A 71,111-nucleotide genomic window follows, 5' to 3' on the forward strand; every position below is an offset into this window, starting at 1 on the left:
ATGTGGGCAAGACATTAAGTCAACGACCAATTTAAATACCAAAAAAATTTAAAAAAAAGAAGGAAAAACTGCCAAAAAATTCAGAAATTTTTTTCTATAAATACCTAGCCATGTTCTTCACTTCCCATACCAAAATCCACAAAAATTCATCTCCTCATATCTCATGTGAATAGTGGTTGTGTTGGTCCGTCGCAAATCTTGCGGCATGGTGCTTCGGGCTGAGGGGATGTGCGTCAACACGTGACGTCCTCCTTTTGGATGTGGTGCAGTTGTGCGCGAGCGTGCCAACAAAAGGGCTAAATGTTTGACGAAACGTGGCTGTTTCAGTCCATGAACAGTGCCACGGCCGAGAAGAGGTCCCTTCGACGACCGTGATTTATTTAGGCACAAACATTGCCCCCACATCCTGGATTCTTGATGCGTGGCTTGGGCAAAGGCTGAATGGATTCAAGGATGGACTCTCTGCCTTCCCAAGTGATCGACGCTTGGCATCTTAAATGCGTAGGTCAATCGACGCATTAAATGCGCAGCACGTCCCTTAAGCCATCATTGCCTTGATTCGCTCGAGCCGTTGCCGCCTCGTCAATTGAAATGACGGCCTCCGAGCTTTGACACGCCATCGCGTATTCGAGCACACCGCCGACCGCTACGCTTTCGAGAGGATCGTGCCCTTTCGCTTTGAATTGAGCGCCAGATAAAAGCCTATCCTTCTTCATTTCTCCTCACGCTTTCAGGATTTTCAGGACGCCCAAAATCTGCCAAACTCTTCTCTCAATTCTTCAACCCTTTCGAGCCTCACAACCTCTTTCTGCCCACTTATCCCCTGGTTAGTGACCAACGTCCTTAGTTGCTTCTTCTGCATTTCTTAGAAGACTGACGAACTCTTTTTCTGAGCGCTTGGTTTCCTAGTGTTCTTCGTGTTCATCACCCTCTCTTCGACTTTTTACCCCATTTCAATCCATCTCAATGGCCTCCAGCAACCCAAGCCTTCCAGACCGAGTTTGAGGACATCTGCCAAGAAATCTAGACCCCGGTCCTTTCTAATATCATCGCTACTGGTGATGACGATCACATCGATTCTTGCATCCTCGGCCCCTCCTTGGAAGGGGAATGCGAGAGATTGGCTGTCCATCCGAGGGACAATTTGGTGAATTTCGCCTTTGACGGGGACTTCAAGATCGAACGCTGCGTGTGCCACACCCCAATGGCCAACCTCGACCCCAGACTAGGAAAAGTGGCTACCGAGGATGGAGCACTTCTTTGGCCAGCAATGGAAGGATTAAGGCATCTACCACTTGATCAAGCTGTTCGATCGGCCGCTTCTTATGGATCAGTCGCTCTTGGCCGCGGCCTTATGCTTCTGGTCGTCGGCCACAAATACCATGAACTTTCGGTTTGGCATGATGACGCCGACCGTTCTAGACATGGCTGCCCTATTCGGCCTATCCCCTCTAGGCGTGGAGGTGAACGCCGCTCGACCGCCCCGAGGCCGAAGGGAGCTTTAAGGCCCGTGGCCTACGGTCGCTAAGCTTGCTGGGAGCAAGGCGAAGAACATGCTCAACTACTCTAGCTTCTACAGAACTTGTGGAGGACAGCGATGATGATTCTATTGCTCCCTTGGGCGAGGTCGAGCACGCCGCGTTCTTGCTATCGGCTATGCAAGTTCGTGTTTTGCACCCAGCAAATAAAGTTACCACAGAGTTCGCCCACCGGCCGACTATCTTGCACAGGCGAAGGCTAGCGCTTGGCCCATTCCTCCTAGGTCATGTCTCAGACTCTTCATGACGTGGTCACCGATAGGATGAAGCCGAAGCACGGTGGTCCGCTATGGGCCTTCCAGGCTGTAGGCTTACGTCCCGTAACTAAGGGGCGGTCAATATCGCCGACACCGAGCCGCTAACGACTCGCCGGGCCCCAGAAGCATAACACCTCGGTCTTCGCTACAAGTTCTTCTATGAGCCGACCTAGAGGGTCGGGTCGTAGTTTCGGTGTGCCTTGCTAGGCCATATCCTTTATATCCGACGACGACCTTTCCGTGGTTCCCGATCGAAACGGAGAATGATCTGAAGGAGATTTGGGGCTCATTTCTGGTCACGCGCGACCTCCATCGCGACCTATCCAAGGCGGGGCCGAAGTCTATTTGCCGCATTTTGTGGCGCGGCAATTCGCTTGATCCGACGGCATCGCTCCCTCTGCCACTCAATCGGCTTTCGTCATGGAGGGCTAACGCCACCCAAGAAGACGGCGTGGCTGGGATCTCCTTCGGTGTAGAAAGGGATGACCTTTCTTACCCCGAGGCCGTGGATGCGTTGTAATGCGGTCGACGAAGATGGAAGGGTCCGCACGAGGAGTGCATCTCGGCCAGATTTATTCGCCTATTGAAGAGGCCGTGAGGGGAGCCCCAAGAATGCAGATCGGGATCCCCTCCTTCCCAAGGCCGGCAAGGTGAAGAAGGCCCGCCGTGCTTTCACGATCGAGCACGCCGCCCGGCCGTGCCCAAGGTGGCGGTCGCTCTTTCGGTCGAGCAATGGTCGTGACTTCAACCGCGGCTCCAACCTCCGTAACGCCGGCTGTGGTGGGGCGCGAAGACAAGGGGCGCATAGGACCGTGCCATGTTCCCGCCGGCTCGACCAATTGCCGCCGTAAGCCCTTTTCTATGTTTTTTTTCGGTCTTTCTAAGCCGCCTTTGTCCTTGTTTGTTTATTTACTTAACTTTTTGCTTCTTTCTCTGTACATGTAGCCCCGGTCGCAAGAGAGGTCGTGAAGCCTCAAGCACCGAGGCCGCAGTGGTTGAGGCCGCGCCGGACGAGATCGTTGTGGTCGGCGTTAGAGCGGCCGAGGAAAAGGGTCCTGCTTGATCTTTCGGAGGGCGAGAACGAGGAGGAAGTCCCTTTGGTGGCTGTGAGTAAAGCCCCTCCCGTGACCGTAAGTACTTCTCCTTGAACTTTTTTCTCATTTTCCTTTCCCAGGCCACGCCCTTCCCTTCCTTATTTATTTTGTTGATCCGGTCTTTTTCTCGGGCAAGGAAGAGGTCGAGGAGGAGGCTGCTGTCGAGGCTCTGGGTGTCGAGGAGGCGGCCGACCCAAGAGTTAGTCGCCAAGGAGGTGGCTGAGGAGGTGGCCACCGCTGAGGATTCAAATGCTTGGGTGCCAAGAAGTGCGCCATCGAGAAGCTCCGCGGATATGCCGGATGATGAACTTCCCGCCGAGAACCTACGCGGGCCACCTGGCGGAAGTTCCTTCGGCTGCCTCGTTGTGTCTTCCGCGCCCGTCGCCCAAGCGGCATCGTGTTTCGCTCGGTAAGCGCTTTGCTTTTACTATGTTTTATTTTATTTTTTGGAATTGTGGCACGCGCTTTGATCGAAATTTTGCTTTCACCCTCCACGATCGCCGCCGTTATCCGCGGCCGTTATGAGCATGCCCCAGCGCCGCTTGCCTCGTGAGTCGGTTGTAGTGACCGCGCTTGCAGTGGTTGAGGCCGTAGTTACTGACGCCCGAGCTCACCGCTGTCTCTTCGGCGGTCCCGACCGAAGCTCGCCACAGCAGCTCTTGGTGCGCTGCTACGCCCAAGTGAATGCTAGATTTTTCTCCTTGTCATTCCTCATGTCCCAGTGGTTGCTTTCTTTCGACCCCCTTTTTTCCTATCTTCAGACGACCTTCTCCGATGATCTCAAGGAGTTATACGCCACCTTCATAAAGAGGGAGGCAGCTCGGCCTCGGCTCCTTTGGACGAGGATTCCAAGGTGTTGTTGAAAAGCTCAAGGAGTTCCTCTTCTTTGGGGTTCACCAAATGAACACAGAGGCATTCATGGAGTTCAGTCTTGCTGGATACACCATGGCGATGGGCTCTGGATTCGGCTCACCGGATGAGCTGTGCACGCTGGCCGAGGGTGAGGAGATGATTGGTCGATACGCCGAGGCCAACCTGAGGATGACCGAGGGGTGCTCGCTCGAGCAGGAGCTATCGCAATCAAAGAACAAGTTCAACCTGCCATGGCTCGTTTGAAGAAGAACGACCTCGTTGTCCAACGAGAGAATGAAGAACTTGCAGTCGAGGCTCAGATTGCCGAGCTCCAAGCCCATCGAGCCCTCATCCTTCAGCCCGAGATGGTGTGGTTACATCGGCACCGAGCTGAAGTCTTCGGCCGAGCAAATCCTCAAGGCGGCGATCGAGAAGAAGAGGGCATTGGCTTAGAGGAAGCTGATCCGGACTAGGTGGCAGGCGGATATAGACAGCAGAGACATCGCCTAGAGAAGGATAACCTGCCTGATTTGAGGAATGTTTAGTGAGGGGGTCTAGGCGGGCGGCCGTTCATAGTTTTAAGATGTAATAATTTCTGTACATTTTCTTTTTTCAGAGACAAGTATATGTATGTATATATTTTTTTTTTTTGTTTGATCGGCCATGACTGGCCGTTCTTTTTCTTCTCTTGGTAAAAACAATGTTCTTAATTCAAATATAAGGCGTGGGCCTTTTTTTTTGAATGCCTTGTGTGTTGTTTTTTATACCACGCCGTTTTGTCTAACTCGCTCGCCTACTTCCACCTTTTTTTCTTTTTGATTTTTTTGTCGTAGGCCCTTGGTGCCATCTTTCCTTGCACTTGCACCAATTTGTAAGCGTCGAGCCCTGATCGTTCTAACTCTTCTAAACCCAGGGCACTGTCGGTGCGTAGCTCTTCTTCTTTCGCCCAACTCGCTTTAAAGCCCGAAGAAATTGAGCCTTTAGCTCTATTAGTTTATTAATACCACGGCCGAAGGTCTCGACATAAGGGGATGTGCCCATGGCCGAGTGTTTTGATGTGTGGCGCGCCCAAAAAACCTTAGGGAGCAAGTCGAGCCAAGTCCTGGCTTTCCAAGTGCGTACGACTCAATGCAACTCGGCGTTTCCTGCCACCTCGGGCTAGGCCGTGCCCTGGTCGCGCGCCGACCCTTTCGGTCCGAGGACCCCGAGGAGCGACTCACTGGTTGGAAGTGGCGCCGACTCGCGCCTATCGTCCGGTGGCTTAGTCTGCCGGGCCATCCGAACGGGGCTCGGCGATTGCGGCCGAGCCGCGCGACATTAGATAAGCGCCGTAGGTTTGGCCGGGGTGAGTGCATGTTGCGCTTGGACAGCCATGGTATGAATTGGGCCGGTTTGTCGGGCCGCAGAACGCTGGGGCTGCTTCTCCTAATGATACGGCCAAAGCATGGAGTGGGCCGCGCCGTTCTTCGGGCGGTCGGCCCGAGACTTACCCCGCTTGGTGGGATTGCCCTAGTTATCGGTCGGCGGCCGAGAATACTAGCCGTAGCCCGACGCTTGGCTTCTATCCGTCTCGGGAGGTGTCATGGATGACAGCGCATCCTTTCTGAAAGAGCGTCCTTAGTTCGAGGAGAATCATCCATTGCAGCCACGAAGGACGCGTCTCTATCCTGTCGGCCTGCTTAGCCATCGCTCCTCCACCATCGCTCCCACCATGGTTTTTGACGAAAATCCCACCGGACGTGCCAAAGTGTTGGTCCGTCGCAAATCTCGCGCCCGGTGCTCCGGGCCCAGAGGATGTGCGTCAACACATGACGCCCTCCTTTAGATGTGGTGCGGTTGTGCGCGGGCGCAAGCACGGTCTACCATGCGTCGAGATGGTGATGGGGTTTGGGTAGAAGATGTTCAAATGATACGCCTGTTTCGGGTTCGACTTCTAGTCAAACGATCGTGGCCGAGAGAGGAACCGGTCTCGGCCGTCAAGTTCACGGCCTGAGCTACAAGGCCGATTAGTGGTGGTGTTGGTGGTGGGTTTTAGGCGGGGCTTCGGCGCGTTGCTCGGAGAGCGACGGTCGTATGATATATGGGGTGAATGAGGTGATAACAGGGATGGTGCTCCGGCGCCTTGAAAATCAAGGGTCGTATGATATATTGATGAATGGATTTTCCTTACAATCTACCACTACTCCTAGGAAAGCATGTAAAGGTATTGAAAGTGCATTACAGGAAAAATAAGTTGCTTCGTGGGAGGCTTTTGTTTGGTGCTGGACCTTTTGAATGTGGCCTGATGGCTTGAAAATATCTGCATGGTGGAGTCTGATCGGGGCAAGTGGATAGTCAAATCGGCATTTGGGATCTTGAAGCATGGTGGTGTGACCTCCATAAATCTCGGCAAATCTCGGCCACCGCCGTGATCGTGGGCTCTGCACTCTTGGCCGTGGGAACGCATTTAATACTCTGTCCAGTGGTTGGTGATCTAACCTCAAGCTGTGAGAATGCATTGTGAAAATGTTTGCGTCTAACCACTCTGATTCCTGTTACCAAATCCCGACTTCAATCACTTCTCTTCTGCCTCGTGCATTAAATGCTTCTTGCACCCAGTGGTTTTGATGTGGCAGTTAGGGGCACTACTTCATTAAATGGGGCATGGGACCCTGAGGCCACGTGGCCATTTGACCATAGTATCTTTGGCCGTGTCTCTCATGGACCTCGGCCTCGGCCCATAATGCCGTGATTGTGAGGCCGAGAAGATCCTGCCTTCGTATTTTTCTTCTGTTTTCGGAAAGGCTAAATGTTTGACGAAACGTGGCCGTTTAAGTCCATGAACAGGTGCCACGGCCGAGAAGAGGTCCCTTCTGACAATCGTGATTTATTTAGGCACAAATAGGTTGCCCTTGGGTTGCCAAGAGATATGAGGAGAGGAAGTGCTCTAACATGAATATGCATAACATTATTCAATTGAAAATAAGAGAGCCAGTATTTAGAATACACAAACATGTGTCATCACTGTTATGGTAATTTCAAATGTTAGAAATTTAGGAAATAAAGAGCTTAACTATTATTGCCTAGTTTATGAGTTAGAGTTAAAGTAAGTTTAGCAGGTATAATGGTTGTGATTAACTTTAATGTTGAGTTAATTTTATGACCTATAAATAGGCATTGTATGATTGTATCCACTTTATCTCAAGTGTGAGTTGCAGTAGAAAAGTTGAAGTATCAAATGGTATTGAATTTGTCTCAAGTAAGTTCTCGTAGGAGCTCTGTGTAGGTTTCGGGATTCACATCTCCAAAAATTATGTTATTTATTTAGTTCGTTCCCCTTTCAAATTTAGAGTGTTTGTTGCTAAATCCACAAATAAGTGGTATCATAGCTGATATGATCCTATGAAAGAATGTATCAGAGCTAGCACGCTCCTATGAAAGAATGTATCAAAGCCGGTATAATCATTAGAGCGGATTTGGAGGCTCAAAAGTTTGAAGGCTTAATGGTTCGTGTGTGTCATGATCCAAGATTCAAGAATGAAGGTAGTCTTGTTTGTCGTCTTCACTCAAATTTTTATTTGAGAAAAAGTTCAGGAATTTCATATAAAATGTCGAAGAAAGAAGCAGAGGCACACGGATGCCAGGAAGAAGAAAATGTACAAAGATGCTGAAGAAGGAAGGGCGCAAGTATGACAATGAGAGAAGGGCACAAGGATGCAGAAAAAAGACAGATGAATGACAGGCAAAAGAGACCTAGAAGTGGTGGCACACATGAAGAAAGGAGTCTTAATCTATGACTACGTCGTTCAAGTAGTAAAAAATGGATTATTGTGCGTGTTGCAAGTAAGAGGAATAGAAGTTTTCGAATTTGTGAGATATGTGATCTTGTCTGCACTGAAAGTATGGAAGAACAATGATTTTTTTTCTTGCAATGGGTAGATGAACCCTTGAGAGAGGAAGGCACAAATAAATTAAGAAGGGCACAATGATGTCGAAGAAAGAAAAGGCCTACAAAGAATGGGACAAGGGTTCCCAAAATTGAAAATTGGGGCAGATATGCACCCAAATTGATGAAGCATGGAAGATGGAGCGATTTGGCTCCATGAAAAAGAAAGATGGAGCAATTGGGCTCCAATGAATGATAAAAGGAAGAAGAAAGGAAAAAGATGCCGAAGGAAGGACACAAAGATGCCAATGAGAGAATGATACATTGATGCTGAAAAAAGATGGACGAATGATGGGAAAATGAACCCTAGAAGTGATGGCACAATGATGCCATAAAGAAAGAGTCTTGATCTATGACTTTGTCGGTAAATTTGTATTAAAAAAAAGAAGGGATTATTGTGTGTGTTGCAAGTAAGAGGAATAGAAGTTTTCGAAGTCGTGAGACATGATCTTTAATGAAAGTATGCAAGAACATTTTTTTTTTTTTTTTTGGCTATGGGTAAATGAACCCTTGAGAGAGGAACGCACAAAGATGCCGAGAGAGGAACGCACATAGATGCCGAATAAATTAAGGACAATGATGCCGACCGAAGAAAAAAAAGGCACATGAAGAATTGGGACAAGGGTTCCTAAAATTGAAAATGGGGACAGATGTGCACCCAAATTGAAGAAACATGAAAGATGGAGGGATCTGGCTCCATGAAGGAAAAAGAAAAAAGAAAGGGAAAAAAAAAATGGAGCGATTTGACTCTATGAATGATAAAAAATGAGAAAAAGTTGATCAGTTGAGCAATGCAGCCCTCGTTGGGTCAAAGGATTGAGAGGCGTGAAGGCAATCAAAGATTGAGAATTGAAGCATCGCGATGACAATGAGATATATGTTGAAGAATATACGAGTCCTATATTGGAAACTTAACAAAATAGAAAATCTCATATAATAAATTGTTCCACTCCTAATAACACCGAGGTCTTTTGTATAAAACCCCACACTCGCTAAATAGGTGGTTAAGTTGGAGACAATATTGATGTTGCTAGTAGTGGATCAAGGATCTGTCCCTCTGAAATCTTAGAAGTTAAGGAAATAAAGAGTTAGAATCTAAAGAGTTTAGCTATTATTACTTAGTTTATGAATTAGAGTCAATGCAAGGTTAGTGGATATGCTGATTGTGATTAAGTTTAATGTTGAGTTAATGTTATGGCGAGACATTATATTTACTTTAGATCAAGGGTGAGTTGTAGTAGAAAAATTGAAGTATCAAGAGTAATACTGAAGTTGTCTCAAGCAAGTTCTCGTAGAAGCTCTGTGTTTGTGTAGCCTTCAGGCTTCACATCTCCAAAAATTATGTTCATTCTTTAATTCTTTATTTCAAACTCATTTTGGATTGGAAGTCTTAATATTAAAATCATAATAATCATGATTGAAAGTGTCAAAAGCAGAGATTATGACATCAACGTGAAGGATTAGTTTGTGCTCTGTAGTTCAACAATGGTTGATTATAGCTACTCCAACTATTTTACATTTCGAGCATAATAAATTTACTAAATTATACTTTAGGACAGAAAAAGACACATATAACCAACTTCAAACGTAAGAAAACTAACCACTGTTAAAGACAAAAGCAAAACACTAACTACTGTTCACTTTGACTAACATGAGCGTTATTATTTTATTTTTAGATTTAAATCCATGGGAGACAAACAAAAAAGAATGATTGAATTCGGACAATAATGATTGAGTTAAAACTTAAGGAGGATGATTAAATTTTAATCCATACTTAAAGTCATTGCATCGACAACAGGTGATTTTTTTTTTTTTGGTCTGAAGACAACAGGTGATATTATGGCAAGGCGATTGCTTGAAGTTGAATAGATTGATTGCCCACGAGTGATAATAATAACCACTTTCTTAGATTTAAAAAAGAAATGGAGCTATTCATTGTAACAGGACCACTGGTGCAGGTCTTTATTAATTCAAATCAAGCCAACCATTTCCAACTTCTGCAAACATGGGGATTGAACAGGACCAAAGCCATACTAATTTACAAACCCCACCTCTCTCTCTCTCTCTCTCTCTCTCTCTCTCTCTCTCATGATTCAACATATGATAAATCTCAAGATATGTTTGTAGACACCATCTTACACCAACACTAAAACAAAGTTCTCAAAACCAAAATCTAACCCACAACGCTGCCGTAGCCACAACATTCCCCAACTCACTTCTAACATTACGCACACCAACTTAAGCTTTCAGGAAGGACTTCTTATGTTTGTGAACCTCAGCTCATAATTTCCATTGAAGAAGGATTACCGGATGCAATTTGATATCCATCTCCATCTGCATTTTCATCATCTCCTTGAATCTGATCAACATTCTCGCTATCACCATCCTCAGTCACTGTTTCCGGCTGATGCTGCTCTGCTTGCCCACCCATCATATGCATCAATAGCTCCTCAGGCTTCAATTCATAAGTAGAGTTAACTTGACTCTCAATGCTATGAGTCTTCTTATTGTGCAAAGCATCCAGCAGGCGAACATAACCACATGTCTTTGAATCCTCAGGCCTTTTTTTGTTGCTTTCTTTTATTCTCCTATAGTATTTGTTTATGTTCTCCCACTTCTCTTTGCACCTCTTGGCGCTCCGGTCATAACCAAGCTTTACCATGGCTGCTGAAATCTCCTCCCACAGAGGCCCTTTAGGTCCACTTTCTTGATACTGCAAATCAAAATCAGCTCTGATCTTAATCAAAGCTTCAACTTCCTCTTTAGGCCACCGTGAAGAGCTCATATGCATATAACTTCTACCATTATTCCTTTCTTGCTTATCCAAACTCATATGCACAACATTTGCATCATTTGTCTTTTCTTGCTTGTCCATAAAAGTGTCGGCTTGTGAGTTAACAGGCAATTGCACTGGAGTTGATTGCTCTGGAAATTGTCCTGATGGTGGTTGCTCCGGAAGTTGCACTGGGGACGGTTGCTCTGGAAATTGCATTGATGACGGTGGTTGTGCTGGGAAATGCACTGAAAATGCTTGTTCTGGAAATTGCATTGTGCCTGATTGTTCTGAAAACTTCTGCAGAAATGCAAGAACAGCAGCATCCTTTGCAGCTGCAACCGACCTCTCTTGAACTAGTATCTCTCTTTCTCTCTTAATTCTAGCCAATTCTTGCATCTTCCATGCCTCTTCCCTTGTTATTCGATCTTGTTCATGCTTCTCCAATACCTCTACAAACTTCTTCTGTAAATTCTCTTGCTTGTCTATCACTTCATTCATCATCCTCTCAAAGAACTCAGTTAATCTCCTCTTTTTCTTATGGGTGCCTTCAGATTCTTTGCTCGAAGACGATGTGGTAGAACTAGAGTTTTCAACAAAACTCGAATCCGGATGTTGAATAGAAGAACATGGGATTGCGTTGTAAACAACATTTGTTGGGTTTGTTGCTATATCTGCTACTGAAGTTTGAACTTTTTCAGATGCAGGAGGAGGAGGAAGTTCAAAATCGTGGTGGTCTAGAGCCTCTAATTGCTCAAAGAACCTGTAAGCCTTGCCATTGGGTCGACCAGATTCTTTAGTTCTTCTGTGGTACTTGTATATGTTCTCAAATTTCTCCTTGCATTTCTTGCCGGTCCTATTATGTCCAAGCTCTCCCATTTTCCTAATAACACAATCCCAAATATTCCATCTTACCAATTGCTAAAAGAGTAAATAATAGCTTAAAAGATAATAATTTTCTTGACAACCCATTAACTTAATCGAGTGGTAATGTTATGAGGAAACAAGATATAAGCAATTGAATTTAGCTTCATTTTCTGGGGAAACAAATAAACATTTTCCTGGCAGATTTTCCCGAGAAAGCATAAATCCAAGTCAATAAGAGAAAGCAAACTCACCTGGACACCTCTTGCCAAAGAGGAACCTTAATACTTGCTTCCTTGAACTCAGCATCCATATCTGACCTTATCTTCAGCAAAGCCAAAGTCTCTTGGCGAGGCCACCGATTACCGGCCCAGTTCCGGTAACCCTCTTCAAGTCCCGCCCTATCTTCCTCTTCAAACCCAACCGAGGCTGCCTCACCGCCGCCAGCAACCTCCTCATTATTCTGGTTGCTTGTGGCGGTGCTTGGATTTTCCGGTAACTTTGAATTTTCGAGCATGGGGTCTTCCAGATTTTACAGTTCTACTACAGCAGAGAGATTTCCTGGGGGGAAGAAGAAGGTGAATTTGTGGAGAGCTCGGTAAGTGAAAATGGTAAAAAAAAAAATCGATGGGGGATCTGCAGTTTAAGAATTGAGAGTTTGGGCCTTTTGGGTTTTTAAGTCGGTAACTAGGGTTTTTTTTTTTTTTTTTTTTTGCCGCGTAGGGTTTTACTTTGGGTTAATAACGTGGCAGATTTTGATTGCGAGAAGGCCAATTTGTTTTTAAATATTTTTTTATTTGAGTTGACGTTGGACTTTTTGAACATTTTGAGGCTTGCGATCGTGTTTGACTTTAGTCAGGATAAGTGGGCTTTAACTGGATGGATAAGTGAGATGAAATATCTTGTCTGTGGAGATTGGGACACTTGGAGGGGCAAGTTGTTTCTTGTCTTGGCAGCTAAATTCGACTGAAAAGCCAAGGCCCGCGTAGCCCACCTTTAGCCACGGTAGGCGCTCCACTACTTTACTAAAGATTTGTTCACATTGACTGTCACACAGGTTTTTTGGGTGTTTTCATAAAATATCTGTGAAGTTTTAGAAATTCTTAATATTCGTTGGGATTTTATATTGTTTTTACAAAATCTTTTTTTATTACTTTTTCATTAAAAAAATTGATAATGTCATTAAAAACACTTCTTTAAAAGACAAAAGTAACCTCAAAATGTGCATATGCTATCTAATTTTTGATATTAATTGTCATTTGCAGAAAGCTTATCATCAATTTTTGGACAAAAGGGGGTTTTATGACAACACCAAAATTCTATGGGAGTGTCAATGTAAATTATACCTAGCAATATTGTAGATGATCCGTTAATTCGACACAAAATTCATACCCAAAAAAAAAAAAAAATCAATGTTCAAGTCAGGGCTTAACAGCTTGTGTTGAAAATGGATGGACCCTTATGCTAAAATGTCATATCGTGTGAATTCGCGAATACCCGTTAAAAGTAGGGATATTTTTGTAATTTTATATATCCTTATTTTTTTCTTCTCTTCCTTCTCCCCTCCGTTGACTACTCTCTGCTTGATTTTTTTTTCTGTTTTATTTTATTTTTTATGTTTCTTGTCTTCATAATGGTTGAAACGGGTCGTGTCGTGTCATTTGTTATTTTAACGAATCATGTTCGTATCTGGTATTTTCTATCTGTTTTCGTAACAGGTTATGTCATGTCAACCTGTTAAGAAAAGTGAGTTGACACAAACATGTACAACAAACACAATACAATTGCCAAGTCTAGTGTAAATCACTCATTCAAGAATACTAGTTAGATTCATGCTTCAAGTAAGATTAATTGACATGATTGTGTGATCAATAATCTTAATATGAAATTATGGATAGATTTAATTTAGAATTAAATAGGACATCATTCTTGATTATATTTGTTCATAAATTTACTGAATTAATTACATGTATATCCAAGCAAATAATAGTGTATGTTAATCATTTGTGCCTCAGTGTTATTCTGTAGTGTCATTGTAACAACCCGATCCTTAATTAATTCCTAATTATTATTTTATTCAAGGAAAGGACTAGAATACCCCCGAAATATTTTATATGGTTTAAAAGTTGACTTTTTGACCAGGAAGGAATTTGGGAATTTTGATTGCATCGTTGCGTAGAGCGCGATGAAACGTGGCCGTAGACACGTAGTGAGCTCGAATCGGAGTTATAACGAAGAAAATACAATTAAGATACGATAAGGGGCAAAATGGTAATTTGCCATATCAAATTTTAAAAAACCTCTCTCTCTCTCTCTCTCTCCTTTGGAGTGGACTCTCTCTCTCCTCTCCCTCGTGCGAAACAGACCGCCACGCTTTGGCCGGTGCTACTCGCCACGCCAGTCGTGAGACACATCGAAAAATGACCACCAAGGTCCGCGAATGCTTCGATGAAGGCCCCCACGAGGCGCCATGTCGCCGCCACGAGCCGAAAACGGTTTCCTTCGAAATTTCAGACACCGTTTCTGACGGCTCCGGCGACGGAATTCCTCGATCCAAGTATGGTTCCTCACTTATTTTCCGAGCTCTAGCTTCCTGTTGGGTAGGATTGGATTGATTTTGAGTTAGGTTTTCCAATTTAGAAACTCAGATTTTGGCAGGTTTTTAGATGGAAAATCCGGCCACTTGCCGTCCGAATTGGATGTTGCGGTAGTTGAATAAAGTGTTCAACTCATTGAGTAGTAGCTGTAGGTGGCCCTCGATTTGGAGATTTTTGGATCGAGGGTAACACTTAGGACACCCACGCGCTGCCAGCTCGTGTGGCGGCGTGTGGACACTGTAGCGTAGGTACTTTGTGTTCCAATACGATCTCTTGGTTGTCAGGAGTGTGTAGGTATGCTCGGATTTCAGTTCGGATGTCATTTGGCTATCGAACGAGTTTACGCCTATTGTGCGTTATCCGAGTTCAGTATGCTCGGAGCATTGGATCGGGTCCAAATTAGGATATGTTGATCTAGGTAATTCCAAAATCGTATAAGATTCGACGGATTGTAAAACGGAGTCCCAGATACTCCGGAAATACTAGGTCTAGGTTTACAATAACTGCTCGATCATGCGATCGTGAGTAATCTGACCATCGATCAAGACCAAACTCTCAAGACATGTGTCCTAGGCATATTGGAACCGTTAGGGACTCCCGGAATTGTGATGGAAGGTTGGGGGCCCCGCGAGCCTGGCTGACCAAGTATTGGCAGTGTGACCCCTTGATTGACTGTGAGTCTTCCGAGGTAGTTACACCCATTGAGAAGTGATAGATTGACCATGTAAACGAGTCCTGACCGGAAATGAGTTATCTAAATCATGTTACGGGTTGAATAGATGGTTATTTATAGGTTGCGGCTCGAATAGAAGTGGTATTTTCGAGACTTACGAAGATTGTGGCTTGGCCTGCCAGGATTGCGGCTTGGCCTATGAGGGTTGCGGCTCGGCCTGCAAGGATTTGCGGCTCTAATAGAAGCAGTATCTTCCAAGACCTACGAGGATTGCGGCTTGGCCTGCGAGGATTTGTGGCTCTGATGAAAGTGGTATCTCTGAGACCTGCAAGGTTGCGGCTCGGCCTACGATGAGGGAATTGATGGTATTAATGGAATTGATGATCAGGAATGGGGGTACGCCTAGGTAGAGAGAATATCAGTTCTGAGATATTCTTTAACTAAACTAAAGGGAGTTCAGTGTTTAGCATATTTATATTCAGTATATGATTGATACAAGTATTAGGAAGAACTACGTGTGGTTTGATCACTTAATAAAGGTACGTAAGCAGCCTAGTGTTACAAGGTGCATCCACGAGTTGGAGTCTTTGAGATGAATTTTATTAGCATAATGATTTATTTGATTTACTGAGGCCTGAGGCCAGAATAATATGATGCTTTGATTTCTTATATAATTTGATACATGTTGGCAATTGGGTTGTATTTGTACATGCTTGTTTGACAAGTGGATGTTTTGGGGAAATGTTCAATTTATAAGGAAGACTCTGCCAAATTTTTGGTAGAAGTCGAGCTTGAAATTCTTTGGTTTTGGATTAGAAGGGCAGTTTGGTCATTTGTGCCCGGCACCTGCCAGGTGTAGGACACGCACAGGGTTCGGCTCAGATTCCAAAGCGGAATTTGGGTCGGGTTCTGTTAGTCATTATCTTAATAATTTACTTGAATCCTTTAACAATAAATTTAGCTTAACCCCTCAAGCCTTGTTTGGTACGGCGGATTGTTATGGACTGAACTAAATTTTGGCACTGTCTTGGATTGGTTTGGCTTGGTCTAAGCTGGATTAAGTACTGACCTACGTTTGGCACTGCGTCGGACTAAGAAGCTGGATAACAAAAATAGTATTATCTTGTGTTTGGTTTACGCTCAGGCTAGGACAAAAAAAAAATTAAAAATTTTCTTTTAAGTGATAATATTTTAATTATCAACTATTTTTACTATAATTCCAAGACCAAAAATTGGTATTAAATTTTCCAAAACTTGCCTATATTTTAAGAACATTTCCAAAATGTGAAAGTTCAACTTCCCTAATGTAAATTGTCAAACCGTCACTAAGTAATTGCAAACACAACATGCAATTGCAATCATAGTTTGCAAAAACTAAATGTCTGTTTGCAAACACAACTTGAAATTGCAATCCCAGTTTGCAAAAACTAAATGTTTGTGTGCAAACACAACCTGCGATTAGCAACATGACCTTTATCCTTTTATTCTTCTTTTTTTCGTTCAAACATGGTGGTGAGACAAGCTCCAAACCATCCCAACATCATATAAAGCAAAACTCATACAATATTTATAGATGCAAAAGTTAGAAATTTTATATATTTGCGTCATCCACATGGCTTGAAATTACAAATTCACGTTCACATATTGCTTTCCACAAGCGCATAGACTATTAATAATAATAATAAACCAAAACCCACTAAATAACATATTGTTCACCCGTTTTGCGTTTACTCCTATGATGGAAGGGCAAAGTTCCCCACTGCCTTGAGAACCATAGGCTGGTCAACAAGTCAGCTTTCTTTGGTGTGCGAGCGTGCCACTGTTAGTAATAAAAATTCTAGCAAACTTAGTTTGGAATGGATAACTTGCGCCCCAAGTTACTGATTTCTGCAAACAAACGATTATGAATTTGGGTGAGGAATATCTCCCAAGTAAGTTCTTTTCTTGCCTCAGACTGGTGAGGACTTTAACAATTTATCTCAGCATAAAGAGGTTGTTCTGGCCAGAATGGTTGATGGAATTTAAACTGTTTTTAGGCGGAACTACCTTTTACAAAACTATAAAAATAAATACCAACGCTAGAAAGATGAAAAGATAGTTGGAACTCCATTTCTGCCTGGATGGGAGGCTCTGCTCTGGGCCGGACTGGAAATGCCTGGCCGGATCGAACGTTGACAACTTTGACTGCCTGGTTTTAACTATAAATCGATACCAAAGGTTGATTCTGGCAGAGCTTCAATGTACCTTAAGCTTTTGTGAAGCTTCGAGTGGGCGAATCGCGCTTCTTCACCGAAGGGCGTATGGTCGTTCTTGAGGACGTCTGGGCTAGAGACTGCACTGCAAAATTTGTTGAAGTTTTCCATATTTGGAGAGAACTCAAGCTCTTCCTATCTTAGTTTTTGCTGAACCAAATTTGTAACGGGAGAAATCTCGTTTTGAATGACTTATTTCTTAAGTCTGAGACTTGGGAATTCTGATCTGAAGCTGGTTTTACTTGAAATTCAAGTTACTTGAAACTCAAGTGGGCTTGTTGGTTGATTTTGAGTTGTCTATTTGACTGATGGTTTCCTTGTACAAGATTTTGTTTGATTGGATGATGAATTTTTTTGTCTCTTACCCTGTTCACTTCTTCTTGTATTTATAGTAAAAATGTTTTTCTGGAGTAGGGTAATTCTGTTTAATATTGGGCGGCAAAAAGATATCTCCCCCTTTTTCTTCTTTAATGGAAAGAAAGAAAAATAGGATTTCATCAGTTTTGGCAGATAGGCTTTAAAATAGGCAATCACTTCCTTGTTTTTCTTGAAAAAGAACCTAATCTCTTTCCCAATCAACTGCCTCTTGTGAGATTTCACCCGTGATGGTTAGTTTGACTTCTTTTATGGACAGCTCCCTGCTTTCCTGCTTATCCTTCTCTGAGATTGTAACTTGCTTATCTCCTTGGGAGAACTACCCTTTTATGTAAATATAGAAGAAAAAATCTCTAAATATATACATGTAAGAGGGATTTGATCTTCAGGGTTTTCAAGCTTTTCAGAACAGCTTGATGTCATAAACCTTTCAATCACTTCTTCTATGACAATTGCCATTGTTGACTTTTTTTATTATCCCAGAGATGTCACGTGGGATTGTTCCTGCTTCTGCTCTCCTCTTATCATATTGGGCCCGTGAGGCCCAGATTAGCCTTGTTTGCTTTGATAAGTTTTGGGCTGGGCTCTTCTGGTTTTTTGGGCTTCCATTTTTCTTTGATTTTCTGCAGCTTTTATTCTAGGCCTCGTTTTCGCTGGGCTGGGTGTGTCAATTTTTAGGCCCAAACACATATATAAATAAACATCCACAATTCCAAACTGAGGCTAATAAAGCAGCAAAAACAAAAGCTATAGCAGATACTTGTGGTGTTTCTAAGGTGGGAGATGCACTTGTGGCGTTCCAATATATTAGATGTTGCCTCCTTCAAGCATTTTCATTGAGTAATTGCTCAACAAAGGCTTTTTTGATATCAGCATCAAGTGACTTGAACAGAGATATTGTTTGTGGCTTATCCAAAATGACTTTTAATGCTTTAATTTGATCCATAGCAGAAAATCCCATTTCCTTGACTTCTTTGGCAATATTAGATCGATCTTCATACCTTTTAAGAAAGCCTCAGTCACCATATCTAATAAATCATAGAAACCAACAAAAATTAAGCATGCATATTTTTATAAACCAACAAAGTATATATGTTTAGATTATATATATATATATATATATATATATATAAACCAACAAAGTTTTTGCATTGCTTATAGTACATATTTCTTTTTTTTCTTTTTTTCATCTAAAACAATTACACTTTCCACTTGAAAAGTGCCAATTACCATGAAAAAGAAAAACCAGCATCTAACAAACAGTCATGCCAAGCCACCCATAGAGAAATTATAGAACATCCATGAGCAATTGAAAACTATTAGGAAACGAGAATAGCAAGCAAATTGGGCACATCAACTCTACTGATTCCCATTAGAAATTTCTTTAAGAAAACCAAGTCTCCCTATTTTCATAGTTTATATAAGATAATTTAGCTGTGTTTCTTTCATTTGATCCAAGACTTTTCTGCAAAAGGCCGATGTCAGAATTAGTTATTTGATTTCATAAGACTCTGCCAGAATTTGACTATGCAACAACCAATTTCTAACCCATGTGGCTTTAAGCCAATAAATAAGACAAAGTAGGCCCTTCTAAAGATATTCAACTTTTGTGAATTGCTTAACTTTGAGCAAATTGATGGTCCATGGAAGAAATTTGATTCCTTATTTTTTTTCTTCTCACTTGCTAATATCTAGTTATTCTGTTACAAACGACAATGACTTTCATTAAATTTGTTCAAAGCTCCAATTCCACCCATCAATTTATTCATTTCTTCTTATTCCAAACAAAAACCTCATAATCAAAACAATTCAAAAATACCCAATTATAATCCAATGAAAATTAACCATAGAAAAATACCCAATTATAATCCATGAAACAGAAACCACAAATTGCCTATAACATTTCCAAAACGTGAGAGCTCAACTTCCCTAATGCAAATTGTCAAACTGTCACTAAGTAATTGCAAACACAACATGCAATTACAATCACAGTTTGCAAAAACCAAATGTCTGTTTGCAAACACAACATGCAATTAGCCACATGACCTCCAAACAAAAATCTCATAATCAAAAAAATTCAAAATTGAAAACCCTAGAAAAATACCCAGTTATAATCCAATGAAAATTAACCAATACAAATGTTAATTCTCATCAAATGAAGCTAACTAGAAACAACCACATAATCAAAACTTAAAAATCAAACTAAGAAATAGCAAATTGAACCCATCAAATATCACCAAGGAGAGAGACAAACAGAGAAGAAGAGTGGAAAGAGAAGAAGAGAGTTGAACAACTAACCTTGAGTGAGTGAGAGTAGAGCACAACAGAAGATGAAAACAAAGCAACGTGGAAGAGGAGAGCTAGAGCAACGTTGGATAATGGCAGACTCAATAGCGTCTTCATTATTTAGCGGCACCTCTTCAAAGTTCTCTATTTTGTGCCAACGAGTGAAGTGTTTTTTGTAGGCCAGGATTACATAGTCTCATTTAACTTAAAGATGGGCTGCACCAAACATGGGCTTGGGGTGTTATTTAAATTAGTCCAATCCAAGCCAATCCAAGGAGGTGTACCAAACAGGGCCTTAAAGTTATTTTTCCTCAACTACAACCTATCTCTTTATTTTTGTTTGAATAAAATCTTGTTTGTACTTGGATCCATCTCTTTATTTTTGTATGAATAAAATTCTGTTTATTATACTTTTTTTTATTCCTAAAATACCCATAACTAAACCACTACTGCATTTTGTATATTAATGTAGAAACTAATATAGAAACAAATTTTAATTGGATTGTAACTACTGACATACGTTGAATTTGGAAAGATCTCCGAATGGATGTATAAATTAATTTGGAAACTTTTTAAAATTTAACAATAAATTCATATTTAACATACCTAAAAAATTGTGTTTTTTAAATTTATTTATGAAGTATATGTGATTAATTATCTATTATATTATTGTTTTATAAATATAATAGCATACATACATTTTTATGTTGAAAAAATAATGTACCCATTACTTCTTTTACAAAAAATAATGTACCTAGTATGAATTTACTTATTATTCAAATAATAGGGTTTATGATCTACCCAACTTTTATAAACACATTTTGGATATAATTTACATAATAATTGACTATTATGCAATAATATAACTTGTAATTTACCTATCATGGGTATATTGTAGGTATATTAAAGCCAGCACATTTGTGAAAATAATTTACTCACCCAACTTTTATAGGTACATTGACTAAATTAGTATTTTGGAAGTTTACTGAGTTCCAACTTTTACTATAAAAAAAAAAAAAAATCGTTATTTTTGCATATATGCCCATTTCAGTCCAGTTAACCTATAACTTGGCAATCAATTTTGTTAGTCCATGTAGTACAAGATGAGTGATTTCATATAGGTTATTCATTGCCATGTCATGTGTTAATGGAGGATTTGATGGGAAAACAAATGGAGGTATGAAAGTTGTAGATAAACCAATTTTAGAGCAAACTTTAGGTATTAAAGGCTAACACTTAGTAAGTTTTCAGGCAATAAAGTATAATGTACTCAAAATTAACCTTCACCAAATGAAACATGGAGAGTCTCTAAATTGAAAGTATTGCATTAACATCAAACTAAGAATATGCTTGAAACTATCGCATTGACATCAAACTAAATATAATATAAGCAAAGGATTTGCTAAAATATGAATATGGTTTGAATACTTTAGGTTAAGTTATATTCTTTTCCATAAGGAAATATATATAGGAGTTTACATGAGTACTTTATAAGGAAATAGATACAGTAATCAATTATGATAATATCTCCTAATTTTACAATGTTTTGTCAATTGTATAAAATAAGAAAGTAAATCCCTTAATTAATCAAGGAAACAAATCTCCTTGATTAATTAGGAGACGCACGTCAATACTCATCCTCAAGTTGGTGCATATATGTCACCAAAGCCCAACTTGGTAAGTAAGTCATGAAATACTCTTCTACAAACAGCTTTTGTTAAAACATCAGCCAGTTGATCTTCTGATTTTACGAATGGTAGGCAGATGATCTTATTCTCAATTTTTTCTTTGATGAAATGTCTATCCACCTCAACATGTTTGGTTCGATCATGTTGAACTGGATTATGGGTAATATCGATAGCTGACTTGTTGTCACAATGCAACTTTATTGGCTTTTCTGGCTTGAAGCGCAATTATATCAAGAGTCTTCTAATTCACAATAATTCACAAACTCCAAGAGCCACTCCACTATACTTTGCTTCTGCACTAGACCGGGAAACCACATTTTATTTTTTACTCCGCCAAGTGACTAGGTTACCTCTCACGAATATAAAGTAACCATAAGTAGAGCGTTTATCTGTAATGGAACTAGCCCAATCAACATCTGTATATCCAACAACTTCAAGATCTCTATTTTTTAAGAACATTAATCCTTTCCCAGGGGCTGACTTTAAGTATCTTAAGATCCGATCAATTGCATTTCTATGAGAAACACTAGGTGAATGCATAAATTGACTAATCACACTCATAGTATATGCAATATCTGGTCTTGTGTGTGTCAGGTATATTAACCTTCCAATAAGGCGTTGGTACTGTTCCTTATTGGTTGGTTCTTGGTCCATGTCTTCACATAACTTGTGATTCATCTTAATGGGTGTGTCAGTCGACTTATACTCAACCATTCCTATTTCTGTGAGTAGATCCATTACATACTTCTTTTGAGACAGAAATATACCAGTTTTTGACCTTGCTATCTCAATTCCCAGAAAGTTCTTCAGATCGCCTAAATCCCTCATCTCAAATTCCTAAGAAAAATACTTTTATAGCTTCAGTTGCTTTTTGGTGTCGTTTCCAATTATGACTATATCATCTACATAAACAATCAATGCAGTAAGTCTTCTTCCATCACGCTTCACGAATAGGGTGTGATCTGAATTACTCTATGTATATCCAAAATTCTTCATAGATTTAGTGAATTTGCCAAACCATACTTTGGGAGATTGCTTTAATCCATATAATGACTTTCTAAGCTTGCAAATGTGATTCTTCTTGTCACGAGCTAAATTACATTCTGGTGGTAGGTCCATATATACTTCTTCTTCCAAGTCTCCATGTAAGAATGTATTTTTGACATCAAACTGGCCAATTGAGATTTGCTGCTAGAGACAATAGGACTCTGATAGTGTTAATCTTGGCTACTGGGGCAAAGGTCTCATGGTAGTCTATCCCATATCTCTGTGTGTACCCATTTGCCACTAATCTAGCTTTATATATTTCAATAAATCCATTTGCTTTGAGTTTCACAGTATAAATCCACCTGCATCCTACTGTTTTCTTTCCATGAGGTAAGGGCACGAGTTCCCATGTGACATTCTTTTGGAGGGCTTGCATTTCTTCATTCATAGCTTCCTTCCATTTTGGGTATTCTAGTGCTTTAGTCACATTGTTGGGACAGATGTATCAGCTAACTATTTCAAAAAGTGCACATATGCCTCTAATACTCTGCTGAGAGATATATAATTATTGATCTGCTTCATATTGTACTCGAGGTTTGCCACGGCTCTTCCTCTCTAGAAGCTGATATGTAGGCCATATGCCTTCTGAAATCAAATCATCATGGGATATTCTATTAGTGTTATTAGTTTCAGAAAAAAATAATACCTGATTGACTTCCTTAATAGGTGATTGGTGTGGTACTGGAGCTGAAGAATTCTTCTGAGTGGGCAAAATCTCATAAAATGGTTCAATTTTCTCCTCCTGAGTTTGACAGCGTGGAGACAACTGATTGTTTTCCTCTGGCGATCGGTCGTTATCTTCTAGCGACCAGTCGCTTTCCTCTGCAATTGGTGATTTTGAAGCAAATTCTCCATGCTTGAAGAGCAAAAGGGGGGGCGACTGGTCGCTTTCCACTGGAAATCAATTGTTTTGAAGCAGAGTGACGTCTTGGGGAAAAAAAATCGAGAATTTGAGGAGTGGTGGATTCTCGATTCTCCTCATGTGCTACTGAAAAATATAAGACTTGTTCTAGGAACACAATATCCATGGAGGTATAGACCTTTTGACTAGGAGGATGATAACACCGGTATCCTTTCTAATGAGGTGCATAGCCAATGAAAACACACTTTTCTGCTTGGGGATCTAATTTGTTTCATTGGTGATCATGTAAGTGGACAAATACAACACAGCCGAAAATTCGAGGTTCCAGGTTTAGGATGGGAGGTATTTGGATATGGTGTTGAAGTGTTTGAAGTGGTGTTTGGAAATTTAGGATACTAGAGGGAATCCGATTGATGAGGTATGCTGCAGAGACGATGACTTCTACCCAAAAGGATCGAGGCATATTGGCACCAAAGAGATAGGCAAGAACTACTTCTAATAAATGTCTATTCTTTCTTTCAGCCACTCCATTCTGTTGGGGAGAGGCATGAGCGTTGATGTATGATGTCATGATCTTGTAAGAACTGGTTAAGATCATGGTTGAGAAATTCTCTGCCATTGTCAGAACGAAGAACCTGAATTCTAGCATGAAACTAAGTCTCCACCATTTGATGGAACTGTTGAAACATGGAACTGACTTCCCCTTTAGTTTTGAGAAGGGAAACCCAAGTCATGCGTGTGTGATCATCCATAAATGTGACAAACCATCGAGCTCCTGCTGGAGTGGCAATTTTAGCAGGTCCCCAAACATCCGAATGAACAAGAGAAAATGGAACCAAACTCCTTTTTGAACTTAATGGGAACGGGACATAATGGCTCTTAGCTAGTTCACATGTATAACATTGGAAGCTCGAAACATCAAGACTGGAAAATAATGATGGAAACAACTTCTTAAGATAACCGAATGAGGCATGACCAAGACATTTATGCCATAACCAAACTTTGTCTCTCTCCCCCCTCAAAACAATTTCCACTGGTTGTGAAAACTTGACCAACCTTGGTCTCATTATCCAGTGCCTAGTCTAAGTGGTAGAGTTTTCCTTATCGAGTACTACAACCAATCGTCTTTCCCGTGAGGATGTCCTGAAAAATACAATGATTCGGCTAAAATGTTACAAAACACCCCAGAGTAGTAGTAAGTTATGCGACAGATAACAAGTTATGGTCCAAGGATGGAACAAGCAATACAGAATCCTGATGTAGGGAAGTAGAGAGAGATAGAGAGTCCTCCCCAACCACAAGGGAGGGGTACCATTAGCATTAGACACCACCGATGAAGTGGATGATTTGCGACCAATAAGTTGGCCAGGATCAAATGTCATGTGATTCGTAGAGCCCGAGTCAATAATCCATGTGAATTTGTGAGAGGACGTATGAAAAGCAGAACCTTTGGTTGCGGCAATAGAAGCGCAAGTCCGGATAGCTGGGTTGGCAGGATTGACCACATGCTTCTGTGAGTCTGCACTAAGAGATAGAATCGTAGGGGGTCCTGACATCGCAGCGGAAGTAAGATGTGATATGAAAATGTGAGGAATTTGATTGGAGGAACGTGATTTTGAGGAATATTATGTATGAATTTGATGTAAGAATTTGATTTGAGAGGTATGTATATAAGATTTGAGGTGTTTAGGGATTTTTATAAGAGGATTTGAGGACTTTAGATTTGAGAGATTTGGTTTTGAGGAATTTAAATATGAGGAATTTGATTTAGGGTTTTGGATTTGAATATGAGAAATTGGATATGAAGGTTTAGAGACAACCTAGGATTGATTGCTCTGATACCATGCTAAAATATGAACATGGTTTGAATGCTTTAGGTCAAGTTATATTCTTCTCTATAAGGAAGTATATATATGAGTTTACATAAGTGCTTTACAAGGAAATAGATACAGTAATCAATTAGGATAATATCTCCTAATTTTACAATGATTTGTCAACTATATAAAATAAGAAAGTAAATCCCTTAATTAATCAAGGAAATAAATCTCCTTAATTAATTAGGAGACTCACGTCAACAGGATTCACTAGTGTAGTGGTTCGGAGCAATCGCTCTCTCAGGAAAGGTTCTGAGTTTGAGTCCTAGCATACATGTAGTTTGTGTAAGTTTAGTATGTTATCGTTCATCTCAATAGAAAAAGTCCTTAAATAAAAAATGTATATGTAGGGAGCTTCAGTTATTCTCTTATCTGGATGTCCACACATTATTATCATGCAGACACCATTGTAAAACACTGAAGAAAGCAAGGAGGGATAGTAAAAAATACAGTACGTTCACTTGATAATATAGTTCAGATATCCGCATAGGAAAATTTCTCTATATATATAGCTCAAACTCAAGTAACACCAAGGTATGTGAAGAGTATAAGTACAAGTATTTTTTGTAAGCAAGAAAAAGGTGCTGTGTAGAATGCGGCTGTTCCACTAATAATTCTTGTTTTGTTTGTAGTCATGCGATTCTGACGATGTGTGCCGTTACTAGCATACGCAATCGAAGCAACAACTGTAGTTATGTCGTTAATTTATTTTTATATTACTCAATTTACTTAAGTTTACAATGTAAATAAGGAAGTACCCCCTATTTGGATTCAAATAAAAATACTAAAAATCAAATTCCCACCAAATCAAAATATGAAAAATCGGTTTTAGTGCAAAATACGATTTAGGCTAAAAATGATAGCTCATTAAGTCAATATATACTTTATATTAAAATCTCATAAAATCAAGTTTTCTTATTTGATGTGTAAGGAATAAAAGCCGCCAAAAATTATCTTGAGAAAATGATTATTTTGAAAAACCATTTTTCATACTTAGTCAATATTTTTACATAAAACATTTTTGCATGTATGATAATATGATATGAATGCATGAAGGGACCTAAGGTTTTTTTTAGTTTGTGAAATTTTGATTTTTTTCTTTCTATTGGGTTTAACGGGGAAAAAAGCTTTAAAGATATTTGCTAAATCGCTGCTCTTTGTCTATTTCTTACAATTTTTATTGCTTAAAATGTATTTGTTTATTTCTTTGTCGAGGACAATTATGATTGCAACCAATAAGCAATATAATTCTTGACATATGTGATATATATACTATTTTTCGTATGTATTGTGAGTTCGAACTTTTGATTCTTTATAATTTGTAAGAGGCCCCCATACACATAAAATCCTGACTTCGCCATTGGCGACAACAAGTATCATAATTCGTGAATTTATTTCCATCTCCAATTTCAAAATACCAAATGCTTCAAAGTACCAAGTTAATTTTTTATAAAAGCCTAAAAGTTCCCTATTTGTAAAGGGATACTAACGAGTAAGGTGTATCCCTCCGTGCATGGTAAGAGGTCGTCCAATTTTATGGTGAAATACTGTGATTTATTTATTTGTAATCGTATTCGGTGATTTTTAAAAATAAGAATTATTTAATTATTTAATTTTATTATAGGTATTTTAAGCAATCCAAATCTTGAAATTGTGGCTTTAAAGAGATTTCATGTTAAGGATAGTCCACAAGTCTATAGATCTAAACTTACTTAAACAAAGTTAAGAATTCATTAATGTAGTGGTTTAGAATTGAGGTGGGCATTTTAACCAAAAACTTCGCGTATCGACTGTACTGTATTGATAATTTAGTTTGATTTAGCTAAATATTTATTTTTTAATTTTTAATTCTCCCAATCCGATCCGAACTGAAACCTTTGGTTCAAGAGTGATTAACAATATCCCAAACCTGTGAAAACCCATATCGAACCGAGCAAGAAAAATAATTTATTATTTAAATACAAAATATACATGTGTCAACATATTAGTGGCTTTTTGAAATGCAATGTGGGCTGTGGGGGCAGGCACGGCCCAGTCCTGTCACCCTAAATTTTGAAAACTCGGGAGCTTTTACAATGAGGAGTTAAAGTGAGGAGGTTATTTGAGGAGACCGATCCGACCGTCAAAACATTTAAAATATTTAAGTCCCATGATTTCTTTACATTTGTTGATGGTGAGATTTGATCTCCTCAAATAACCTTTTTACTTTAAGCCTTCATTATAGCCTTTCCGTGAAAACTCTCCCTAAGTTGCCCAAGCCCAGCAAAAAGAAAGGTCATAAACTTAAAAGAACAAGAAGATTCCATGTTCTTCTCTCTCCAGCCAGCCAAGAAGCCAACACGTGGCTTTTCCTTTTATTATTCTTTCTCTTATTGTTCTCCTTGTTATACTTTTTTTTTTATTGTGATATAATTTTAAGCTTGCATCAAATTTTGATTAATTTGTTGGAATCTGTTTTATGTTGGCTTGTAACTTTAAAACTAATATATTTAATTTCTTACTTAGATAAATTGGATTATTGGTATTTTATCTTTTATTTGGATACTTTGGAGTATTTATTAATGAACTTATGTAAAATGGTTATCAATTTTATTTTTATTACAAGATTAATAGGTGTTTTGTTAATTGGTACTATCGGTATACCGAACTAATCTTAACTGAATTTTCGATTAACCAACCAAACTGTTAAAATGCTTAATGGTTGATTAAAGGAAAAAAAAATTGCTCTACCGAAAGATTTGGTACGGTTAACGGAAAACCCATCTACTGTTCCAAACTCACCTGTGCCCACGCCTAATTTGGATTAATTGCTCCCTCATGCACAGCTCTAAGTTTGAGTCTTAGCATCTGTGTAGTGTGTGTGAGTTTGGTATATTATCACTATCTCAATAGAAACAGTCCTATAAAAAAAATTAATTATAAATAAATAATAATAATAATAAATAAATAAAACTTGTTTAAGCAAAAGAAAAAGGAAAAAAGAAAAATAATAGCAATTGCTTTTATTAGCCGAATAGGCCTTTCCACTGGGCCTTGAATACAGTCCACCGAAGTAGAATCTCGAATTTAAGCGACTCTCGTTTTTCCGCTTGCAACTGGAAACAGAGAGAGTTTGTGACCAAACTTCGAAAGAAAAGAGAGCAAGAATCAGAGAGAGATGGGAGTGACAAAGGAGCAAGTTGAGTCTTCACTGACCTCAAAGTTGAACCCTGCACATCTCGTAAGCTCTATTGTCTTTTAATCTTTCCTTGTTCTTATGTTTCATATAAATTTTTTCTTTTATTGAAAATAAATAAATATACGCCTCCTTTTTCCTTTGGATGACTTTTTAATTAGGTTAAGTTTCAATTAGCACTTTTCCACTTACTGGGTTTACCTCAGATTCTTCAACTGTTCTTTGATTTGTCTTGGTAATGGATTGTTCTGGTAATCTAGGGTAATACAAACATAGAGGTGGTTTAGTAATTTCTTTATTTTCTGTGGTGTGGTTTGGTTTTAGTCCTTTGCCCTAGTTTTGTGAAGGAGCTCATTATCAATTTATCATAAGTAAGCTAAACTACATGTTCAGTGATTCTGTTGATAAGGAAAACATCTTTTTTAATTTTAATTTTGGGGGAGGCAGTAAAATGAGGCAAAGGATACCAATAATAATTACCTAACCTAAAACAAGCAATAAAGAGTGTCGACCCTGGACATTTCTTTGTGCTCTATTGAAACCTGCCTGAGGATTTGGTTAGTGTAATATTATGCGTATATTGTTTACTTTGGCTGGTATGTGATAAGATTTTGATCAATAGAAGCCCGTTGCAGCTGATATTTTTCTAGATCGGTTGTTGAAAAGTAACTTAGTTGGACTTGTTTTGGATGTGTCCTTGGTAGGGCCGGACATGTGGATATGCTGTGAAAAGTAGTAAAGTAAGAAAGGGTTGTTGAGGACTTTGAGATCACTATGCTCTGAGTGGTTATATTGGAAATCATGGTGCTAGTACGAGGGACGGTCTTCAAATGTTTAATTGCACTTTACTTCTGCTGAGAGAGACGCCAATTTATGGCTAACTCTGAGTCTGCATCTTAGTTTGCCTTGTATTAGTTGAACCATGACATTTGAGAATCTGTCTAACAGCAGCCACTATAAGTTTAAAGTTTGATTAAAGGAAGATTAGGATCATCCATCAGGCATATGTAGACACTCGATTATGTTGTTGGCACCTAGGAGATTTCTGCAGTTGTTGAGGAAAACAAAAACTGATGCTTCCCTTTATTAGTAGTCTGTATGAGAATCAACTGAGTTTGCAAATTGATTGGATGCTCTGATCAGTTAAGTTGTTATGCATGGCGACTGGAGTTGAGTTTGCAGGTCAGTCTTAAAAGTGAAATAAAGGGAAGTGACCGCAGAGAACATGCTGCATTGAGTGCTATAGAAACAGATGGTGGCCATTTATATGGCCATCTTTCTTACAATCGCTTCCATATCCTTTTAAAATATTACGTGGAAAGACTTTGATTTTGCATTGTTGATGATATTTCATTTGCAACCAATTATCATATTCATATTCCATGCAATATGTTTGCTCCTATGCCATTATTTCTGTACTAATTATTTTTGAACTTTTATATTTCAGGAAGTAATTGATACATCTGGAGGGTAAGTAACTTGTTGCAGTTCAGCTTGAATTTATGAACTTTCTGCAGGATAAGTTATGAACTTTCTGCAGGATAAGTTACTTTTTATTTGTTCAATTGAATTTATGTGGTTTCAGATGTGGTGCTAGCTTTACCATTGAGGTAGTATCGGAGAAGTTTGAAGGGAAGAGGTTGCTGGAGAGGCATCGGGTGGTAAACGCTGCTCTGGAAGAGGAGATGAAGCAGATTCATGCTCTCTCGATAAAGAAAGCTCTGACACCAGAGCAGTGGAAACAACAGCAGGAGTCTGAAAAACCTAAACCTGCTGCTTAAACATAATCTTTTGAAGTTCGGGTACATGGTGTAGCTGATAAGCACGAAAGTGTTTGGAATAGATTTTGAGTGGGAAACTGTATGAAATTTCTTTTCTTCCAACCTCCTACGTTACGGATTGAAAATATGTTGCTAAAATAATGGTTATTGCTCTTGTTTTGTCACACAAAATCATGTTAATTATTTTACCCACTGTCTGTGTATACGAGATTTTCTGTATTTTGGATGAGTCGTGATATACTAAATATATAGGTGTTGCATATTGCATCTCGGCTCAGACTGGGAGGTGCACTCTAGATGTTTGACGAAAAGCCTAAATGAAGTTAGTTTGCTGATGTGCTGCGTTGCGTTGCTACCTTATTTTCATTTTCAACATTTAAGTAAATGTCGTTGTTCTTTTACTTTTATTTATTTTAATGTTACTCTATTTACTTAAATTTACAATGTAAAGAAGTACGTACCCTTCATTTGGATTCAAATAAAAATACTAGGAAATTGAATTCCCACTAAATCAAAATATGAAAAATCGGTTTTAATGCAAAATACAATTAGGCTAGAAATGATGGTTCAATAAATCAATATATACTTTATACTAAAATCCCATAAAATCAAGTTTTCTTATTTGATGTGTAAGGAATAAAAGCAATCAAAATTATCTTGAGAAAATGATTATTCCAATTTATACTTAGCTAATATTTTTACATGAAACAATTTTTCATGTATGATATGAATGCATGAAGGGACCTAAGGTCAATTTAGGGAAAAAAAAACCTTAGATGTTCAATCCATAAAGAGTTTTACAAGAATAACCTAACTCTTACGTATTGAAGAAATATTCACTTGAATAAGCTCCTCTTAAGATAGTACTCATAAGGGTCCGAAGTTTGAGAGCTAGAACCCAAAAAAAAATGCAGATAAAGCCCAAAATCAAAATAATGACGGACCTAAAAAATGATGTAAAAGCCCTAAAATGAGTAGGATTGCGCTAATATATGCCAGCTCTTACGTTGAATAGGACGAGATGCCTTGGGAGGCGAAGAGGATTCCACTAATTTTTTGGGTTATTATCACATTCTTAGAGATATTTCTGGTTTATTGCAGTGTGTGTCTAATTTTTGAAGTTGATGCAGTTCTCTTTGATAATGAACATGAGTATTTTGTATGGTTTTATCAATTAACTATGAATTAGAATATTATCGTTTTCATTTTGATGGGTCTATTTTGTATAGAATTTTTTTTTAAAACCTTTTATATATTGACATCCGGAATGAAAATTTCTGGATCCGGCACGGTTGTTGCACAGCGTGCTTGTTTCTTTTTATTTATTTATTTATATATATAAATCATGGCTAAAATTGCACCTCCTCTAAAAAATTCCTTGGACTGCCAGTGCACATGGCATGATGTAATTGTCCATTATATACAACTTTTAAAAATATATAAATAATATTGAACCAAATATGAAAGGAAATTACATTTTGTTACATGATAGGGGCTTAGGCTGCAAAAATTACACCCACAAAAGCCTAGCGCGTTTTACGTTTCTAGTTCAACTTTCTTCTCTTGGATTCGTCCTCCAAAATTAGCACATTTCTTGATCTTTAGCCCTAGATGCCTTGATTTCTCGTACTATTCTCAACTAGCTCTAACTCTCCTTCTCAATATCTCATACTCTCTCTATTATAATTATATAGAATGGTATTTATATCAATGTACAACAGTAGTGAAATAGAATTTTATGAGTCTACTGAAAATTTCTTTCTCAATATATGCAATTTGTTCATCCATAAATCATCCATTCGATTCTTCACAATATTCATAGTAAAAAATACTCACTCTACACTTGAAGTTGCAACTGGTAGAATTCGGGCTAGTCAAAAGCAAGTATACCAAAGGACAAATCTTTTTTTTTTTTTTTTTTTTTTTGGTCTCAACCATATTTTGTGGAATATAAGTAAACCCTTTCACTTTTGTAAACTCATTATTAGAGCTCATGTCCCAAACTTATATGAACATCTTCTGAAACATATAAACCAAAACAAACTAGCCAATCATTTCAAAGCAATCTATTAATCAAACCGACCATAAGTCAATTTCAAAAATCCAAACAAACCATAACTGGAGAGAAAACAAAAGAAAACAAGAGAAAAATTAACAAATCTTAATTCAATGAGTTAAATCAATTAAAACTTGATAATATATTATTTGGAGATTAAGAGAATATGAGAATAAACAAAAGTTACAAACCTGGTTCTAAGAGCAAGTAGGAAGTGTTCTGTCAGAATCTTAAAAAGACAGATTGGGTGCAAAGGACTTTTACATTTTTAAGGATTTGCGTTAAAAAAAATAATTATAATTATAATAATATGTTTACTAAATTTTTGGAGAATTAGTCTGGAATGATTAAGGCACATCATAAAATATAGGGGTTTTACCGGAAAAATAGGGGGGCACCAAGACAAAATGGTGTAGCCCTTCAAAAATTGGACAAATCGGTCCAGTCATAGTGACATGAAATAACTCTTATGTTACAGTTGGAGGGTGACAATTTCTGACACGACCCACATGGTTAAATTTTTGGGTCGTTTTCAGGTTAACCTACCATTGACCCATTAATAAACGGATGGGTTCTGAGTGAACCGGCTAACTTGCTAAAATAATTATGTAACCCCACCAACTCATTTCTTTGTTTCTTCTTCATTTTCTTCATTTTTTTTAATTTCTCTATCTCAATCTTCATACATAGAAAATGCAATTACTTGATTAAATTATCAAAAATTATGTTTTTTTATTTGCTACCACTTGGCGGGTCAACCTGACATGACCCGAAACCCTCACGGAAAATTAGCGAGTTAACTTGTACACGACATGTTTATTAAACAAGTTGTGTTTGGGTTGAGCATTCTTGACACGTACATAATCATGACACAACACGAATCCCACACAACATGACCCATTGCCTACCCTAGATAGTGACATTGTAAGACTTTTGGGTCACTGTCCGACAGTGACATAAGAGTTATTTCATGTCACTATCGGATAATAACTAGATTGGTTTGTCCAATTTTAGAGGGAATGGACCCTTTTAACATTTTGTCTTGTTTAAATAACTTTTTTTTTAAAAAAATTATGTAAAATATATTAATGTACGTAATACTTTTCTTATAAATAGGGGCCCAAAAGCACTAGTTAGTGCCTCTGCCATTTATGTACAATCATGGAGGGTCAAAGAACTCTAGAGTCCTACTTCAAAAATTCACTTTGAATCCTCGGAATCTCATAACCGAACTAACCATTTAGTCGAATTTCTAGGTCACTAAGTCCTTTACCGAGGGACGGAGTCACACACAGGACAAGGGTCGCTGTGCACTCCCCTCTCACCCCCAAAAAAATCTCATGGCTCTATTGAAGTTCTTATATAAAACTTGAAATCCGTATGTTATTTCATTTATTTTTTAACTATTGGCCCCCTCAAAATTTAGACTCTAGCTTTGTCACTGCCCTTACCATTCTAATTCTGGGAGGGGTATAATCACTTATGGATACGCTTTTTCATATAATCATTTTAAGCGATTTTATTAGAATAAGTCATCTCTATAAGAAGTGATTATTGACCTATCTAAAATCACTCTCAAACAAGTATGTATTTATATTTTCCAATTTAAGCTGCTTTTCATATATTTACTTTGTCTTCACTTGTTACGTCGGCCACGCCGGAGATATCTGCTTTTCCTCTTGGACTATTCCAAGTTCCAATATGCAATGCACGTGTAACCAAACTGATTGCATTATTGTTGGACAAGTGGTTGTCTTTGTAAAACCAGAAACTACTAAGAAAAGCATGGCAGGAGATTGGCTGCACCACGAAACCAATAGTTGGTAGGGAAGCAATCAGCCAAGGGATTTGGTAAAAAGCAAGAAAGCAGATATAACGCACTAATTCTGTTTTTTGATTAGCAAACCTGTTTGGCACTAGAAGTATAGTATAATCTTCTAACGCACATTCAAAAAACTTTTAAGAATTTAGGTCATCCACTAAAAATTGGTCACGTCGAGGAATGCTCGTGTATCATGAACATGGAGATGATTCAAACACGAGAAGATAAGGGACAATGCTTTTGGAATTCCAGTATACTTTTTGGGGAATATATCTAAAGGCATTCAATGAGTGAGAAGTACGTACACACACCAACTCTTGCTCTAACTCGCTTACGCTGAATCAACCCTAATTATTTCATGAGTTTTACATCGTGTGCAAAATTTGGTGTCTAGTATTACAGTCGAGTAATAGACCATGATGCAACATCAAAATTACGCATCCGTCGGAACAACACCCGTCAATCTTTTTAAGAAAACCAGTTTCACCAAAAAAGAACTGTAATGGAACTACCAAGGTAAAGACGTCTTTTTCTTTTCTCTACTAGAAGATAAATCTCGGGTTGTTCTATATTGTCCTTTACATATCGGTGTCTTGCCTAATTCTATCAACAACTCATTCTAAGAAAAAAGAATTAATATATTATGTGCATATTTCTTGTGCTTTGGAAATTGTAACAGAAACGATCAAGTATATATAGATTCTGACATGTTCAATCAGTAGCTCGATCACTTTCACAGCAACTCATCATGAATCGCATTTTGACTCGATCTTAAGTTGAACCAACAAGTTTTAGTACAACTTAAAAAGCAACAATATCGTACCATAGAGCTAAAATGTACAGGATCACTTTTGTGTTGGTCTATTATTTACTGAAAGTATTAGTCCAAATCCCAAAAGATATCTAGAGGTTGGCTATGGTCAGAGAAGACGGTGGAGGATTGGTGAGCATGTTAACAACTGCCCTCATCGTAGGTCTTGCGCAGCTATAGTTCTTGACGCACATCATTGCTATGTTGAACAAAGTGTAGGGCACCTGCCAATGGGTACCCGCTGAGCTTGGGATCTACCAGTGCCAATAGTACTGCAGATGATGCAGCAGATGGCTTATAAGGGATTTCTGTGGTGGTCTTCCTCACTTAATTTACTATGTTCACGTCCTCTTCTTCCAAGTTCATCACTGGATTCCTCCCAGTTATTAGCTCCAGCAACACCACACCAAAACTGTACACGTCGATTTTCTCATCCACTTTCAGCATATAACCGTACTCTATTTGCACCATCACAAAAAAAAAAAAAAAAAAAAAAGTACACACTTGTTCACAAGAAAATTGATTAAATTCAACTCAGCGCATGTGCTGCCCAACAAGAGGAAGAATCACGGGTGGGCGTGATCACGGGATCAGTCCGTGCAAATGCACAGATAAATCCAAGGGCTGCTATTAAAGGCAAATTGACCTCAGCTAGCCATTACTTTTTTTTTTCCTTTTAACATTTTTAATTTATTAAAATTCGCTTATAAATAAATAAATAAATAAATAAACAAATTTGGAAAGTGCATCAATTTGTTCAAAAATCATCGTTGATCCGTCCGAATTTCCCAAGACCCGACATCACACCCACGTTCACTCCTTGAATCTATGTCCTCGTTAGAGAACTAACACGAGATTTTCTTGAAATTTGTAGTCTCAAATTGAACATTTCAAAATTCCCACATAAAACACATTTTATAATGCACAATATAATCTCATGCAATTATAAATGGCCTCCGGCCTTCAAATGATTCCAAAAATAGAGTTTTTAAAATAACTTAATGCATCAACATGCATATACCAAATTCAAATCTATTTATGCACACCTTCACTTGCTCAGTCCACAGGACGAGTCTCAATTCAACCAAGTTTCAGGGACCAACAACAAGGGTCCGAACCAATCTCAATAAGACCACCTAAGTGAGGTCTAATCTGTACCTAGTAACTTCAGGATGCTCCTAATATCAAATAAACAATTACCACCACACAAAATACATATATTCTAGGATTTATCCATCACAACTCATCAAACACAATCACAATATCACGTTGGGTGCTGATCACAAACGCAGCGGACATTCTCACATCACACAATCACATCTCCTCATACGATTCGTTGTGTTAATATAGTCCACAAAAAAGATGGTTCTTCTAGGACACATGTCCTGCAAGTTTGGTCCAGATCGGACGGTCGGATCGCTCACGATCGCACGATCGACGGTCACTAAAACCCTAACCATAGGGTTGGCATTTTGTATCCGGGACTCCATTTATGATCCGTCAATCCTACACGATCCTGGTAATACCTAGATCAACATATTATAACTTCAGGACCATCCAACGGTCCAAACCTAGCGAACCCGGAAAATACGCGATATGCGATATCCGTCGAATCTAACATCCAAATGAAATCCGAGCACACCTACGCACATCGAGAGGATCACGGGGACAAAATTGCCCTCACTATAGTGCTCCTGGTAATACACCTAATTTGGAGTCACTTTTGTTCTTGGACATACCCCAAAAAAGGTGGCGGAATCTCCTCGAAAAAAAAAAATCGGGTTGTCTACGCTACAAATTGATCAATTCCTACCCAACAGCTAGAGCTCGGAAAATAGGTGAGAAACCATACCTCACTTGCGGAATCGGTGGCCGGACGACGGAGAATGAAGCCGGCGAAACCGGGCTTCATGGTGGCGGACGAGAGCACGGCCGGTCAAAACGTGGCGCCACCGTGCAAATCCAGAGGAGAGGGAGAGACGGGAGAGAGAGAGTGACGGGCAATTCCAACCAAAATCCATTTTCCAAATATTTACGATTATGCTAGCTTCATTTGACCATGTCTCTCTTTCCGATTCGAGCCCACTCGTGTCTACGGACTCATCTCACCGTGCTCTAAATACAACCGAATTCCCAAATTCCTTCCGGGTAAGAAAATGACTAAAATACCCCTATCCCTAATTTCTCAATTCCACTTAAATTAATTAAACATGGGATAAATTTGGGGTCGGGCATTTTCTTTTGTTTAGAACAACCTAAAATATGTCTATAAATCCTTCCAAATTTCTTCAAAAAATTTCATACTCATTTCATTCCACATTTCTTACAAATTTTATCACATTATAAACTTATTCACAACTTTCCACTCTTCTTTTTTTGTCAAATATTTTCCACTCTTATAAAAAATTTTGTTAAATGCTTATCAACGTACATGTGTCATATCTGGGGTATTGTCTCTAAATAGTAATTTAATTAATTTAAACAATACATAGTAGTGGAATGTATGAGTATTGTACTATAGTTTTTCTCAAAATAATAAAATATGGAAGGCCCTAAAATATAGCCATGCATGGCTGGAGATGAAAAAATTTGGCCCTACATTATGCTTTGAAAAATATATTTTGGAAGGCTAAATTGTAGTCCAGGACTACATTTAGCCCTATGACCGAAGATGGCCTTACCATCCTAAATTAGTAGACTACTCGTGGATTTGCTCTCCATATTTTTACTATGTCTCTTCACTTGTTTAGTGTCGGGCATGTCGGAGATATATCCTTTTTCTCTTTGACTAGCATTCCAAACATGCAATGCACACATAACCAAACTGAATACCCTTCTCTTCCCAACGCCGCACTGCCCCATTTGGGGGTGAGGTCTATCCCTCCTCCCCTATCCTTCTCTTTCGTGCTGCTACCTCTGTATCTCCCTTGCCTTGGTTTCTTTTGGCGGGTCTGGTCTTATACCTTCAATTTGAGCCTATTTTGGTTGTGCCTGTGGTTCTCTTGGTGAGGTTGTTTGCTTCTCCCTCATGTGGTGTGGTGACTACTTAAGCCTTAGGCTCTTGTTTGGGTCTGGTTGAAATTTGATCAGGTCAGACCCAAGATTCAACAATTAAACTAATAGTGAGCCCAAGCTATATTTCGGTGGGCCTAATCAATAAGGTCGGATAGAAGCCCAAAATCATAAATGTAGCAGAATATCTATATATGGTGGAATACACCAATCTGGCCGAACACATCAATATGGCCGAGAGCATAAAAGTGGTCGGAAGACTAAAAACGGCCGAAAATGTAGATACGGTCTAAAGACTACAAGTGGCCGAAAATGTAGATACGGTCGAAAAACTAAAAGCGGCCAAATACATAAAATCAGCCAAAGCTTAAATAAGGAGAGAGATAATCCGTAGGAGGATTTTCTCATAGGTTACAATTCAAATATGGAAGGAATTATGCCAGCTTGATGGTCAATTGAAGTTATTGTGGGAGAGCTCAAGATGGAAGGAAAATCAAATCAAATATTATTATTCACATTAAATCACACACATGAGACAAGGGATTGAAGATATTCTGGAGCAATTATGATTGATTTGAAGGCCAATTGACGACTAAATAAATTGAGACGCACCAAAGTCCCTATAAATACCAAGCTTATGGAAGAGAGAAAGGACCCCCGACACAACACACAACTTGTCATTTTACATTTTCTTCAATTTCTATCCTAGGAGTAGCATAATGTAGCCATAGCCTAGTTCTTATTTTTTCCGATCTAGTTTCCGTAGATTTCAATTATGCCTTTACATTCTTGTACTTGTGTTTCAATTCTATTTTAATTGCAGTTCTTTCAATTCATGTCTTCGCTTAATCTTTACTGTTCTTCGTAATCTAGTTTACTTTTCGCACTTTACTTTAAGCACTCAAATTTCAATTATTTAATTTACGCAATTTACATTACACACTCGTCTTTACATTCTTTATTTTACGCACTTTACTTTACGCACTCGTCTTTAAATTATTTATTTTACGCACTTTACTTTTCGCACATGTACATCTTTCATCTCCACCCTAGCGACGATACAACCAGATCTACTTTTCACCTTTTACTTTACACACGTCTTCATTTCATTACATTTTATTTTCAATCTTCATCTCCACCCACTCCACATAATTTGGTTGCTCACATAAAGCCTTGACTCCAAGGTAGTGAAAGAACCTAGGCCGTGAGGAGGTTCCTTGCTCGGTCGAACAATCGTTTGATTAAAGTTAGATATCAGAAGCAACATATCCATCTACTCACATTCTATTCAAGCCCAAATTCGGGGCTTGGTGGTGGCACGCTCCGCACTCAAAAGAAGAAGGACCAAAAACTCCTTCAATCGGCCTACTCGACCGAAAAGAGGGAAACAGCTCTACTTTGAGATTTGATGTCTCAAAATGATTTTGTGTCCCCCTTTCTTTGCCAAGCACCCCATACAACCAGATCTACTTCCTCTTCCACATTCCCTCCTCTTCTTGCCTTCTCCTCATTCTGGATATGGCTTCTCCTGTGGATTATATCAACTACTTCTATACGCGTTTTTCGCGTCTACCTAGGAATGTGCTTCGAGCTCTTGCTACGGTTCTAGCTCTGGTGCTTGCACCACTACTTTCCACTCTCTTGGTGTTGATCTTCAGGTATATACCATGGTGTTGTTGTGATTGGTTGTTGTTTTTACTTGGGTTCATTGGCGGATTCGGATGCGATGGAGGAGGTGACTCTTGGATTATTGTGGGTGTGTTGATATATTTATGTGTTTTGAGAAATTTTTGTCCTTGACGGATGATCAGTGGGTCTCTATGTGCAGTGGTGTTGATTTGTGTGGAGTAAGTGTCTCTCCTCTTTTGTGGACATTTTGGTGCAGTCCCTATTCCCCTAGCGACGATGGTTGTTTTGTTTTTTTTTGTTTTTTTACTTTGTTTGATTTTGTGATGGGGAAGATTTATTGTGCTAGACTGTATTGGTTTTAGCTTAATCTTTCATGTGCTTGTTGTACTTTGTTCATGGCCTCTTCGGCTCTTGTATTCTCTGTTTTCCTTTCTTTTTTTTGGGGTTTGAATGAACTTTGGAAAAAAAAAAAACAAAACAAAAAAAAAACCGATTGCTGTTTATGAGTGAGTGAGAAAGAAAAGTAGGAAAAGTATTGATTTTCTAACCATCTTTTTTCATTTCTTTTTCCAAAGTATTATAATCAAGTTTTATCCTCATAATCAGACAAGTTTGCGTTATTGTTGGACAGGTGGATCTCTTTATAAAACCTGAAACTATTAAGAAACAGACAAGGGGTTAGGTAAAAGCAAGAAAAGGAAACCAATCGCTAATCACAAGTGATTCTGCTTTTAATTAGCTAAACTATTTGGGCACTAGCAGTATATTATTATCTTTTCTAATACACCATTCAAACAACTTTTAAGAATTCAATTCATCTACCAAAAGTTGCCCACATCGGGGGATGCTCGTGTATCATGACCATCAAGTGATTCAAATACGAGACCGAGGAAGATAAGGGAAAGGGACAATGGTTGGAATTCCAGCATACTTTTTGTGGAATATACTTAAATGCGTTCGATGAGTGATGCGTGCACACACCAACTCTTGTCCTAATCCGCTCTCATTGAATGGACCCTACATAGTCTAATTGTCTCATGACTCTCACATTATGTGCAAGAGTCACATTATGATAATATACAGTTGAAAAAAAGTTTGGTGTGCCTAGCATTATAGTCGAGTAATAAGCCATTTCAAAATACCGCGACAACAAAATTAGGGTTCATTTGGTATTCTACTTAAAAAATAAATTAAAAAACTATGAGCTTTTAAATATTGATTTTAGGACCTAAAAACTTGTTTGTTATTGAACTCGAAACTATTTTTAAGATCTAAAAAAATTGAAATTAAAATCAATAAATCAAAAACCTTAGTTCCCAAATTGAAATTAACAAAAGAAAAGAAGAGAGAGAGAGAGAGAGAGAGAGAGACGAGGGAAGAAATTATTTTTGTAAAATCTCACCTTTTTTTTTCAATAATGAGGGTGTATAGAGTGTTTAAAATCTGTTTTTAAGTTAATAAAATTGAATCCAAGTAGAATAACACTCTCTCTATCTTGTACGAGAAAATTAATTGCACAAAACAAAGAACTATGTGAAAAGAAAGTATGACGACGACGACAAAGACGTCTTTTCATTTCTCTAATAGAAGATAAATGCAGGGTCGTTCAATATTAATATTGTCCTTTACATATCGGTGTCTTGCCTAATTCTATTAACAACTCAAGAAAAAAAAATTATTATTGTGCATATTTCTTGTGCTTTGGAAATTTGAATAGCAAGTCAAGTATAGATTTCGATCACTTTCACAGCAACTCATGAAGCCCATTTTGCACTGAATCTTAAGTTGCACCAACAAGGTTTAGTAAAATTTAAAAAGCAACATTGTCATACCAAAGCACTAACATAAACAGGATCACTTTTGTGTTGGTCCACCAACATATCTAAAGGTAGACTTCGGTCGGAGAAGACGGTGGAGGATTGGTGAGCATGTTAACGACTGCCCTCATTGTAGGTCTTGCGCAGCTGTCGTTCTCGACACACATCATTGCTATGTTGAACAAGTGCAGGACACCTTGCAATGGGTACCCGCTGAGCTTGGGATCTACCAGTGCCAATAGTACTGCTGGTGATGCAGGAGATGGCTTATAAGGGATTTTTGACGTGGTCTTCCTCACCCAACTTACTATGTTCATGTCCTCATCTTCCAAGTTCATCACCGGTTTCCTCCCAGTTATTAGCTCCAGCAGCACCACACCGAAACTGTACACGTCAATTTTCTCATCCACTTTCAGCGTATAACCGTACTCTGGGTGCACCATCACATAAGAAAGAAAAAATGTAGATACTAACAAGAAAACTGATTGAAATTCAATCCAATTAATAAGTTGAGTTGAAATTAGTTGATGTTGAGTTGAAATTAGTTGATGATGAGTTAGGTTACGCACCTGGGGCGATGTAGCCAAAGGAACCAGCAATGGAAGACATGCAATCTGTAGGTCCTTGAAAGTACTTAGCGAGCCCAAAATCGGCAACATGAGCCTCCAAGTTGGAGTCCAACAAGATGTTATGGGACTTGACATCCCTGTGTATAATCAGAGGCGAGCAGTCATGGTGGAGATAGCACAGTCCCTTAGCGGCCTCCATAGCGATTTTATACCTCCTCTCCCACTGCAATTCCGCGGCATTTGGCCCATGCAATAGTTTCCCCAAGCTACCATTCGGCATGTACTCGTACAATAACAAGTTTGATTCATTGTTTGACATGTATCCCAGAAGCCTTACAATGTTTCGGTGCTTGATTTGTCCTAGTGTTTTAATTTCCGCTGAAAATCCATGATCCCTCTGTCCTCCTCTACTTGAGCCAACAAGCTGTTTGATTGCCACTTCAAGGCCGCTTGGCATGGTCCCGCGGTAGACAACCCCAGCACTCCCTTTGCCTATAATGTTCTCAAGCTTTAAGCACTGGAGCAAGTCCTCAACGTTGAGATGGAGCTGCTGGAACACTTTGAGCCTCCAACCCTTAGATTTTTGGATCTTTCTCATCTCTGTGATTCTATAAACCTTGACAAGTAGGAATATCAGAAGGATGATAAGTAGGAGAACCAGAAGCGGTCCAATGATGATAAGAGCTAGCTTCGAAGGAGAACCAAACGCATTGTGGTCTCGAGCTCTCTGGTTAATCAAGGACGGGCATGAGACATTGCGACAGAGATAGGGATTTCCTTCAAACGACAAGATGGCCAGAAACTGACTGGATTGTGGGATTGTTCCAGTGAAGTTGTTGTAAGAGAGATCCAAAGTTGTGAGGCTTGTGATGTAGGGGATTTCATCAGGTATTTGTCCCGTGAGTTGGTTTCTAGAGAAATTGACAAGTTGAATTGTTTCTAGCTTTGTTGTCCCTCTTGGGATTTCACCAACCAAATTGTTTCGACTAAAATCAAGGAACGTTAGAGACGAACAATTAGAAATTGAAGCTGGAATTTCACCATCCAGGTTGTTGATGCTGATGTTGATCTTCGATAACCATTTCAAATAAAAGATTTCCTTCGGTATTTTCCCATAAAACTTGTTCATCGCCAGGGAGAGAGTTTGTAAGTTGTTAAGATTTCCAATTGCCCGTGGGATTACCCCGGAAATCTGGTTCTCAGAAAGCGTGAGGATTGCCAGTGAGTCCGCATGCATTTGTGTTGGAAGTTGACCAGACAAGTAGTTTTGATTTAGCTCAATCATGACCACATTAGGCAAGTTGAAGATCCCAACAGGAACAGTCCCATTGATTGCGTTTTTCATCATTCGGATTTTGACAAGGGACTTGCACTGGCCTAGTTCCTCCGGAATTGGCCCGAAGAAGTAATTGTCCATCAAAATCAATGTTTTCAGCCTCCCTCCTCTGCAAAGATCCTGAGGAATCAACCCTGTCAGGTGGTTTCTGGTGACGTCCAAATCCACAAGCCTGCCGTTCCGGCCAAGGCTCTCAGGTAGCTCAAATGTAAAGTTGTTCTCCCATAGGTTAAGCACCTCCAGTTGAGGAAGATGGCCGATAAAGTCAGGTATGGAACCGTAAAGATTGTTCCTGTGCAGGTTGAGAACGCTAATGGTCTTCAGCTCTGAGAAACTTTTTGGTATTTCTCCTGTGAGTTTGTTGATCGAGAGATCCAAGAGCACGAGGCTGGCCATGCCTGAAAGTTCAGGTGGTATAAAACCGTTAAGGAGGTTAAATTGCAGAAACAGAGAGCGCAAATGTTTCAAAAGGCCGAGGCTCCTGGGAATGCTGCCGCTCAGGTTGCAGCTGGCCAAGTCCAGCACTTGCAGCCACGTCAGCGATCCCAACTCCGGTGGAATGCCGCCGTCAAAACTGTTATAGTACCCAACGTACAGCTCCTTGAGGTTCTTTAACCGAGCCAAGCTGGCCGGTAGCTTTCCGGTGAGACAATTACCGTTGAGTCCTAGATACTCCAGGCTCTGAATATTAGAATAATTCTCAGGAATCTCTCCCATGAAGTAATTTCCTCCCATTTGAAGATGTTTTAGCCTTTTACAGCTGGCCAGCTCGGGTGGCAGTTGGCCGGTAAAGTTATTGTTGTAGGCATCAAAAACCTCAAGCTCCGGCATCCCAAGGAAGATTTCTCCCGGGAACCGGCCTATGAAGATGTTGTTGGAGATGTTCAAGTGCTTTAGAGACGTCAGGTTGGCCATGGCTGCGGGAAGCCTCCCGGTTAGGTTGTTGCTAGCGATGGTGAGGTTGACGAGATTGTTTAGAAGCCCAATCTCGGCTGGGACGGAGCCAAGCAAAGGCACGTTGGAGACGTTAAGAGAGACCACTCGGCTTTTTTGCTGGTCACATGAGACTCCAGAGAAAGAGCAGTAGTGGGCAGAGGGCTTCCAGTCCTCCAGCACCCCTGAAGTTTTGTGTCCTGTGTTCATGGCGTTCTTCAGCTTCAAAAGCGCGTCAAGGTCACCGCTGTAGGTACAGCATGGTGACGAGAACGAAAGGAAAATGAAACAGATGTGTAGGAGGAGGATATGAGAGGAAGCTGATCTTACCATCTTAATTTGTTTGTGTTCCTTCTTAATCCTACGGCTTTTAGGAGAATTATATTATTGGGGTCTCAGTGCTTCTCGTCTGGCACTTTTACAGTCAAGTCAATGTGCCAGTCCTTTATTTGACAGTGAGAGAGAGATTGCTGGAGATTTAAGATTTGTTTGGCGGACCTTGTTACATAATTTGAGGCTCTGCATTGGCAATTCGGTTTGTTGATGATATTTTGTTAATTGATGATCTGTTTTGGTTATAAAATAAGCTTTATTACCCTAATATATTTCGACATGAGACCATGTTTGAATTAAACACTGCTCAACTTTGTTCATAACTGCGAAAGGAAAAAAAAAACAAAAAAACTAGCGCCGCAAAGGTGGAAGTAAGAGGCAGCATGGAGTGCCTTGGGGTTCATGCTATTTTATTCAAGCTTAATAGTGAATCTCGAAGTGGAAATTTGAAAATCGCCTTTGTTTTCGACTTTAAACTACCTCGTTCGCCTCAGAAGTGTGTAAGCGAATTTGGTCAAGAGTGCCTCCAATCCAAAGATGAGTATACTCAAGAACTGGTTGTTGAAGCTGCTCTGGGGAGCTCTTGAAGCTGAGCCTGACTTTTAACACTATTGGTGCCGCTGGCCTTATCTCTAACTTGGGAGAGGAATTGTCTTTGGGCATCTTTGCCCCCATTGTATCCAAATAAAAGTACAAATTTACTGTTACAGGGCAGGGCAGTGAAAGTTTGGGTTTTCCCCATAAGTAAGAAGAGGCATTTTTAAAGGTCTGCTTGGAAGAAAAGTAGGGGCAAACGGACTGTTCGCAGCCAACATTACAATTAACTGCTTTCTTATTTTGATTAGTTATGCTTCTGAAATCGTTCATCATGAAAGCACATATCTTCGTCTTTCATTATTTCTCTGGAAAAAAGATGACCGCAGATATACAGCTTTATGAGTTACAATTACAAAAAATATCAGAAGTGCTACAATGCAGCAACGAAATGTACTCTTCAAAAATGATCTTTCAATTGGTAAGGATATAACGACGAACTGAATCTAGCTTGACGCTTGAAGAGAATTTTCGTTTGACCTCTCTAATATGAAGATGTTGCCTTTATCATCCCTTCCGATCCTCATGGTTTCATCAAGATATCTGCAGTAACTGAATTCAGGAAAACATGCAATATGATATGTCTGCATCCAAAAGGCAACCCTCGAGCAGGAAATAGAAAATTGATAACGCGGTATCAACTAATGTGATTTAGGATACGTAATCTCAAGCCAACCCTCTGGATTGAAGATTCCGAGCAGAAGACGGTAATTTTTCCGAAACACGTTCATCAACTAATGTGTTTCCAAACATAAACACAAATAAACTCAAAATTATGGCCGATAACAGCACCTCATTATGATGAAGCAAATGAAGCAATAGTTTGTGGGGGTGTGCGGGTGTGTGTGCAGTGAATGGCGCACATAATTTAAACTACCTGAACCGGAGTGATTGTTGAGTTGTCATATTTAATGTCAACTCTCTGTAGAATTTGAAAGCAGAAAAAATTTAAGAACATGATTCCAGTCAGATCAAAGAAAGGAATACAAAGGGTGAGCAAAAGGGCAGATGGGCTTTAACTGATTTGGATGCTTGCTTGAAGGAGGCCTCAATCGTCAGTCGTCCATTAAACAGATTCAATCCTCTCACATCGAACTTGATCACATTAACTGCTTGGCCCTCCGTTTCGGCACACGAGCAAATGCCCAATTGTAAAACACAACAAACCAAATCACCATATATTTCAAGAAAACATATTGGAATACTTAAAATGGTAAACCAAGTTGAACACTCTTAAGTATCAACAAATTTTACAGTATTGTAAAATGTAACATTTGAATCGGAATTTGATCAAAAATCTCCGTACCTCAGCAACATTAATATTCTGCAGGAAATCACCCAAGGAGATGAAGTCTCTCAATCCTAGCTTTGTTCTTTTGGAGCCTAAAATTGTAATTGTGCTGTAAACAAGTTTCCAGCATCCACCCATCTTCCAATTATAGAAAGAATTGAAAACTTTCAAAAAGAAATCATAACTACCAATCTCAAGGCAACTTGAACAAAAAAAGAAAAAAGAATATACCTTTTCCAAATGTAGAATAGGATCTGGAGTAGGATTCTGAGACTCCAGCTGCTTCACCAGAGCCTCAATCTCAGCTTTCTTCGCAGATGGGACCCCAAAAATCCCTCTATTGATTCCTAGGATAAAAATTAGTGGCAACCCAATTCATTTTTTACTTCAAAATTTTCACCAAATTCTTCAAAGTAAGGTAATCTTAGAGGCTGGAGTTGAAAAGAACATACCTTCGAGTGCTTGGTAAAGCTCAGTCTTAATCTCAGTGGGTGTCTCGTCCCCAATAAGGCTCGAACTTTGCTCTGCAACTCTAACTGTGTAAGTGGTCCTAAACCCAAATGGGCACTGTCCAAATCTCGTGCTTTGAGTCCATTGATGTGTGGCTGAGAGAAAACTATGAGGAGCTACCGCCATGTTTGTGGGTCTATTTCTAAGCATTGGTGGAATTGCGTGGAAAGCTGGGATTGGTGGTTGGGCAAGCATGGTGCCCATGAAGCTAATCTCACTAAATGGCACAATATGTTCTCTTAATATTGCTTGGAAATCATCACCAAGCTCATGGCCATGGCAGGGAAGCTTGGAGGAAGCAGAGTAAATGGCTCTATCTAATTTACTGACGGAGGGCTCTTTTCTTTTAAGCTGTCCTTGTTTGCTTTCTTATTTTAATCCATTTTATATTTTACTTACTTTTATGGTAATAACTAACAAACAATAGGAAGTGTTTGTGTTTGAGGATAGGTTTAGATACGTGTGGTGTGGTTGAGACTTGACAGTTCCTAAGTCTTCATGTCAGGAGATAGAAAGAGAGAGAGACGTTTTTATTTATTTATTTATTATATATATATATATATATATTATTATTATTTATTTGTTTGTGGTCTGGTTTGTTTCTTTTAATTTTGTGGAACCCACACTCATGTAGTCCAAAAACATGGAAATATCGAATATTATCGATATCGATAAAAATTGAATAAAAAACACGAAAATTATAAGAAAAACTTGAAAATTTTTATTGAAACTTTGGGGAATGTTTATTTAGTCAATTATCTATTATTTTTTAAATAAAAAAAATTAGAAGGAAATGCATTACATAATGGATTTAATCGATTTAAGTTGATTATACAATGAAAGAACATTTGTGAGTGTAGAAAATATGTAGTAATTAATGAAAAATGATTAAACACACCATAATCATTTATATATAATGATTTACTACAATATTTTATTTATACATCGTAGTAAGATCATGGTGACTTAAGACTGATAGAGTTACTATGAGGTTCAAAATTTTCACTATCTTCATCGTCTCTATGTGAAGAGTAAGTGTATTGTGAAGAGTATTCATCAAATGATAAATCCCCAAAATAGTTTTGCATGTAATTGTTAACATGACACCCATATAAATATAAATATTTTAGTATATTATCACTAAAAGATAAGTGATATATGGTGGTTAAGGTGTTAGAAGAGTAAAATGGGAGGGGTTCAAATCCCCTTTGTGTTTTTTTTTCCTCCCTTTTTTCCCTTTTTTTTTCCCTTTTTTTATATACTAGATTTTCGATATTTTAGCGATATTACATCGATATTTTGACAAAATATTGCTGAAGTGTGAGCGAAATTATAGACATCGATATTTTCCGATATTATCGTCGATATTTATACGATATGTACATGGATATGTTATGAAATATCCGTTATTCGAAAAAACTGAAATATCTTTGATATTTCGTCGATATTATCGATATTTCAAACTATGCCCACACTCACAATCTTCCACGACGATAGCATTCACATAAAAATAAATAAATAATTAAAAAAATAAAATTTTGGCTATACTCAATTGATCATTGTTTTTGAATTGGTTCTCATAGGTTTTGTTATGGTCGTAGTTTTTGTTTTTTGTCATGAGTTAAAAAAAAGATTGATAGTTATTTTAGTTTTATTACTGTTCTAGTTATGTTTTTATTAGATTGTTGATTGATCATCTATATATATAAAGCAAAAGGAAGAGAATGGTGAAACATTCAAAATACCAGAAAATACCCTTGGTTAATTCAAACATTAAAAATTGAAATTATTAATTAAATGAGGATAATATGGTAAATTCACATTTTTTTTCATATTAAAAAAATTAAAATTAAAAATAATATAATATAATATGTCCTACTTTTATGGAACATAACTACCCATGTTATCTTTTCTTAATTCTAAAAATAAAATCAATTGGCACATGCTCACACATGTTCCAAGGGGCTAGTTGTTATTAAAATACACAATGCATTGCAGTTTATATTTCTATAGAATTTGATTTTGTTATTGTTGCGGTCTTTTTTTTTTTTTTTTTTTGGGTGCAGTTTTTGGTTTTGTTTACATCATTTATATCTACAGTGTTTTGTTATGTATAACTCTAGAACATGAGGGATTTGGTACAAATCTTGCGCGTATCGGTGTTAAATTTTTTTAATTATATAAAAAAATTGTTGATTGTTAATAATATTGCATAACTGAACAAATACACAAAAACAAGGTTGGTATAGTGGTTTGCGAATGAGGCTTTCCTTCTTTGAGGGTCACAAAAATTTCTATTCTTTTTAGGGTGAATAAAGGGCAACGGAATTGGTCGCAATGGGCGATGGGCGACGATGGCTGGCTGTCAATGGTCGACAAGTGGCGGCGGGCCATTTCAACTCAAAAACTAGCCAAACCAAGTGGTTTGGTTTGGTCCGGCTTTTTATTTTTATTTTTTTAAATTTGATGGAGAACCAAACTAAACTGATTAATTTGGTCCACTTTACGTTTTGCAATTAACCAAACCATCAATTCACTTGACAAAAACCGATGGTGTAAAAATATAAATAATTGGGAGAAGTTGGAGGTAATGAGTTTCAAAGGGTTTAGGGAAAACTAAGGACATCCAACATGTATTTTTTAGGCAAAATTGTAGCAATGGTCCCTTAACTAAAACCCGACTTTATTTTTAGTCCCTCATCTTCCAAAATTGTTATCGTTGTGCTACATGACTGAGGATTAGCTAAGACTTGTGAGCTTTGAATAATATAAGGCAAGAAGAGACAAGATCAGTGAGCAATCTCATGTTGCTCGGAGAGGGAAGGGTGAAGTGCCTTATATTGTGTCGGGCATTGAACAGTCTTAGAAAGAGGCTTTTTGGTCTAAATAGAATAAGCCTGAGCCCAAAAACAAAACTGTGAAAGTGTGACCCTAAGCGGACAACATCCGAGATGTGTCAATCTCATCCTTGAATGAGGTTTACACTAAGCGGGTTTAACCACAAATCTAATCGACTGAGATAATTGCTCAAGTAAAATAGTTAAACCGTGTCAAAGCATCTGATGAAGTTCATTTTCTAGAGAAGTCTGAAATAGGCTGATCCAGAGGTGACATGAAAAGCTTTACTCATTCCATTTATCCCTCCAAATCATTTTGCCTTATAATAAAATTACTGTTTCTTATGAAAATGAACTTCACATGCAAAGCATGTGAAGGAACTGGATGTAAAAGTACAAATATCCTAAAAAGAACTGATTTTGCTCCCCTTTTGTCAAGTGGATGAACTGGAGGCCACCTCCTCTTCAGTGAAAAAAGGAATAGGTTTGGTTGGGGCCGGCAAGCGGCCGATGCTATCGACTTTGTCCTTCTGTTTTGGGGGAGGTCTCGCTGCCTTTGGCAATAACCTGCCTTTCTTTTCAAACCACTCAGGTTTGAGCAATGCTCGAAAGCCCAACTTGTTGTAATACACTCTTCTGACAGACCCACCTGCAGCTTCAACTGCTTCCTTTGCCCTTACAGTGACGCGTGATACCTACAAACCTCATTTATAAGTCCATTTTTGAGTTGCATGCAAGTGAAAACAATGATATCAACTGCACAAGTTTACACTCAAGTCAATATCAAAGTCTTGGAGATTACCTGACAAACCAGCACATAAAAGAATTACGGTGATAAAATCCAAAGTCTGACCTAGATACATCTTCATACATATCTTGAAAATTGGCATACAAAAGTATCTTCCAAGTTCCAACACTAAATATTACCCAATTAAAATTTATCTGCAAACTAGTTTAAGAAATCTAAGACCAAAGTTACGGGAGTAATTTTTATTCAAAGATGTTTATATGAAATAAATTACCTAGTGAAAACATTTCAGGCCATCACCAAAGTTGCCACTAATAAACATGATCAATCAACATTTTCCAGTCATAACATGGTTCTGCTTTATGAAAATAAACTGTTTAACATTTTAAAAATTAATGGAGATCAGAGGTAAAATCAGTGATGACTCAAACAAAAAAAAAAAAAAAAAAGTAGATTACAATGGAATCATCATACCATTGGACTGGCAGTAATAGATTCACCACACCTTGGGTCAAAAATCTAAAATTGATGCGGTGAGGCACTCCCATACCACAAAAACAGTTTTGAGGTGAATGCAGCAATTTAAAATTCCAAAACGGTGAAGAGGTAAAGCAAGAAAGACACCCCAACCCACATAATACACAAGTCCATATAACGTATAAAGCCCAGATGTACCTCCAGATGAATCGGCCACTGGATCTGTTCAGCACCACGTCCCATCAATCGGACTCCATCTTTAATCTGCTTCCCTATGGCCCCTGTATCCTATTGTAACAATAATTATCAGATTGAAACAAAGTTGATGCAGGAATTGGTTCAATAGTCTGAGAAGGAATTTACTGCACCTTGAGTGTTTTCATTGTAATCAACTCAGACGAATCAATCTTTCCTGCATTTATAAGTTTGGCAATTTTTCCTAATCCTACTGGCTGCCACAAAGACATGCATACAATATCAGAAAATGAATGGAAATAAAGGTGATACATTTAAAAGCCTCCAGAAACAGAAAAGGCGTCAATAGATTCAAATTCAATTAAAAGGAAAGGATAAAAATCTGATAGCCATAGCAGCAAACTCTGCTTCAAAATATGAATATCCAAAAGAATGAACTAGAAATTTCAACAAAGTTATTTGATTTAAAGCTCTCTCTATCTACATATATGCTTCCAAGATTGACATCTATGTTCACACAGTTGTGAGATGGCAACAATATCTGGGTATCATGGAATTCATAGACCCAGGCCATTGGCCCAATATCTTGGCAAAAAATAGAACAAACTTCAATGAAGGGCCAAGGTTGCAGGAAGACTGAAGCAAAGAGCTTGGATTCAATTGTACCCCAAAAGTTGTGATATAACTTCGATTCAAGTGCTTTCTTTCTTGCTTCAGGCAGTATTTTCAGCAGTATAATTTGTGGTATATATTTAGGATGTCAGATACATGTAGTTTTACAAATTTTCAATCTCATTTGACACGTGTTAGGCAAGACATGGGTTTCTTTAGGACATGGTTTTCCCTCTCGCATAAACATTCTGTAATTGTTTCTTTCACTCATTTTGATTTTATTCTTGGAAAAAGTTAAACTGAAATCCTAGCCCAACCCTACTCCACCACTCACCAACTGATCCAATGCTTAAGGGCTTCATTCCATTTGAAGGGTCATTATCAGTAAGATGATCTAGAACTCAGAGAAGAAAAGAAAGGGGTCCATTTGATAACCATTTCAATTTGAGTTTTTAGTTTTCATTTTGTGCTAGAGTATAGAGGAAAATGAGAGTGAGAATGGGAGTGAGGAGGAGATTAAGAGAGATGATGAAAGGGGAGGATGGGAGGGAGTAGTAACAAAAATGAAAACAATTTCAAATAGATTTCAGTTTTTAGTTTTTGTTTTCACTTTTGTATCTCTTCCCTCTCATCTTCCCTCTCAATCTCATCTTCACTCTCATTCTCCCTCTTTTTCCTCTATAATCCAGCACAAAAAATGAAAACTAAAAACTAAAATTGAAATGGTTATCAAACGGGCTCCAGTTTCTAGTACAACCTTAGTTCATTACTTATGTAGTGTGTATGATAAGACATTTCTACAAAGCGAAGCCTATTTTGAAGACATTTCTACAATTAGCACTTTACTTTAGTACCAACTACCATTTCTAGAGTATAGAGGAAGCTACTTCCCTTATTATCTATCTATCAGGAGAGGCATATTCACACAAAGTTAACATAAACCCTGGTGGTCATTATAGGTCATGGGCTTGCATAAACTCAGTGTGTCATTACTAACTATAGGCTTTTACCATTTACGATCACGCAAACACAAACAGAGCACTTTGGCCATCTTACAGAGTACAAGATAAATGATCCCAAATATATTCCTGTTAAATATATCAACCTGAATTGACATATAAAACAAATATAACAGGAATAAGTTAATTGATCAACCTCTTTGTACTAAAGACTAAGAGACATGAAACTAACTATTCAATTATTTTAATAAAAAGGGGGCAATTGTACTCAAACTCATGCATACGGCATATCTTCAATGCCATACAACTAGCCACAAAACACCATAAACAGCATAACCACCCTATTTTTCCATTTCCTTCATATTCCACCATTTTCAGAGCAACCCAACAAAATAGCAATACATATTACACACAATGAAAACCAAAAAGAAAAGAAAGGGTACCTGAAAAGTGAGACTAAAAGGGTTCTTAAAACCACGCTTGGGCAAACGACGTCGTAATGGCGTCTGACCACCTTCAAAACCCAACTTCCCGGAGCCTCTAGCCTTCTGACCCTTGTGGCCTCGACCAGCAGTCTTGCCTTTACCAGACCCAATCCCGCGGCCTTTCCTCGTCTTCTGCTTCCTGGGAACCTTGCCTCTCAGATCGTTCAAGCTCAACAGACTGTACGCTCTCAATCCCTGAGGCTGAAAGCCAAACCCTTTGACATCGCCAATGCTAGGGTTAGGGTTTGGGCATTGGAGTAAATGGAGGGATTGGAATGAGATTGGTGAGGGTGAGAGAGTAGGTTTAGTGCGAATGGCGGTGGAGAGAAGGGATGCGAGTCTTCTTCTCAGCATATTTGTTTGCTTGATGCGACTGTGAATCGCTAGTTGCAACTAGCAGTTTAATGCAGACGTGAGTATCGGAGAGAGGTGGTCATGAATCGCCGGAGCTAATTGACCGGAAAATGGTGCGCCTTGTAGCGGTGCGAGGTGGCTGCTTTGTTGCAGAGTTGTTATGCAAGCGCGAGGAAAGCATCTGACCCAAATTTTTAATAACCTAGAGCAGAACGACGACGTCTAGCCAAAACCCCTAAAAGTTTTGAAACGCTTGATGGGTTTTTCTTGTCATTCAGGTTTTTCTATGAACCAAAATTCCAATATATATATATATATATATATATTTTAATCAATCAATAGGAAGTTTAAAAAATTCTAAATATTTTTAAAATCTCTTGGTCGGATAGGAATACAATTTCATCTAATTAATATAAAGCCAAAAATCAAAATGTAGTACCTAATTTTATAAAAATATCATTAAAAAGTATCAAAATTACACACAATGCCACTCCTTTTAAGGTAAGCATATTACGCCACATGTCCATATCTAGCAAACCGCCACCGCCGGCTAGCCACCGGCCACCGGCCACCGACCACCACTGTACGCCATCGTCGGACTCCCACCGCTGGCCACCTGCCACCACCATCGCCGGACGCCGCCACAAAGAATCGCCGCTACTGCCGCCATCACCTATAGAGGACCAACTTCGTTGTCCTTTATTCATCTTTAAAAAAAAAAATTTATGTTATTGAAGAGACTCGAACCTTGACCCTTGGGACGGACCTAGGATTTCAAACTTGACAAGGCTAAATTTATCGTACATATAAACATACGAACTAGATAGAAAACTCGATAGTACGATGTAATTTCATTGATAACAAAAATTTAATAATACATCTACTCAATGAGGGGACATAATGAGTCTTACCTCTCAAATTACACTATATAAGTTGAACTGTTCGAGTCTTCATAGAATTAAAATCATTAATTATCTATATTATCAGCAAATTCTCTTTCAATGTGAAGTAACATACAATCAGCAAGAAATTCATCACCAATCTTGTTTCGAAGCTGATTTTTGATCAATCTCATACAAAAAAATGCTCGTTCTATTGTTGATGTGGAAATAGGAAGAGTTAGCACCAAACAAGTAGTAGGTTTATGCTAATCTTGTTTCCACTAAGCACTCAAGTAATATAGGAATGGAATCAAGATTCTTGAAGGTTGGATTGTGATCCACGTCAATCTTATAAAATCCCAGTTGTTGATTTAAAGCTTGCAACTCAGTTGTAGTGAAATCTTGAGGATAAAATTTATTAGCAAGAGTGTATATATCATCAATGTTAAATCGCTTGAAAGCATCGCGGGGATCCAATGATGAGCTAAGACGAAGGAGTTCCATAGTTTCATATGGAAATCTAGTATTTAACTCCCCCAATTGATAATCTATTACCTCATTAAATACATCCATATGATAATAATGCTCCACGGTGATACAATCTTTTTGTTTACAAGAACGCCCAGTTCCCATTGTATGACGGGCACCCATATTAGGCATACTAATTTTATGTTTTTCACAAAATGATCGTACACTTTGTAGAAAGTCATCCCAACCATTGTTTCTCAACTCATCAAACTCCATTTTTGTACTTGCAACCAAATTCAAAGCACTTTTAATGTCTTGAGATTTTCTTTGAAGTTCTTGACAAAGAAAATCAGTGAATCTCATAGTTTTGTCTAACAAATTCAAGGCAAAGACAAATTCAAAAGACAACATAGAAATTTTAATTCCTTCTACTTTCCCACGAAATTGTGAGGTAGGTACATTATGACTAATATCCTTTAGAAGTGTCTTGGTTGCACCAAATAAATCAATCAAACTCCTAATAGAACTAAAATATGAGCCCCAATGAGTAGTTCCAGGTCATTGCAGACATCGAATTTGATTAGCCCCTTTACTTGTTCCAAGTCTTCCAGCTGCTCATAAGTCTTCAATTTCAGCTTGTCAAGTTAATTTTAACTTAGAATGGCGTTTGGCAGAAGCACAAACAAAATTCACAATGTTATTCAATATTGAAAAAAATCTCCAAACAAGTCCTACCTCTTTAGCAGCAATGTTTAAAGCCAATTGAAGGCGATGAGCAAAGGGTTTGTAAATAGGTAACAGTGCCCGAGTAAAAAGGGTAACTATTTTCTCACATTTACTGTTACTTTGCCAAAATTACCACGTATAGCCGATTTAAGCATCGAAGAGCCTTCCGCAGGCACCACACTGATGTCCTAAGCTTGACGATTGCTTCTTCCTTCTAATCTTTGTAGGTTCTTCCAACTCCGAAGGTCCTCATCTTCTTCCCTGCTAAAGATACTATACTTCCCAAAAAGAGCATCAACAGTTTGGCACCATCTATGGGAATCGACTTCTGAATCTCATTCCCCTCTTCCAGCCCAGCTTGCTCCCTCCCTCATCAAGCCCCACCGCCTCTTCTCTTTCTCACACTCTGCTATGCCGAGCGATGCCAGCCACAATACCCAACAACACACCCCTCGTGGGGACCCATCCCGAAAGAAACCTTCGACATAGGGGAATTTTCGGGAAAAGGTGGAATGCCTTAGCGCTAGTATGGCCAAGATGACGGAGAACTGAGAACACCTTTGTACCAAGAATGTCGAGATGGAGCATGATTGTCGCACCCTGAAGCATAACTGGAAGATGACTCACCCCAAGTCGACCAAAGAAGACCTTACCCAGGATGTTGAACACACCCAACCGAACCAGCCAATAGCCTCCAGTCATAGCGCCCCAATCTAGTCCAGGCTCGGCAAGGGCAAAGGCCACCTTCATATAGAGACGACCAAGGCGTGGCGTCTCCACATTTCCCCACCGAAGGATCGGCTCCATATCCCGACCAATATCTACAAAGATTGCAGGCATCGTATCTGGAGCTTCGACCAGAGCCTATTCTTATCCTTGTCAACCTCGACGACCCACGGCACCGAAGCCCACCCACTTATCCGCCAGAGAAGGTGCAGGGGACTCGGATGACTAGGAACCTTATCGTTCAAACGACTGGGAGTATTACCATACCGAAGTGTTTGAGGATGAGTCTTACCATACAAAGCATTTGAGGAGTGGGAAGCTTACCCAACCCCTGCCCACCCATACCTCAAGCCTTCAAGATCCGGTGCTCTCCTCCACGCCGACCCGACCATGAGACTTCCTTTTGAGAAGGTTCGACGCCTTAAGAGTGACCAGCGCCAACCATCACCCATCTGGACGAAACCATGACTGCCCCTTCACTAAACGTATCCTCAACTATCGTCAGGAGAAGGAGATTCAACTGTTCTGCATTGCCTTCTACGCAGGCAAGGAGGATCACATCACCCATATCCACTCTTTCCAGTCCGCCCTCGGATGCAAGGGCCTCATCGACAAAGGCATGTGTCTCATTTTCCCTTTTACCCTGCTCTAAACTGGTTCTATCTCTGAACCCCCGCACTATCAACTCCTTCAACGCTTGAAGCAAACCTTCCTAGACCATTTTATGATCCAAACTGATCGCTTGTACTCCGCAAACGATTTGTATATGTTTCGGTAGGGTGAGGACGAACCCTTCGAGAGTATGCCACCACTTCAACCACGAGTATTCCCGGTGCCCTGAAACGGACGATCACGCTGCCTTTGGAGCCTTCAAGAGTAGTCTCCGCTAATCCAACTTCCGCCATAGCAACTCATGGAACACGTATGCTGAACTCATGAAGTAGGTAGCTATCCACGCCAAAGCCGAGTATTTTAACTCCAAGCGTGGCCCAACCAATTAGTCATGAATCACCTTTGACGACCCTCCACAGGCCCCAGCCCCCACTCCCACCGAATCGAACCATTATTCTCCTTCTCCTGACTCCCAGGGTGGCCAGAACCCTAAGAGAAAGGATGGCTACTCAAGTGCCTTCAACAATAGGAAGCGCGGTTGACACTTGATCCTCACCCCTCTAGCGCAACAACCCCAGAAGACACACGATCGTGCCCCACTACCCTTTGAGCCTAAGCTTCAGTTTGAGGTCTTTACTACACTAAACACCACCTATGAGAGTGTGTTGGTCAATGAGGCACCTATTATACCCAAACCTCATTCCCGAAGACCTACCAACAAGCCTATACCGAACACAAGAATCTTCTGCCGCTTCCACCAATTTAATGGTCATGATACAGAATCCTGTATTGCCTTGTGCAACATCATTGAAGGGCTCATTTGTGAAGGGAAATTAGATAAGTACTTCCACAATCCTCCTACCATCAGCGGCGGCACTACCTTGTAGGAACTTTCAACGACTCCATCAAGCATTATGTCTGATCTTCCTATGCGCATCAGGTTTTCAGCACTGAGTACGGACGCATGCCGAAGGCCCAAAGAATGGTGGTCCCCTATCACCTTCAGTGAGGAAGAGGAACGTGGCATCATATACCCCCATGATGACTCACTGATCATTCGGGCGACATGTCTAATTTCTATGTCCGCATCTGGTTGATATCGGCGGCGGTCAGTGTCATGTTCGCCGAGGCATTCAGCGAACTCCAGGTCCCTAACCATCTGCTGGACCGCAGTATCACCCCCCTTATAAGTTTCTCTAGCGATGTGGTCAAATCCATTAGAAGCATCCATCTCCCCATCTCTATTGGTTTGGCACCCTAACGGGCCACAACCACCACCCCCTTTCTAATCGTCGACTGCCCTACGACTTACAACGTCATCCTCGAGCGCCCGCCTTGGTGCAAATGCTATTGCTCAAGTTCCCCACTCCCCATGGCACAAGCAAGCTACGTGTGGACCAACTAGGCGCCTGAAGCTACTATGCTTTGGCAGTCAAATCCATCACCCTCCAGCGACGTGAAGCTCTTTCGGTCACTACAGCCCCACCCATTCCTTGAGCTGGCACTGAGTGCCCTAAAGACCCTAGGAAGAATCCGTTACCCCTCAGGCCAAACCCATGGAAGACCTCGAACTCATCTGCCTTCATGACGACTTCCCGGATCGGCAAGTATAGATCGGTACCTCCCTTCTCCCTGACCTTTTCTATGCCCTTATAGCCTTTCTCTGCCTCAACTCCGAGGTCTTCACTTGGTCCTACAACGATATGCCAAGCATATCGCCTGATCTCATCTCCCACCGACTCAGATCAACCTCGCGTCGACCCGTTATGAGAAGCTTCGCGTCTATGACCCAAAACGATACGAGGCCATGAAAGTGGAGGTGGAGAAACTCCGAAGTATCAGTTTTATCAAGGAGGTGGACTACCCTACGTGGCTAGTCAACGTGGTAATGATGCGTAAACCGAAGAAAGGTTGGCGAATGTGTGTCGACTACACCAACCTGAATCAAGCCTATTCGAAGGATAGCTTCCCTCTCCTCTGAATTGACCAACTTGTGGATGCTACAGCGGGCCACGCCCTTCTCAGCTTCATGGATGCCTACTTCGGCTACAACTAGATCTTCATGCACCCTGATGACCAGGGCCACACATCTTTCATCACTGATCGAGGCCACTATTGTTATAAGGTGATGCCCTTCGGCCTAAAAATGTCGGAGCTACGTATCAGAGCCTTATGAACAACCTCTTCGTCCTGTTGATTGGCCATACCATGGAAGTGTATGTTGATGACATGCTAGTCAAAAGTCGTACTGTGACCAACACATCCCCAACCTATCTACTATGTTTGAGGTGCTGAAGCGACACAACATGAGACTTAACCCCCCGAAGTTTGCCTTTGGTGTTGCCTCAGGCAAATTCCTCGGCTTCGTGATTAGCCAGCGTGGCATCGAAGCCAACCCATAAAAAATTCAGGCCATCTTAGACATGGAAGTGCCCAAGACGGTCAAGGACATCTAAAGCCTTAAGGGACATGTCATAGCCTTAACTAGGTTCATCTCCAAGGCCATTGATTGCTGCACCTCCTTCTTCAAAGCCTTTAAAGGAAATAAACGCAACATCACCTGGACCCTAGAATGTGATAAGGCTTTCACTGACCTCAAGGCGTACATGAGCAAGGTGCCCCTCTTATCCACACCTGAGCCTAGTGAAACCCTAATGATCTACCTTTTAGTCTCCCACACAGTAGTTAGCTCCGTGTTAATCCGATTGCACGAAGGTGCTGAGCATCCAGATACACTACGTCAATAAGGCATTGCAGGATCTGGACATAGAGAACGGCTTTTGCCTTGGTCACTTCGGCGACGCCTTCAACCTTACTTCCATGCCCATATGATTCATGTTCTCACCAACCAGCCTTACGATAGGTATTACAGAAGCCGAGACATCTGGCAGATTGGAAGTATGGACTTATTATGATGCTGAACTAATTTGTCTCGGATTTTATATGAACTTAATTGGTCGCAGATGTATATAAGACCAAAACTCCAATTTTATATGGATGTTTATATGAATTTCTCTTTAAATTTGAGCTGATTTCAGGAGCAGAACTCCAATTGTACAAACAATTTAGATTCTTAGACAAGTTGTTTTTGGTTTTTAGGTCAAGGAGATTGTTCAAAGACTTTGTCAAAGCAGAGGGATACTCGTGGTCCAACTGTGGGGCTTGGTACTTGTTCTGTGGTTAATAAGTTACAAACACTGATTCCGGTGCGATTTAATCTAGGATAGAAATTGGTGGCAACTATGGAGATCCAAAATATGTTTGTCAATGAGATTGGGTTAATTACTCGAGCAAACGCTCCACTAAATGTAAACGGGTGGAAGAAAGTAACCTTGGAGCAAAAGATGGATCTGGCGAAAGCACTGAAGGTCAGCACTTACATTCTTTAATTTTTACTTTAGACAACACTGATGGATATGGATATACCTTCTTTTTTTGGGTTATTGTTGCAGATGATTTTTATGTTTAGCATATAACGAGATATTGTTTATATTTAAATGATAATCCAATATTTTTTTTCATGGTTAATTGTTAGTTTAAGTTTGATGTCGACCTCGAGGATCCGAATATTTGGGAGTTTATTGATGACCATATGAGCAGGAGTTAATGGAGAATGGAAAGCAAAGCTCCATAAGCACTTTAAGGAACATGCTCATGACCTTGAGCTTGCACGGGCCACACCTCCCACTAACGAGGTCTTTGTAACTCATAGGAAAATAAAGGAGTGGCATTGGTTAATTGATAACTTGTACACAGATGAGAAATACCAGGTATCTTAATTAATTAGGTACTATTGTGGCTCATTGATTATGATCATTTTGTTATTTATTAGTTAGAAGGAATATGACAAATTATCTGTGCTTTTATTAAAGAAAAGGTGCAAAGCCAATGCTAATAACAAGAAAAAGCAAGAATATGAACACACAGGAGGTTCACGCCCTTTCCTGAAACATAAGGAAGCAGCTGAGAAGGTAATTAGTAAATTCTTTACATTTAATGTTATTCCTACTAAGTTCATGTAGTCCTCCTTTGTTAGTTATTGGAAAAGGAAAAGCATTAAAGTAAAGGTGAATGTGATATTTGTTGAATAATCTGAATAGCATGGCAGGAAGTAAGAATATCAATGGGTTTGACTGAAATTAGGTGAAGTGGTACTGCGTGGAAGCAAAATATATTAATAAAATGACCCCTTGTGATTTCTTGTTGTCTTGATCATATTAGACCCTTTTTATTTCTTAAACTCATTTGGTTTTTTTTTTCTTGGGAAAATGTAGGAGGGTCAACATGTTACACTTATCGACAATTGGAACAACATGCATATGCACAGGGATAATGACGTATGGATCAACGAAGCAGCTGAGAATAAGGGGGTAAATGATAAATTTTCCTATTTTAAATGATAAATTTTCCTATACTTTTAGTAAGCTACATGTTCAACTTATTTTTTTTCTTTTTTATGTTTGACTGACAATGCCAAAGTTAGACAATTTTGCTCCAACCTCAAGATACGTCTTTGTTTCACCTCCCCAGCCCACCCTCAATCCAATGGCCAAGTCGAAGCTGTGAACAAAATCATCAAGAAAACCCTGAAGACCAAACTTGACAAAGCCAAAGGGTGCTGGCCAGAATTACTCCCAGAGGTTCTCTGGTCCTACCGCACCACCTTCCGTACCTTCATAGGGGAGACGCATTTCTCTCTTTCCTTTGGTACCTATAGTCGTGGCCCCGGTAGAGATTGCCCAGCCCACATACCGAGCCTCCACCTATGACGCTAAAGCCAACTACGGACAGTTGGCCTTGAACCTTTACCTAATCGAAGAACTTCGTGACTAGGCAAGCATGCACAATGCCTCTTATGAACAACATGTCACCAAAAACTCTACCGAAGGTACCTTGGGACCCACATGGGAAGGCCCTTGTGAGGTCACCAAGGTCTGCCGCCTAAGCACCTATCAGCTCCGTGATCCCAATGGCAAGACTCTACCTCTTCCATGGAACGCTGATCACCTTAAGTACTACCATAAGTGATCACGGGACGCTTTTTACTTAGTGTCCAAGTAAGATTTCCTGTTTCCTCATGCCTCGTCACTTATCTTTGGTCTCAGGTCTATGCTTTTGCCTTTCGACATCTATTTAATGATATGCCTGACTTCGGCTTATCTCTATCATCACATGTTATCATTTTTGCCAACCAAAGAAAATATGTCTAATATCATAGAAAATAAAGGCAACTTTGCCCCATGGCAAAGGCAAAATGTTTATACAAAACAAAAATAACACATCACTGTTCTAAAAATAGAAAAAATACATAAAGCAGGAAAAGCCCTCAAGCCTCGGCAGCAATACATCCACGGCAAGGCTCATGGGCGAGGACGGTCTCCTCAACTGGCAAGGCAACAGTAGTAGAATCGGCAACATGACTAACCGAAGGAGGCACACCACTTGTATCAAAGTTCATCTCAAGCGAAGGGTTGAACTTCACAAAGGTCTCCTCCCAAAGGTGAATCTGCTCATCCACCAATCGATCGAATATAACTGTTCAACTCCTCAAGTTGATGACTCACCGCTCGGCTCGGTAGAAGCTATCTCCTCGGCCTTCTTCTGTTCACCTTGGCTAGCGCCCGCTAAGACGCTAACCTCTCCTTCAGCTCATCCATCTCCCTTGCAAGGGCCGCTTCTGCAAAATCAAGGCATTCCTTTCTGGATAGCCTCTTGCGCCTCCACCATCTTACCCTTGTCCATCTCCTCGCGCCTCTTCATCCTTTCGATCTCCTTATCTGCCTTAGCTAGATTGATGTACATCTCGCCAAAGGCCTACAAAACAAAGCTTTGTCAGTTCAAGAAAAACCAACATAACAAATAAGAAATTTTTACAAAGACATAACTTACATAGGCAGACGTAAAGATCATCTTCTGCCGCCGCTTTGCAAAGAAGGAGGTCTGCATCCTGGCCAAGGCCTCGGAGTCACTCTTAACGCCTTCAAGGAAGACGTTGACTAAGGGCACCTCCTATCGGTGCATGGCCAGGCTCACCTTCTTCTTCTCGACGTAGCTCGCCGAAGTCAACCGCCTCCGTCCCCTCGCAAAGACCTCCTCCATACCAAAGGGAAGCTTGGCGGTGCTCGAAAATGAAAGGAAGCCTCGGCCCGTCCCTATCACACTATGATGAGCCTCCTCCAAAGCCTTTCTCTTCCCAGCCAAGGCTTAGGAGATAAGCCCCTCATCATCATCTTGAGGATGCTTTCCCGTAGCTGCCTGCCGCCTTCCTTCTTGACTCTTTTCGCCTGAGACGCCTTGTCCTTTTCTCTCTTCTCCTTCAGCCACCTCTACTTCTTTGCTTCATTAATGTGCACGACTACCTTCGTCGCTCCTTTTACAACACCTGCCACTTCACATCAAAAAACCGAGTTAGTCACAATCATAAAAAGCAAAGAAGATGAAGTAGAAGAAGACAAAAAATCACAATATCTCAAACACTTACTCCCTTGCAAGAGTCCCGACTCCAGAAGATTCTTCAGTGTGATTAAGTTTTGGTACTTCCGATCAGTCTCCGATAGCGGCGATCTCACCTTCCCAACTTCGTCTTCCTTCTCCTTTGAGATAGGCCTCCACTTCATCGAACTTGCAATAAAGTTTAGATACCACTTAAACCTTTGTACTCGGAATAGCAAACAACAATGGAGAACTAAGAGTGAAAACAGTTAAAACACAACAAAACAACAATCAGTCTTGAAGGAGGGGACCCAGGACCTATAGACTGGAAATAGCTAGGAACGTGTTTAGCAACAATCTTCCTCGACGGACACTCCCAGTCACCATAGGCCAGACACCACCTGTTCCTCCAAGATTTCTGAGAAGAAGGCAAGTGACTAATGAAGTAACCTCTCTCTTTCGCCTTTCGGGAATTGGCTTACACCCAGCCAAAATTGCCCTACTGCCTAGAAACTGAATAAAGATACATGAATTGCTCAAACATTGGCTCTCTCAATCCTGCCAACCACCAAGCAATATATACCCCATGTAGTAAAATCCAGAAGTTGGGATTATATTGCCCCAGGACATACCCTAGTTTGGCCAACATCATCTGCACCCACGGATGAAGTTGTAGTTTGAAGCCATGGTTATACATATCTGTAAAAATGAGCACACATCCCTCTAAAGGATATCTCACCACATCCGCCGCAGTTGGTAGCCTCAAACCCACGAAGGTGGGACACTATAATCTGATCGAATCTCTGCCAATTTTCCCTCTGTCAATGTATTCTTCCTCGACAATAGGACACCAACCTGTAGTTCCAAGCCCTTCAAGCGAAGCCACGACTATCTCCACGGACCACAGACCTCGATGGTCCTACCTGATTGCTCGAGCCCACCTCTGGTGTCTGAGGCATGACCAGAACCCGATCAACCACAACCTCTAACACACTATAATTCCTTTTTATATCCCTATATTCAGCCTCCTGAGAATCCACTGAAGGCTCCCCCTTCTCACCCTTGAGCCCTACCATCCTACTCTCTATCACACCTTCTACCACATACTCTAACTGAGAACTCTCACCTTCAGAACATACATACAAGCTTGGCTCATCACTTTCAGTATCTTCCCCACCAAAGGCAAGGGGTCCTGACTTTCTCTACCCGAGCTATTAGACATCTACAATATGCAGAAACAAGAAAAAGGAACTAATCCACATGCAAGAAGGATCGAAACACAAAAACGCGAAAAAGGATGGCACACCTACATGCTCTTTGCTCTATGAACGATATTAACAAGTTCATATCCATATTCAATATGTTCATCCCAATGTTCAACATATTCACACCAAACAAGACATTTCAATCCAAAAATCCAAGAGAAACGAGCTCTAACCTTGTTTGCACCACCACAGAACGGCTGCCAGAAATCACTTTGACCATTGTACCACCACAAAGGATCACGCCAGAAATCTCCTTTTCTCCTCCTCACTTTTCCCAAATTTTTCTCTCAAAAATCTCAAGTGTTTTACCTTCTTCACCCAAAGGTTCTATTTATAAGGACTCAAAGATACCGATACCTCGAGTTATGCAAAATGCTAGCACCATTTCACCTTCCCTCTTGAATTTCTTACACCTGCTCCAAAATTCAAATTAAAAAAAAAAGAAAAAAAAGAAAAAAAAAAGGGTGGTTGGAACAAGCCTTGCCGAATGGCAAGGTCCGTGCAGAAAGAAAGAGGGCTCATGAATAGTACCTACAAGCATCACCCCTATCGGCAGCCTCCCTTTGTGCCACAGGGCCTCCAATTTCTCAGTAACACCTTGCCGAAGGTACAAACTACACACCTTGCCTAGGGAATTTTTCAGCAACAAACTGCACTTCTCCTTTCAAATCGCGCTAAAGGTGGGCAATAAGGCTTCAAGATTTTCTTCCCAAATCAGCCTTGTCATTCGGCAGAGCCTCTGCTAAACTGTTGGGCTTGAAAACAAAGCAAATCCTTTCCAGATCACCCTGTGTTGCTGAACTGTTGGGCTCTAAAAAGAAAACTGTTGTACCGAAATCGGGTGTGCTCGTGGCCGCGACAGCGGGCCAAGGCTTCACAAACAATCCTCCCAACCACCCTTGCCGAACGATCGTGGAGATGAACGCTGCGGAGACTTGGTTACCAACGATGCACGAACGGTGCAAGGAGGACTCACTTCCCTTCTTCCAAAATCCCTCGCGCACGTCCTTTTGAAGCCCATGCCTAGCCTTCTGAAGCTTTACAAGCCCAGCTCAAATACTTGCTAAAACCTACTAGGCCCAGCCACACGCCAAAAGTCGATCCAAGCCGTGTCGTAAGCCCTAAGGGCTCACAAAAATTTCCCCCTTACTGAAGCTTGAGACAAACCCCAAGCCCACCACGCCTTCCCTTGCTGAAGCTTGAGCCAAGCCCTAAGCGCCACCATCATTCTTTGTCGAACGGTAGGGACTGCCAAAGGCCCAAAGGGCATGCAAAAAACCTTTTGGTGGCCACACCTCGTGCCTAAGCCCAAACCTACCTTAACTTCTTGCTGAACGACAAGGATCGTGCCCAGGGTCTAAAGGCCTCAAAATTTCCTCTTGATGACACTAAGGTCATGGCATAGGCCCTTCCCAGCTTCATGCCGAAGGCCCATCACTCTCTAGAAAGCTCTCGAAGGTTGGTAGCAATCTCTGGTACTTGAGCCATACCTTTATAGATTGGTGCACCTTCTAGCTTGTCAACTTGGGGACTAGGAATGCCCTACGGCTCTTACTGGATCAAGAATGCTCGGTCATGATTATATAAAAATCTCACAAGTTCCCAGCTTAGAAGCTTCTTCTTGGCCGCAAACTTAGGGGATGTTTACACCATAATCAACCGAGCAAATCCAATACTAAAACAACGGGCACCAAGGCTGACATGCTTTCTCCCTTGCTGAAGTACCCCAAAGGTACACATAGATAAAACCTTAGAAGAAGAGTGACGTCAACACCTTCTAACATGCCGAAAGAAGATACTCTTCTGAAGCTGCATCCACCTCTGAAGCTCTCGACTGCTAAACCTAATTTCCAGGGACAAGTGTCACCTCCACATCGGCTTGCACAAAGTCCCACATCGAAACTTTGTACAAAACTCCCATTTTCACTTCCCTATATATAGGGAACAGTGCCCAAGTAAAAAAGGAAACTATTTTCTCACCTTTACTGTTACTCTGCCAAAATTACCACACGTAGCTGACTTAAGCATCGGAGAGCCTTCTATAGGCACCACATCGGTATCCAAAGCTTGACGATTGCTTCTTCCTCATTGTCTTCTGCAGGTTCTCCAAATTTCGAAGGTCCTCACCTTCTCCCCTACTGAAGATCTAATACTCCCCTATCTAAGTTGACCCTTTCAAAAAGAGCATCAATAATGACTAAAGAATTTGGGATTGGATCGGGTAAGAGGATACACAGATTGGGCTCGAATCTTCAAGTGGAGACTAGTTCTCGCTCTACAAGTAGATATGGCAAAAACTATGTGATTGAAGATGAGATATACAATAAGCTCTCAGAAACTATGGAGAAACTTTGTGACATCGTTAAGCAACTACAAGCTAGGATTAATGATAGATCTAGGAAGAAGCGTAAACACAATAGTAAGTGCAATGGTAAGGGACCTCGGCTCCGACCTGATTCTTCTTATTCATATTCTGATGATTCTACAACTGATCACAGTGATAACTTACAAGGTAGTAATGATGGTGTGTATACTAGTCTTGAAGATATTGGTCATGGTCATTAGGTAGGTTTTAAACCTTTTGGTTGTTTTGTGTTTGGGTAATTTCAAAGGTCAGGAGTTAAGAAAATAAAGGGTTTAGCTATTATGTCTAGTTTATGAGTTGACGTAAAAGCGAGGTTTAATGGGTATAGTGGTTATGGTTATGTTTAATGTTGAGTTAATATTATGGCCTATAAATAGGCGGCGTATCCACCGTATGTAATGTGTGTGTCAACGGTATATCAAGTGTGTGTATCATGTGAGTATCAAGAGTATCAATCTTATTGAAGTTTGTTTCAAGTAAGTTTGTGTAGGAGCTTTGTGTAAACATCGGACTTCACATCTCCAAAATTATGTTATTTCTTTTGTCTGTTACATTGTATTTCCCCCTTCACATTTAGAGTGTATGAGCATAAAGCTAAATCCACCAATAAGTTGTATCAAAGCTGATTCGGTCATGAGGATTTGTATCACATATGTGGCGTTTGGAGCATGGTCTAATTTTTGAATAATTTTTGGCATGTAGCATGAAGGGTTGGTTGTGGTTATATATTTAAAGTGTGTTGGCATGATGAACCTGTTTTTTTTGTTGTTATTAAAAGGTTTTATCATGGGCTTGAGATGTGTAAGAAAAAAATGTTTTTTTGTGTGTTGGCTGTAAGTGAGAGGCATATTAATGCCAATGAAAAAGGCACATGGATGCTGAAGAAAGAGAGAAAGGCACGAGGATGCTGAAGGAAGAGAAAAAGGCACATGGATGCTTTGAAGGAAGAGAGAAAGGCACAAGGATGCCGAAGAGAAAAAAGGAACAATCTTTCTTTTGAAGATTGGGGCAAATGTGCACCCATAAGAAAAAAAAAAGGAAAAAAAATTGAGTGTTTTTGATTCATGAAGGAAAGTGTTTGGTTATTAATTACGTTCTCTCTTGCAGCCAGAAAGAGAAAAAGATGAGTATATCAGTCGTTGTGTCATTCAAGCCTATTTTGATTGAAGCTGCACGCAACCTTAATGTTGAACCACATTTTAATTTTGCAACCAAGGGACCGGCTTATGCAATGCAATTCATGTGTCAATGGAGGCCCACATCCAAATTTTTCAAGTAAATGGAAAAACACAAAGAAGGAGGATGAACACTTAGCGGCATATTTTTGTCTAAATTATTGGATTGAATAAGACATCATTAAAGTGCTCGATGTCAACTTTAATGCGTTGATGAATTTCAAGATTAAATGTGGAAAGCTGCAGGAAGATATTGAGACACTACAAGATCAAGTGATGGATTTAGAGCTAGAAATTGGAATGCTAACACAAGATGAAAATCCAGAAGAAAATGGTATTGGCCAGCCTCAAATTGTTGTGAACATAAGCGACATGGAAGAAGAGTAAGGGGGAAAATATCTATGTTAATAAGCTTTGAAATTACGGGAGAGATTGTTGGGGTAATTTCAAAGGTCAGGAGTTAAGAAAATAAAGAGTTAGAATATAAAGGGTTTAGCTATTATGTCTAGTTTATGAGTTGAAGTAAAAGTGAGGTTTAGTGGGTATAGTGGTTATGGTTATGTTTAATGTTGATAGGCGGCGTATCCACTGTATGTAATGTGTGTGTCAAGGGTGTATCAAGTGTGTGTATCAAGTGAGTATCAAGAGTATCAATCTTATTGAAGTTTGTTTCAAGTAAGTTTGTGTAGGAGCTCTGTGTAGCCTTCGGGCTTCACATCTCCAAAATTATGTTATTTCTATAGTCTGTTACATTGTATTTCCCCCTTCACATTTAGAGTGTATGAGCATAAAGCTAAATCCACTAATAACAACCAAAAATATTTTCATCGTGCGAAAACAATTTAAATATAGAACCACAACCAACGCTCCATGTTACATGCCAAAAATCATTTAAAAATTGGACCATGCTGACACAAGGTGAAAATCCAGAAGAAAATGGTATTGGCCAACCTCAAAGTATCGTGAACATAAGCGACATAGAAGAAGAGTAAAGGGGAAAATATCTATGTTAATAAGCTTTGAAATTACAAGAGAGATTGTTGGGGTAATTTTTTGTTTCAAATCAAAGATATGTGTGATCAAGAATATGATTTGTAACTTTGGTCAGATTCACCATACTTATGCCTAGTAAGTATGATTGTGATCACACACATTGCTCATCCATATATTAAGTAGTATATACACTTACCTAAAATTTTATGTAGGCTTTGGTATGAACGGATGCATATGTTTATGTTGCTTGTGGCAATTGTTCCTAAGACTTAAAGAGATGAAGAAGTACTTTTGTATGTTTTTGAAGGAAAGTGGAGGTACATGTCACTATATTTTGCTTATGAATCCCTTTTGCTTTTAAAAAGAAAATGTTGCATGGAATATGATATGTTTTTATGGTGATATATATTATGTACTTTGTAGAATTTTTAGTTGGGGTAGTCTTATATGTGGTAATTTTATTTGGGACATTTAATAAAAGTTTTATAAAAACTATATTAAATTAATAATAAAAAATAAAATAAAATAAAATATATTATTAATATTCAATAAAATATATATTTTTAGTTTTTTAAACAATTTAAAAAACCTCAAAATCAAAGTACTTGGCGACAAAATAATTCAATATTTGAGACAAAAACTTGGATGTAGATAGATTATCCCGACCAAAGCTTTTATTATAAGCAACCAAAAATATTGACATTAAATATAAACCAAGACCAAATTTTTATTTGGTTGCCAATAAACATAACTTCAACGACCAAACTTTTACACTTTTTGGAGACCCAAATTGTAGGACGCCAATGGTAAACTGCGACCAATATTTATTTGGTCGCCAATCCCTTGGACTTTCACTCCATTTATCAATTTTGCGCGCCAAAGAGGCAAGGGATCGATGACGAAATTATGAGAAATGGGCGACGAGAACTACTGGTTGCTTATGAGAATCAACAACCAAAATAGTTTTTTGTCATTGTTTCCAATATCTACGACGACCCTTCTATGAAGGCTAGATTGCGACGAAAGTTTCGTTGGCAATATTTATCAGCGACTAAAACCATACATTAGGCGACCAAACTAGGGTTTTTCCTTGTAGTGATCCACGTCAAAAAACCAAAAAATTTAGAATGTTGTCTTTGATAAATAATTAAAAATCAAAACAAAAACAGTGTATGTTCTACCATTAGGCTCAAGAACTAATTAAAGTAGCAAACAAAAACTATCTTTATATAAGCCAAAAGTTTCAATTTGCTAATTTCCCGATAAATCTTGAAGAATATTTAAATTTTCCATGGAAACAAAATTTGAGCAAGCAATGATTTCTCCACTGTATTAGTGTTTGAGCAAGCTCAGACCCTACAATCAATGTTTCTCACAAAGTTTGAGTAACCAAACATAGAAACTATAGGGTTAAAGCTCTTACCTTGAAAATCCAAGTATGTAGAAAGAGAGGGTTTTTATAATTGGGGGCATTTCCTAAAGATTTATGATATGTTGGAAGAAGAAGCCAACAGCGTTTTCCTCCAACCAAATCCAAGGGTATCGATGCAAAAATTGAGAGGAAGAGGAGGAGACGAGGCTTTGTTTTCATCGCTTCTTCACACACTGCTCTTCACGCTTTAATGCTTTGAGTCCAACTCTCCAAGTCTGTTTTCATTGTTAAGTGGGTTTTTACTTTTGTTTCAACCAAAAAAAAAAAGGCTAAGAGGGCCGGGTTCGAGCAATGCTTGAAACAGGCTCGCCAAGCCAGTCCATGTTGGGCTAGGTGGTCCATGTCTGGCTAAGGGCCGTCCTAGTCCATTATACCTAATTTTTGGATCCCGGCCAGGCCCAAGCTTTTGTCATGTCTCGAGCACGGCCCACTAATATTAGTGCTCTTGCCGTGTCGTGCCCTATTTAAACGGGCTGGGATCGTGCCGTGCTAGGCCGGCTCGTCCTATTTGACACCTCTAGTTTGTATGATAACATTGTAATGAAATGTAATTTATGCCCTAGCTATAATAAAATGTAATTTATGCATTAACATTGTCAAAATGCACAAGTTCCAATCTCAAGTTTCAAGTCTCAAAATACATAAGTTGCAATCTGCAATACACTCAAAATACATTGTTCCAATCTCAATTCTCAAAATACATAAGCACCAATCTGCAATACACTCAAAATACATGGTTCCAA

General features: G+C 39.6%; 5 protein-coding genes, 1 long non-coding RNA gene and 1 pseudogene across 7 annotated transcripts; 3 read left to right on the plus strand and 4 right to left on the minus strand.

The window, feature by feature from the left end:
• Positions 1-9,595: 9,595 nt before the first annotated feature.
• LOC103332080 (trihelix transcription factor DF1-like) lies at positions 9,596-11,958 on the minus strand. Its single transcript, XM_008234775.3, has 2 exons — positions 11,558-11,958; positions 9,596-11,322 (listed from the first exon to the last, which is right to left on the minus strand). The coding sequence occupies exons 1-2, from the start codon at positions 11,818-11,820 to the stop codon at positions 9,942-9,944; spliced, it is 1,644 nt and encodes a 547-aa protein (XP_008232997.2). The 5' UTR covers positions 11,821-11,958; the 3' UTR covers positions 9,596-9,941.
• A 143-nt stretch (positions 11,959-12,101) lies between these two features.
• On the plus strand, positions 12,102-12,858 carry LOC148920781 (uncharacterized). Its single transcript, XR_016128605.1, has 2 exons — positions 12,102-12,308; positions 12,569-12,858. It is a non-coding gene; the product is annotated as an uncharacterized LOC148920781 (long non-coding RNA).
• A 15,127-nt stretch (positions 12,859-27,985) lies between these two features.
• Positions 27,986-30,248, plus strand: LOC103332069 (BolA-like family protein). Its single transcript, XM_008234764.2, has 3 exons — positions 27,986-28,177; positions 29,580-29,602; positions 29,718-30,248. The coding sequence occupies exons 1-3, from the start codon at positions 28,115-28,117 to the stop codon at positions 29,911-29,913; spliced, it is 282 nt and encodes a 93-aa protein (XP_008232986.1). The 5' UTR covers positions 27,986-28,114; the 3' UTR covers positions 29,914-30,248.
• Positions 30,249-40,779: 10,531 nt separating this feature from the next.
• On the minus strand, positions 40,780-44,272 carry LOC103332169 (uncharacterized). The gene is made up of 2 exons (XM_008234878.2): positions 41,630-44,272; positions 40,780-41,490 (listed from the first exon to the last, which is right to left on the minus strand). Exons 1-2 carry the CDS (start codon positions 44,229-44,231, stop codon positions 41,126-41,128), a joined length of 2,967 nt encoding a protein of 988 aa, XP_008233100.2. The 5' UTR covers positions 44,232-44,272; the 3' UTR covers positions 40,780-41,125.
• Positions 44,273-45,093: 821 nt separating this feature from the next.
• On the minus strand, positions 45,094-47,008 carry LOC103332059 (Plastid-lipid associated protein PAP / fibrillin family protein). Of its 2 annotated transcripts, XM_008234753.3 has the most exons (7): positions 46,569-47,005; positions 46,348-46,463; positions 46,132-46,254; positions 45,846-45,944; positions 45,703-45,747; positions 45,486-45,559; positions 45,094-45,368 (listed from the first exon to the last, which is right to left on the minus strand). In XM_008234753.3, the coding sequence occupies exons 1-7, from the start codon at positions 46,828-46,830 to the stop codon at positions 45,272-45,274; spliced, it is 816 nt and encodes a 271-aa protein (XP_008232975.2). In that variant the 5' UTR covers positions 46,831-47,005; the 3' UTR covers positions 45,094-45,271. The 2 variants fall into 2 exon arrangements, with proteins under 2 accessions (XP_008232975.2, XP_088898166.1); XM_089042040.1 differs by lacking the exon at positions 45,486-45,559 and having other exon boundaries at positions 45,094-45,377; positions 46,569-47,008.
• A 2,726-nt stretch (positions 47,009-49,734) lies between these two features.
• On the minus strand, positions 49,735-53,507 carry LOC103332048 (uncharacterized). Its single transcript, XM_008234742.2, has 4 exons — positions 52,898-53,507; positions 51,057-51,140; positions 50,887-50,976; positions 49,735-50,158 (listed from the first exon to the last, which is right to left on the minus strand). Exons 1-4 carry the CDS (start codon positions 53,291-53,293, stop codon positions 49,898-49,900), a joined length of 831 nt encoding a protein of 276 aa, XP_008232964.2. The 5' UTR covers positions 53,294-53,507; the 3' UTR covers positions 49,735-49,897.
• A 5,006-nt stretch (positions 53,508-58,513) lies between these two features.
• On the plus strand, positions 58,514-61,272 carry LOC148920782 (uncharacterized; annotated as a pseudogene).
• Positions 61,273-71,111: the final 9,839 nt, after the last annotated feature.

Source organism: Prunus mume, linkage group LG1, assembly GCF_029339155.1.
Source record: "Prunus mume cultivar Tortuosa linkage group LG1, ASM2933915v1, whole genome shotgun sequence".
Classification (NCBI taxonomy): Eukaryota; Viridiplantae; Streptophyta; class Magnoliopsida; order Rosales; family Rosaceae; genus Prunus; species Prunus mume.

Bases quoted from the DNA above. Each gene is read 5' to 3' on its own strand.
- LOC103332059 (XM_008234753.3), bottom strand. From the start codon at position 46,830: ATGGGCACCATGCTTGCCCAACCACCAATCCCAGCTTTCCACGCAATT. The intron at 45,748-45,845 runs GTTAAAGCCCAT...CAAATTCTACAG, and splicing joins TCAAGCAAGCATCCAAATCA to AGAGTTGACATTAAATATGA. The intron at 45,560-45,702 runs GTAGTTTAAATT...GAAACACATTAG, and splicing joins CAACAATCACTCCGGTTCAG to TTGATGAACGTGTTTCGGAA.
- LOC103332169 (XM_008234878.2), bottom strand. From the start codon at position 44,231: ATGGTAAGATCAGCTTCCTCTCATATCCTCCTCCTACACATCTGTTTC. The intron at 41,491-41,629 runs GTGCGTAACCTA...TGGTGCACCCAG, and splicing joins CTTTGGCTACATCGCCCCAG to AGTACGGTTATACGCTGAAA.
- LOC103332048 (XM_008234742.2), bottom strand. From the start codon at position 53,293: ATGCTGAGAAGAAGACTCGCATCCCTTCTCTCCACCGCCATTCGCACT. The intron at 50,977-51,056 runs GTGCAGTAAATT...TTGTTACAATAG, and splicing joins TTACAATGAAAACACTCAAG to GATACAGGGGCCATAGGGAA. The intron at 50,159-50,886 runs GTACATCTGGGC...TGAGGTTTGTAG, and splicing joins AGTGGCCGATTCATCTGGAG to GTATCACGCGTCACTGTAAG.
- LOC103332069 (XM_008234764.2), top strand. From the start codon at position 28,115: ATGGGAGTGACAAAGGAGCAAGTTGAGTCTTCACTGACCTCAAAGTTG. The intron at 28,178-29,579 runs GTAAGCTCTATT...TTTATATTTCAG, and splicing joins AGTTGAACCCTGCACATCTC to GAAGTAATTGATACATCTGG. The intron at 29,603-29,717 runs GTAAGTAACTTG...ATGTGGTTTCAG, and splicing joins GTAATTGATACATCTGGAGG to ATGTGGTGCTAGCTTTACCA.
- LOC103332080 (XM_008234775.3), bottom strand. From the start codon at position 11,820: ATGCTCGAAAATTCAAAGTTACCGGAAAATCCAAGCACCGCCACAAGC. The intron at 11,323-11,557 runs GTGAGTTTGCTT...TTGTGTTATTAG, and splicing joins CTTTGGCAAGAGGTGTCCAG to GAAAATGGGAGAGCTTGGAC.